General features: G+C 46.3%; 3 protein-coding genes across 5 annotated transcripts; 1 reads left to right on the top strand and 2 right to left on the bottom strand.

Moving 5' to 3' along the window:
* Positions 1–23175: 23175 nt before the first annotated feature.
* On the top strand, positions 23176–25854 carry LOC125511464 (post-GPI attachment to proteins factor 3-like). The gene is made up of 5 exons (XM_048676851.1): positions 23176–23561; positions 24348–24609; positions 24717–24916; positions 25000–25187; positions 25330–25854. The coding sequence occupies exons 1-5, from the start codon at positions 23452–23454 to the stop codon at positions 25614–25616; spliced, it is 1047 nt and encodes a 348-aa protein (XP_048532808.1). The 5' UTR covers positions 23176–23451; the 3' UTR covers positions 25617–25854.
* Positions 25855–26614: 760 nt separating this feature from the next.
* On the bottom strand, positions 26615–31853 carry LOC125511463 (cyclin-dependent kinase A-1). Its single transcript, XM_048676850.1, has 8 exons — positions 31516–31853; positions 31224–31408; positions 30750–30870; positions 27683–27856; positions 27339–27502; positions 27149–27236; positions 26980–27033; positions 26615–26901 (listed from the first exon to the last, which is right to left on the bottom strand). The coding sequence occupies exons 1-8, from the start codon at positions 31522–31524 to the stop codon at positions 26812–26814; spliced, it is 885 nt and encodes a 294-aa protein (XP_048532807.1). The 5' UTR covers positions 31525–31853; the 3' UTR covers positions 26615–26811.
* A 12705-nt stretch (positions 31854–44558) lies between these two features.
* Positions 44559–53185, bottom strand: LOC125511462 (eudesmanediol synthase-like). Of its 3 annotated transcripts, none has more exons than XM_048676847.1 (6): positions 52998–53185; positions 51846–52122; positions 50809–51160; positions 45678–45896; positions 45356–45491; positions 44559–45244 (listed from the first exon to the last, which is right to left on the bottom strand). In XM_048676847.1, the coding sequence occupies exons 1-6, from the start codon at positions 53115–53117 to the stop codon at positions 44699–44701; spliced, it is 1650 nt and encodes a 549-aa protein (XP_048532804.1). In that variant the 5' UTR covers positions 53118–53185; the 3' UTR covers positions 44559–44698. The 3 variants fall into 3 exon arrangements, with proteins under 3 accessions (XP_048532804.1, XP_048532805.1, XP_048532806.1); XM_048676848.1 differs by having other exon boundaries at positions 44559–45238; XM_048676849.1 differs by having other exon boundaries at positions 50809–51151.
* Positions 53186–72089: the final 18904 nt, after the last annotated feature.

The raw sequence follows: 72089 nt of genomic DNA, 5'->3' as shown, positions 1-72089 counted from the left end.
CCGTCGACCTCCTCCAGCCTCCACGGGCTACCGTCGATCTCCTCCAGCCTCCATGGGCTCCTGTTCATCCAGCCTCCACCGCGCGCTACTCCACCGGCTACTGTTCAACCACCCCTCCACGGGCACTCCTCCACCGTCTACTGTTCATCCAGCCCTCCACACCACGGGGTCCTGTTCAACCACCCCTGCACGGGCACCCCTCCACCCTCTACTGTTCATCCAGCCCTCCACCACACCACGGGGTCCTGTTCATCCAGAGGCAACGCCATCGCTCACTGTTCATCCAACCCCCCCCCCCCCCCCCCCCCCCCGCGCAACGCTCACTGTTCATCCCAGAGGCAGCACCGATCGGCTTCAGTTAGCAGCAGTAGCGAAGGAATCGGTCGATCGGGTTCAGTTAACAGCCATCGATCGATCGCTCGGGTTCAGTAACGCGTAGCCTGTAGTGCAATCGCTCGGGTTCAGTTAGAGCCCAACGCCTCGCACACACGCGCGTACGTGTATGAGAGAAACACGCATCGCTCGGCCCCCGACCTCCCACCGTAACCGGGAACTCCCCGAAATTTTCCTCCCCCTCGCTTCTACCACGGTTTTTTCCGTCATGGATGGCCCAAAGAATGTCATGCAGCTGCGTCTCCGGCCCGCCCAGGATGAAAAGCCCATTTTCTGTCATGATTTTTGTCATAGAAGTAGGAGCCCACCACATCTATGATGATACCGGGTTTTGTTACAATTATCGTCATAGAAGTGTCATATGTATGACCAAAAAAAAATTGTTCGGCCCAAAATGTCACGGATGTGTCTTTTTTTGTAGTGACAATATATGTTGTTGTTCTAAAGATAATCATGATATGCCCTCATGTCCTTATTTTATTTTATCGACACCTTTATCTCTAAACATGTGGACATATTTTTCGATATTGGCTTTCGCTTGAGGACAAGCGAGGTCTAAGCTTGGGGGAGTTGATACGTCCATTTTGCATCATGCTTTTATATTGATATTTATTGCATTATGGGATGTTATTACACATTATATCACAATACTTATGCCTATTCTCTCTTATTTTATAAGGTTTACATGAAGAGGGAGAATGTTGGCAGCTGGAATTCTGGACTGGAAAAGGAGCAAATAGTAGAGACCTATTCTGCACCACTCCAAAAGTCCTGAAACTTCACAGAGCATGTTTTTAGAATATATAAAAAATATTTGGCGAAGAAAGAACCAGAGGGGGCCACCAGCCAGCCACAAGGGTGGAGGGCGCGCCCCCCGACCTTGTGGGCCCCCTAGTAGGCCTCCGGTGCCCATCTTTGGCTATATGGTGTGTTTTGACCTGGTAAAAAACCAGAATGAAGTGCCGCCGTCTGAAGGCGGAACCTGGGCAGAACCAATCTAGGGCTCCGGCGGAGCTGTTCTGCCAGGGAAACATCCCTCCAGGAGGGGGAAATCAAAGCTATCGTCATCACCAATGATCCTCTCATCGATAGGGGGTCAATCTCCATCAACATCTTCACCAGCACCATCTCCTCGCAAACCCTAGTTCATCTCTTGTATTCGATCTTGGTCCCAAAACCTCAGATTGGTACCTGTGGGTTGCTAGTAGTGTTGATTACTCCTTGTAGTTGATTGTAACGCCCAAGATGTGGCTATATCTCCCACGTGCCGAGGCACGACTTAGAGGCATAACCGCATTTTGGTATTGTCGCAAGAAGGGTCATCTTCACACAATCCCATGTACAAGAACAAGGATAAAATAAATAGTTGGCTTACCATCGCCATGTCACACAATGATCAAAATAATTCATACATCATTCAGAGTACACACATAGTCCGACTATGGATGGATCCAGATAAAAGGAAGACAACCCCAAAAGCTAAATCTCGATCGTCCCAACTGGGCACAACTACTGATCATCCGGAAACGGAACATAGTAACGCCCAAGGTCTTCGTCGAACTCCCACTTGAGTTTGGTGGCATCACCTCCACTGGGATCATCGGCACCTGCAACTGTTTGGTAGCATCTGTGAGTCACGAGGACTTAGCAATCTAAAAACCCACGAGATCAAGACTATTTAAGCTTACGGCTAGGATGAGGTTATGAGGTGGAGCTGCAGCAAGTGCTAAGCAAATATGGTGGCTAACATACGAGTACAAGAGTAAGATGAGAAACTACGCAACGGTCGTAAACTATAAGTGATCAAGAAGTGATCATGAACTACTTACGATCAAACATAACCCCACCATGTTCTCTTCCCGAACCTCATCGAAAAGATACCATCACGGTTACACACGCGGTTGGTGTCTTTTAGTTAAGTCAAGTGTAAAGTTCTCTACAACCGAATAGTAACAAATTCCCATCTGCCACATAACCGCAGGCACGGCTCTCAAAAGTTTAAACCCTGAAGGGTTGTCCCAACTTAGCCCATGACAAGCTCACGATCCGCGGAGACAGTCCTCCATCGTGGGACCCTCCGATCAGACTCGGAATCCCAGTGCACAAGATATTTTGACAATGGTAAACTAGTCCAGTAAGACCTCCCGACATGCCAACACCCCGATAGGAGCCGCGCGTATCTCGTCTCAGGCCACGATCGGATTGGTTAAGTTTCCGGCTAGCACACTCGTTGGTGGCCCCGGCTACTGCCAGTTTGGACCAACACTCATGAGGAGCACTGGCCCGGGAGGTTGATTAAGTCCATGGGGTACGGAAAGTCCATATGCAAGTTTGAGGTTGTTATTAGGCAAATGGTAAAACCAAGGTTGGGCCTTGCTGGAGGAGTTTTATTCGAAGCGAACTATCAAGAGGGGCCCATAAACCCTCACCGTGTTAGGGACGCAAAAATCAAGGAACATAACACCGGTATGACGGAAACTAAGGCAGCAAGAGTGGAACAAAACACCGAGCAAAAAGGCCAAGCCTTCCACCCTTTTCCAAGTATATAGATGCATTAATTAAATAAGAGATATTGTGACATCCCAACATATCCATGTTCCAACATGGAACAACCTGCAAGGCACCTGCAACTAGCAACGCTATAAGAGGGGCTGAGCAAAAGCGGTAACATAGCCAAAGAACGGTTTGCTAGGAAGGTTGGTTAGAGGCTTGACATGGAAATATGGGAGGCATGATAAACAAGTGGTAGGTAGCGCGACATAGCGATAGAACGAACAACTAGCAAGCAAAGATAGAAGTGATGTCGAGGGTAATTATCATCTTGCCTGCAAAGTTCTCAGGGTTGATGAAAGCTTGCTCCTCGTAAACGTACTCAACAGGATCCTCATTCACGAACTTGTCTCCGGGCTCTACCCAAAGCAAGAACACAAGCAACGGAACAACAATCAATCACGGTGCAATGCACAAGCAACATGATGCAAGACATGGCATGGAATGCAAGGTAAGATGTGCAACACATATGGGTACTCCGGAAGGAAAAAAATGATTATAGCATCAACTTGGCAAACGAAGCATGCCACTGGAAAGATGAGGAGATTTCGGTCGAAATCGATATAAGGATCACCGGAAACGGATGCACGGTTTGCAAAAGACGAGCAAAACAAGAACGATGCAAAACTGCGCTCAACAGCAACATAGCACTTAAAATGCATCATGAGACTATGCTACATAACTCCAACATAGCAACAAAACACATGGCAGTGAAGTACAAGTGAAGCTCTACAACTCATGAACACTGAGCTCCTGCTAGAACTCACTAGAACAAGCCTAAATCAGCATGGCAAAAAAGCAAATGATAATCAGGTTAGAGATTTAGTGAAAATTCTAAACATGGCATAAACAGCATCAGGTAGCAATGTTTAGAGTTAGCAAACAACATGCTACAGAAACATATCATGGAAAACAAAAGCATGGGATGCTAGTACTAAAGGCAATGAATTAAACTCCCTTACTGAACTTGAGCCAAAGATGCACGGAAAAGATGGTAGCATCAATGCAAACATGGCAAGTGATAAGGACAGCTTTACATAGTAGAAAAACATAGCATGGCATAAATAGATTCATGATGGCAACTTTGCAAGCTCATGCCACTCACCACAAAGCATTTCATGGCATCACAAGGTAATCAACAGTAAGAAGACACATTTATAAAGCTGATCATGGAAAGAGAGAGTTCATAGGGTGCATGGATCACTAGCAAGACTCATGGCAAAAATGCACTTCATGATAACAATCTGCCAACAATTATATTTAACAAAAGTAGATCATGGTAATGAAAAGCTACACTACTCCATAATTACAACCAGAGGCATGAATGAATAGAGCATAACCATATCTTCAAAACGCTCTTACTGAACTTCATCAAAATATGCATGGATCTACTTGAGGCAACAAGACAACATAGCAACATAATGTAACAGGAAAAGACTTAGCAGAAATACTAAGTGTCTGAAATCAGCAACATCATGTGTCCTACTTTGCATGCTTGTGCTAGTCACCACAGAGCTCATAAAAATACAAGGCTTACACCACCTCCTAACACATGTAGACATGTTGCTCAAAAGATGCACACACAAAATGCCACAAAAATGACAAATCAACAAGTTATGATGAATTCTAGCAGACAACATCATATAACACTTTCGCAACAAAGATTAAGGCATCAATATGGACAGTGCCATGCATGAAAATGACACTAGCATGAAGAGAATCACGAGACGAACATTTCGATATATCATATGCGCTAATCGGAGCTATATGCATGGAGATATGACATGTCAAAGAGGGGCACATGAGATGAAAATTCCTGGGACCTAGAGATATTTTCACCTCGCGGAAAAGTCAACGGACGGAGGTTCGGGTCCGGGGCGGAGTGGATCGGGCGGGGCGAGGCAGATCTGGGCGGTGACCGGATCTCCGGCGAGGTGGGGCGGCGAGGTCACCGGAGAAGGGCGGATCCGACGCCGGGGCTCTCTCCTCCGGCCGAATCCGGCACGGGCGACATGAAGCGGCGAGGGGCGGCACGGGTAAGGTCGCCGGGCGGCGAGGCGGAGCACGGCGGCGGCAGCAGCGCTAGGCGGCGGAGCGCGCGGCGGCGGGCAAGGCGCGGGGACGCGGGACGCGCGGGCGGCGGCTCTGGCCGCACGGGTCCGCGACGGGCCTGGCGGGCGGTCGGTGGATCCACATGCCGCGTCCTGATTCGCGGAGGGGCGGCGACAGATGCGTCCGGCACCGAGCGGACGTGTCTGGCGCGCGGAGGAAGGTGGATCTAGGGTTTGGACCCGGATTTGGACGGGGGAAGGCATATATATAGGTAGGGGGGCTAGGGGAGTCCAAATGAGATGCGGTTTTTGCCCACACGATCGTGATCCAACAACGGATAGCATGGAGAAGGTTTATATGGGCTAGTGGGCTGTTGTGGAGGGGTGTTGGGCTGCAATGAGAGAGGGTTTTGCGGTTACCCGGTTAACCGTTGAGGCATCAAACGACCTCCAAATGGAACAAAATTTGACAGGCAGCCTACCAGTGATGTACCAAGGCCATGTTGGGGAACGTAGTAATTTCAAAAAAAATCCTACGCACACACAAGATCATGGTGATGCATAGCAACGAGAGGGGACAGTGTGATCTACGTACCCTTGTAGATCGACAATGGAAGCGTTTGGTTGATGTAGTCGTACGTCTCCACGGCCCGACCGATCAAGCACCGAAACTACGGCACCTCCGAGTTCTAGCACACGTTCAGCTCGATGACGATCCCCGGACTCCGATCCAGCAAAGTGTCGGGGAAGAATTCCGTCAGCACGACGGCGTGGTGACGATCTTGATGCACTACCGTCGCAGGGCTTCGCCTAAGCACCGCTACAATATTATCGAGGACTATGGTGGAAGGGGGCACCGCACACGGCTAAGAATATGATCACGTGGATCAACTTGTGTGTCAAGGGGTGCCCCCTGCCCCCGTATATAAAGGATCAAGGGGAGGAGGCCGGCCGGCCCTCTATGGCGCACCAAGGAGGAGTCCTCCTCCTAGTAGGAGACTCCTACTAGGAGGGGGAAAGAAGTGGGGAGGGAGAGGGAAAGGGGGGCGCGCCCCCCCTCTCCTAGTCCAATTCGGACCAGGGGGGGAGGAGGCGCACGGCCCACCTTTGGCTGCCCCTCTCTCTCTCCACTAAGGCCCATATGGCCCATTACTTCTCCCGAGGGGGTTCCGGTAACCCTCCGGCTCTCCGGTTTTCTCCGAAATCACCCGGAACACTTCCGGTGTCCGAATAAAGCCGTCCAATATATCAATCTTTATGTATCGGCCATTTCGAGACTCCTCGTCATGTCTGTGATCACATCCGGGACTCCGAACTAACTTCGGTACATCAAAACTCATAAACTCATAATATAACTGTCATTGAAACCTTAAGCGTGCGGACCCTACGGGTTCGAGAACAATGTAGACATGACCGAGACACGTCTCCGGTCAATAACCAATAGCGGAACCTGGATGCTCATATTTGCTCCTACATATTCTACGAAGATCTTTATTGGTCAGACCGCATAACAACATACGTTGTTCCCTTTGTCATCGGTATGTTACTTGCCCGAGATTCGATCGTCGGTATCTCAATACCTAGTTCAATCTCGTTACCGGCAAGTCTCTTTACTCGTTCTGTAATACATCATCTCGCAACTAACTCATTAGTTGCAATGCTTGCAAGGCTTATGTGATGTGCAATACCGAGAGGGCCCAGAGATACCTCTCCGACAATTGGAGTGACAAATCCTAATCTCGAAATACGCCAACCCAACATGTACCTTTGGAGACACCTGTAGAGCACCTTTATAATCACCCATTTACGTTGTGACGTTTGGTAGCACACAAAGTGTTCCTCCGGCAAACGGGAGTTGCATAATCTCATAGTCATAGGAACATGTATAAGTCATGAAGAAAGCAATAGCAACATACTAAACGATCGGGTGCTAAGCTAATGGAATGGGTCATGTCAATCAGATCATTCACCTAATGATGTGATCCCGTTAATCAAATAACAACTCCTTGTTCATGGTTAGGAAACATAACCATCTTTGATTAACGAGCTAGTCAAGTAGAGGCATACTAGTGACACTCTTTTTGTCTATGTATTCACACATGTATTATGTTTCCGGTTAATACAATTCTAGCATGAATAATAAACATTTATCATGATATAAGGAAATAAATAATAACTTTATTATTGCCTCTAGGGCATATTTCCTTCAGTCTCCCACTTGCACTAGAGTCAATAATCTAGATTACACAGTAATGATTCTAACACCCATGGAGCCTTGGTGCTGATCATGTTTTGCTCGTGGAAGAGGCTTAGTCAACGGGTCTGCAACATTCAGATCCGTATGTATCTTGCAAATCTCTATGTCTCCCACCTGGACTAGATCCCAGATGGAATTGAAGCGTCTCTTGATGTGCTTGGTTCTCTTGTGAAATCTGGATTCCTTTGCCAAGGCAATTGCACCAGTATTGTCATAAAAGATTTTCATTGGACCCGATGCACTAGGTATGACACCTAGATCGGATATGAACTCCTTCATCCAGACTCCTTCATTTGCTGCTTCCGAAGCAGCTATGTACTCCGCTTCACATGTAGATCCCGCTACAACGCTTTGTTTAGAACTGCACCAACTGACAGCTCCACCGTTTAATGTAAACACGTATCCGATTTGCGATTTAGAATCGTCCGGATCAGTGTCAAAGCTTGCATCAACGTAACCTTTTACGATGAGCTCTTTGTCACCTCCATATATGAGAAACATATCCTTAGTCCTTTTTAGGTATTTCAGGATGTTCTTGACCGCTGTCCAGTGATCCACTCCTGGATCACTTTGGTACCTCCCCGCTAGACTTATAGCAAGGCACACATCAGGTCTGGTACACAGCATTGCATACATGATAGAGCCTATGGCTGAAGCATAGGGAACATCTTTCATTTTCTCTTTATCTTCTGCAGTGGTCGGGCATTGAGTCTTGCTCAACTTCACACCTTGTAACACAGGCAAGAACCCTTTCTTTGCTTGATCCATTTTGAACTTCTTCAAAACTTTGTCAAGGTATGTGCTTTGTGAAAGTCCAATTAAGCGTCTTGATCTATCTCTATAGATCTTAATGCCTAATATGTAAGCAGCTTCACCGAGGTCTTTCATTGAAAAACTCTTATTCAAGTATCCCTTTATGCTATCCAGAAATTCTATATCATTTCCAATTAGTAATATGTCATCCACATATAATATCAGAAATGCTACAGAGCTCCCACTCACTTTCTTGTAAATACAGGCTTCTCCAAAAGTCTGTATAAAACCAAATGCTTTGATCACACTATCAAAGCATTTATTCCAACTCCGAGAGGCTTGCACCAGTCCATAAATGGATCGATGGAGCTTGCACACTTTGTTAGCTCCCTTTGGATCGACAAAACCTTCTGGTTGCATCATATACAACTCTTCTTCCAGAAATCCATTCAGGAATGCAGTTTTGACATCCATCTGCCAAATTTCATAATCATAAAATGCGGCAATTGCTAACATGATTCAGACAGACTTAAGCATCGCTATGGGTGAGAAGGTCTCATCGTAGTCAATTCCTTGAACTTGCCGGAAACCTTTTGCGACAAGTCGAGCTTTGTAGACAGTAATATTACCGTCAGCGTCAGTCTTCTTCTTGAAGATCCATTTATTCTCAATTGCTTGCAGATCATCGGGCAAGTCAACCAAAGTCCATACTTTGTTCTCATACATGGATCCCATCTCAGATTTCATGGCTTCAAGCCATTTTGCGGAATCTGGGCTCACCATCGCTTCTTCATAGTTCGTAGGTTCATCATGATCTAGTAGCATGACTTCCAGAACAGGATCTACATCATAGATCGCACCATATCTAGTAAAGTACGATTATGACGTTCGGACACACCATTGCGCTGTGGTGTTCCGGGTGGCGTGAGTTGCGAAACTATTCCGCATTGTTTCAAATGTACACCAAACTCGTAACTCAAATATTCTCCTCCACTATCAGATCGTAGAAACTTTATTTTCTTGTTACAATGATTTTCAACTTCACTCTGAAATTCTTTGAACTTTTCAAACGTTTCAGACTTATGTTTCATTAAGTAGATATACCCATATCTGCTTAAGTTATCTGTGAAGGTGAGAAAATAACGATATCCGCCACGAGCCTCAATATTCATCAGACCACATACATCTGTATGTATGATTTCCAACAAATCTGTTGCTCTCTCCATAGTACTGAAGAACGGTGTTTTAGTCATCTTGCCCATGAGGCACGGTTCGTAAGTACCAAGTGATTCATAATCAAGTGGTTCCAAAAGTCCATCAGTATGGAGTTCCTTCATGCGCTTTACACTCTTACTTATCTAAAGGACTACGATAGATCCCCTTTACATGTGGGTCATCAATGGACCAGAAGACACCCAATGGGTCGGAGAAGCACCTGGGGGTGCCCCAAGGGGGTCACAACCCACCAGGGCGCGCCTGGGCCCCCAGGCGCGCCCAGGTGGGTTGTTCCCACCTCGGTGGCCTCCTGCTGCGCCTCTTTGCTCTATTAAACCCTAGGGGAGTTAACAAAAATCAATTCCAGCCGCTACAAGTTCCAGAAACCACAGATCCAATCTAAACACCATCACGGAGGGGTTCATCATCCTCATTGGTGCCTCTCCCATGATGCGTGAGTAGTCTTTTGTAGACCTACGAGTCCGTAGTTAATTAGTAGCTAGATGGCTTCCTCTCTCTCTATCTCTCTCTCTCTCTCTCTCTCTCTCTTGATTCTCAATACAATGGTCTCTTGGAGATCTATTTGATGTAACTCTTTTTGCGGCATGTTTGTTGGGATCCGATGAACTTTGAGTTTATGATCAGATCTATGTTTTTATCCATGAAAGTTATTTGAGTCTTTTGATCTCTTATATGCATGATTACTTATAGCCTCATATCTCTTCTTCGAATCTTTGGTTTAGTTAGGCCAACTAGATCGATTTTTCTTACCATGAGAAGAGGTGCTTTGTGATGGGTTCGATCTTACGGTGCTTGATCCCAGTGACAGAAGGGGAACCGACACATATGTATCGTTGCTATTAAGGATAACAAGATGGGGTCTATTTCTACATAAATAGATCTTGTCTACATCATGGCATCGTTCTTATTGCATTACTTTGTTTCTCCATGAACTTAATACACTAGATGCATGCTAGATAGTGGTCGATGTGTGGAGTAACAGTAGTAGATGCAGGCAGGAGTCGGTCTACTAATCTTGGACGTGATGCCTATATAATGATCATTGCCTGGATATTGTCATGATTATTTGAAGTTCTATTAATTGCCCAACAGTAATTTGTTTACCCACCATTGCTATTTTTCTCGAGAGAAGCCACTGGTGATATCTACGGCCCCCGGGTCTCTTCTTTATTATATTTGCCTTCGCGATATATTTTTATTTGCTTTTTTCATATCTATTAATTGAAAAATACAAAAATACCTTGCTGCAATTTTTTTTTATTTATTTTATCTCGCATTCCCGCGAGATCTATTTATCCAATCTACAACAATTTTACCTATCTTTTTACCCGTGAGGGATTGACAACCCCTCTCTTTACGCCAGGTTGCAAGTATTTGCTCTTTGTGTGCAGGAGTTGTTTACGTGCTATTGCGTGGTTCTCCTACTGGTTCGATAACCTTGGTCTCATCACTGAGGGAAATACCTACCGTAGTTGTGTTGCATCACCCCTTCCTCTTTGGGGAAATACCGACGTAGTTCAAGCTGCATCAAAGAACTACTCCAAAAACATTTTGCCATGGGAGATGTTATACTCTTACAAACTTTCTTTGTCAATAAAAAGGTGCTCATGTTATATGTTAGTATACCCTGAACCACTGATTTCAGCAGCACTTCGCATCCTGCATAAGCGAGCAACTTTTTAGACCATCCTTGAATTTTACCTCTAACTCTCTCACCGATATGATCAAATGTTCCACTCGATCGTCACTCCCCCACCGCCATGGGAAGTCCGAGGTACCTTTCGGCGAATGCTTCGACATGAATGTCCAAACATTGTTTCAAGACAAATCTGACCGGCTGTGGTGTGTTGGTACTAAAATAAATAGCACTTTTGTCCTGATTTAGACATTGTCCACACACAATAGCATAAATATTCAGAATTGCATTAAGTCTAACAGCACTTTGCACTTTCGCACTGATGAAAATCAAGCTATCATCGGCGAACAAGAGATGACTGACCCAAGGCAATTTTTAGCTCACCCTAATCCCTCGGTCAACATATCCTCCTCCTCCATAGAATTTCCACAACGAGGAGAGTTCCTCTGCACAGATAAGAAACAAATATGGCGATACGGGGTCTCCTTGTCTGAAGCCTCTTGAAGGTGTAAAGAATGCCTGAATTTCCCCATTAACTCGTACTGAGAATCGAACCGATGTGACACATTTCATCACCAACCATACAAACTTGGGACTAAAGCCCAACTTATGCATGATTGCCTCCAAGTAGTGCCACTCAACTCTATCGTATGCTTTCATCATGTCCAACTTCACTGCACACGAATAATTTTCCCCCTTCTTCCTTCTTCGCATTGTGTGTACACTTTCATAAGCGACTAGCACATTATTCGTGATAAGTCGTCCAGGCACAAACACACTTTGTTCTTCACTGATAATTCCTTCCTTATGCTCTCTCATACGGTTTGTGATCACCTTGGCCGCAATCTTGTAAAGGACTGGGCATAGATCAATAGGACAGTACTGAAAAATGGATTGGGGGTGTCATACCTTCAGTATAAGTGTGATAGAAGTATCATTCAAACCTACTGGTAGCTCCCCGTCATTTAAGAAATCCAATGATACGTCTCCAACGTATCTATAATTTTTTATTGTTCCATGCTATTATATTATCCATATTGGATGTTTTATATGCTATTTTATATGATTTTTGGGACTAACCTATTAAGCTAGAGCCTAGTGCCAGTTTCTGCTTTTTCCTTGTTTTTGAGTTTTATAGAAAAGGAATACCAAACGGAGTCCAATTGACGTGCCAATTTTTGATGATTTTTTATGGACCAAAAGAAGCCCTCGAAGTAAAAGAGTTGGGCCAGAAGAGTCCCGAGCCATCCACGAGGGTGGAGGGCGCGCCCTGCCCCCCTGGGCTCGCCCCCCTATCTCGTGGATGACTCGGAGACCCCCCCTGACGTGAGACCGACGCCAAAAAATCCTATAAATATAGAAACCCCCGAAAAGAAACCTAGATTGGGAGTTCCGCCACTACAAGCCTCTATAGCCACCAAAAACCAATCGGGGCCCTGTTCCAGCACCCCGTCGGAGGGGGGATCCATCACCGGTGGCCATCTTCATCATCCCAGCGCTCTCCATGACGAGGAGGGAGTAGTTCACCCTCGTGGCTGAGGGTATGTACCAGTAGCTATGTGTTTGATCTCTCTCTCTCTCTCGTGTTCTTGATATGGCACGATCTTGATGTACCGCGAGCTTTGCTATTATAGTTGGATCTTATGATGTTTCTCCCCCTCTATCTCCTTGTGATGAATTGAGTTTTCCCTTTGAAGTTATCTTCTCGGATTGAGTATTTAAGGATTGGAGAACACTTGATGTATGTCTTGCATGTGCTTATCTATGGTGACAATGGGATATTCACGTGATCTACTTGATGTATGTTTTGGTGATCAACTTGCGGGTTCTGTGACCTTGTGAACTTATGCATAGGGGTTGGCACATGTTTTCGTCTTGACTCTCCGGTAGAAATTTTGGGGCACTCTTTGAAGTTCTTTGTGTTGGTTGAATAGATGAATCTGAGATTGGGTGATGCATGTCGTATAATCATACCCGTGGATACTTGAGGTCACATTGGAGTATCTAGGTGACATTAGGGTTTTGATTGATTTGTGTCTTAAGGTGTTATTTTACTACGAACTCTAGGGTTGTTTGTGACACTTATAGGAATAGCCCAATAGATTGATCGGAAAGAATAACTTTGAGGTGGTTTCGTGCCCTACAATAATCTCTTCGTTTGTTCTTCGCTATTAGTGACTTTGGAGTGACTCTTTGTTGCATGTTGAGGGATTGTTATATGATCTAATTATGTTATTATTGTTGAGAGAACTTGCACTAGTGAAAGTATGAACCCTAGGCCTTATTTCGGAGCATTGCAATACCGTTTTTGCTCACTTTTACCACTTGCTACCTTGCTGTTTTTTATAATTTCAGATTATTAAAACATATATCTACCATCCATATTGCACTTGTATCACCATCTCTTCGCCGAACTAGTGCACCTATACAATTTACCATTGTATTGGGTGTGTTGGGGACACAAGAGACTCTTTGTTATTTGGTTGCAGGGTTGTTTGAGAGAGACCATCTTCATCCTACGCCTCCCATGGATTGATAAACCTTAGGTCATCCACTTGAGGGAAATTTGCTACTGTCCTACAAACCTCTGCACTTGGAGGCCCAACAATGTCTACAAGAAGAAGGTTGTGTAGTAGACATCATCCAACATCGCTTATGTAATGTCATTTTGTAACAGGTTCCAGTTGCGTTGATAAAAACCTGGTGTGAATCCATCGACACTCAGAGCTCATACGATCCAGTTTCTTCTGTAGTTGTCTCACCCGACGCGTGAGACAACCAAATTCTCGAACACTCCATGGCTCCAAGGTGCGCTTAGTTGGGTCAGGGAGTGATTTTTGCTAGAACTACGTCGGTATTTCCCCAAAGAGGAAGGGATGATGCAGCACATCGATGGTAGGTATTTCCCTCAGTGATGAGACCAAGGTTATCGAACCAGTAGGAGAACCAAGCAACACTACGTAAACAACACCTGCACACAAATAACAAATACTCGCAACCCGACGTATTAAAGGGGTTGTCAATCCCTTTCGGGTAACGGCGCCAGAAATTGGCAAACGGACGTGAGAGAGTTGTAAATATTGATAGATCGAACGCCAAATAAAATAAAGTGCAGCAAATGTTTTGTAAAGAAGTGCACCAAATAAAGAGATTTGATGTCAGTTTGCTCTGTGAGTCGTGGTGAAATCTTGAAAGTAAAGAAGTGTTTTGGCAAGAAATTGTTAGAAAAGAATACAAGATTGAAAATGGTCTTCAGCAACGCTAGTTTGATCTACTAAAAATCAAGCAAATTTACAGAATCATGATAGTGAAGAATGGTAAGCATATTGATTTTTGGACATAAACATGGAGTGGTAATGGGCCATTGAAGGACCAATTTCCTGATCTCTTCAGGATATGTAATGAACAAACTAAAATTGTGAAACAAATGGCTGAGAGCAACTGGAACATTACCTTTAGAAGATGGTTAGACTCTAACTAGATGATCCAGTTGCATATATTGATAATTAATGGTGTAACCTGTTTGGCTGGCGCATAAGGAGGAAGATATACAAAGATGGATTTGGAATAGAAATGGTAAATTTATAGTTAAATCAATTTATAATCACTTGTTTGATGTGGGCCCTCGTAGATCATTTAAACATATGTGGAAAGAAAATTCTACTCTAAAAATCATGATTTGTCGCTAGTTACTTTGGCATAATGCAATTACCACAAAAGATAACATGCTAAAAAGAAAGTGGATGGATGACCTTTTGTGTCATTTTTCTCATGAGGTTGAGAATATTAATCACCTCTTCTTTAGATGCCCCGCAGTAAAGTATATGTGGAGTATTGTTTGTAAATACGTAGGAGCAATATGTTGCCCTGCATGTTTTACATAATATTTTTGGTGGATCCCCAACTTTATTCCACAAAGAAGGAACCTACATATTGTAGGAATTGTCGCGAAGTGCTGGGCTCTCTAAAAACTGCATAATCAAGCTTATTTGGAGGGAGGGGTACGACTGAATTTATCTGTTGTGCGTGCTAGTTTATGAGTTATTTGGGCAGGACTAAAAATGAAGGAGATCGTCTGGAGCTGGAGAGAGAAGTCGAAACTTTGCATAATGTGGCACCAGGAATTAATGCATGATGGAAGAGAGGTTGGATTGGGAGGAGACACACTCATGCTGGAAGCAACAACCTGCAGATGATGAGATGAAGCTAGAGAAGACAGTGGTGCTGAAGCAATGGAACAAGATAACAGAGCAACTTATGCTAATGTTGATGAATGTTGGAGCGATGGTGGAGATCCACTCGTGTGTAATATCTACTGCTAGGTTATTTGTATTTCCTCTGTGTTTTGCTGCTAACAATGCATGAAGCAAGAGGGGTGGTGTTATGTGTTGGGCACCTGGAACTTGCATTTTTAAGTTCTCGAACCTTTTTTAGTTTTTGATCTGCACTAGGATGTTGCTTCACTTCAGTTTCGTTCTGTTATATCCGATATTGGAACCCAATCCACTTCGGATCAAATGAAGAAAAAACGCATGTCATCAACATGCTCTGTCCATGTAAGGCCCACGAGTGTTGTCCAACCTATATATGTTCCATTTCTTCATCTCACCTTCTTGTGTCTCTTATTTGGTCACCTGCATATGTGATTACAGGGTGAGCATATGCAAAGCACAATTGTTTGTTGTGTGCAATGGGTGTTTTCTCACCCTTTCAAACATATGAACCGGTGAAGTAATCCTAGTGCAAACTGCAATAATATATGGATTGTACCGATGCAAAGCGCAACATTTGAAGAACTAGTGATCAGTCGGGTGGCTGGTAGAGGGGTTCTAACCCCATGGTGAATTGATCTATGCTCGCAAAATGATATGGAACCACATCTCTAGAAAAAACCTTTGGCCAGAGAATAAACATTGATCATCAAGAAGTACATGTGAATAATCCACATTGTGTTGTCGCAAAAAAAACAAAACAAAACAATGACCACATGTAACGTCCTTGCTTCCCTACATCATTTTTGGGCCTCTTGCATTTTTGGCCCAGTTGCTAGACTAAAATGCGGCTGACCATGTTCAACACCTCGTTTGGTAGCTCACATCACGTCGATGGTATTTCTTGTGTCTATTATTTGGTCACCTGCATATGTGATTACAGGGTGAGCGGATGGAAAACACAATTGTTTGTTGTGTGCAATGGGGTGTTTTCTCACCCTTTCAAACATAGTGATCTCACACCGCTATGCACCACACTAACAAGCACATTAGAGAATATTAACACCAACAGGCACACTATGAACACACAACACATCCTATATACATAAGAAGTTAATCCCCGCTATCATATTTATCTCAACATGCACACATGCCACCTCATCAAAGGCCCACCACTACATGTATGAGAAAAAATCCATTATCAGTTGATCGCATGCACTCCTTCCATCTCACCATACATGCCACATCATTAAAGATCCACTCAACATGCATGAAAAAAGATTTCCATTACATTATGCTACTTATATTCAAAATATTTTTTGACTACACAATAATCAAATAAAATATATAATATTTATTTTTAGCTTTAGTTCATACTCCCTCCATTCCAAAATAAGTGTCTTAACTTTGTACTAACGTTAGTACAAAGTTGTACTAAGGTCAAGACACTTATTTTGGGACGGAGAAACTATATTATTAATTCAATGATGGAAGCTTAATCAAATCACTGAAATATATTGCAAATAATTCCCGCAGCAACGCGCGAGGTATTCTCTAGTTAACACAAACATGCACATTATTAACACAACACATTAACATCTAACAATGCTAACATTAAGACGCTGGGCTTTTAAGACAGAAGGGGCATCTTGTTCACTTGCATAATAGCAGGTGATATTCCTATCAAAATATGGACAATTTGCAACACAATATAGTAGACTACTACTATAGTTTACAAGGCCCTTGATAGTTACAACCTAGCCATGACAGATGCAGTGGTAGCAGTTGGTGTTGGAGTTGTGAGCATCGAAGATCTTGACCTTGAAACACCATGGGTCGAGCTTGAAGACTACAACGTCGTTGACTTGCACCTTGTGATTCAGGTAGAACACATGCCAGTCCCGCCCCATCACCACCTCACTACCGAACTCCTTCACCTTCGTAAAGGTCTCACACCAGTTGCAGACGGCAACTGGCACAGACCGGGGAAAAGGCATGCGGATCCAGGTCTGCAGAGGCTTCGAAAAAGCTTGTGTGACAACAAGGAAGTATAGGTAATCTTATGCGATCTGCACGTAGAACCGGTGTGGCACCGTTTGTTAGAAATATACCCTATAGGTAATAATAAAGTATTACTTATTTCCACATTAGTAATTAATGTATATATTTCTATGTTATAATTGCAATGATTCTTGAATGAGAGATTCAGAGGAAAACTCAGTTGCATGTGTGAAACATAAACACCAAATATATCCCTAGTCTCGCCTCTTATACTAGCTCATATATTGCAGATGATCCTGTTTTCTTGATCATAGAAATTATTAAAGTACTGAGGATGGCAACAGTAATGAGAACACATTGTTGGTTGAACAATGGTGTTGGATACACCAAAATTTATGATATATTGCAAGATCATATCTTCACTTAGTTGTCAGTATAATCATATAGTAAGTTACTACCTCTGTCCTAGTTTATTAGCCCCCTTGTATTTTGGGCCATACTTTGACCTTTAATTTAACGACCAAAAATAAGTTATATACCACAAAAATACTATCATCGAAAACCTCTTTCGAATATGAATCCAACAATATAAGCTTTGTGGCATACAACTTTTTTTGGTAGTATTACAGTATCCATTATCGTCTAGCCAGACAAGCATGGTTGTGATCACGAGGATACCACAATAAGAAAACGAGAAAAGAGAGCAAAACTGCTAAAGAGGATAATTTGATATTATATACCTATAAGTCTTGCCCCGAGTTTTGTATCATATTGTGAAGTAAAGGGAACTGTGTGTGAAAAACAAAAGCTTCATTAGATAAAGACCATCGTCTATGTGTGGAAGTTAACATGGGTGTTTATATCCCACTGTTAATTATTGACCGAAAGATATTCCAGGTTATGTCTGCATATTACTGAAACTGCAGGGTCACACACTTAATGGCTAGTGATTTGTTAGAGAACCAGGTGGTCATAGGAGAATGAGAGAAGAACACCGAAACAACTCTGGATGGCCCTGGAAGTGTTCTAGATGCATTCGGGAGCGTCGCGTGGATGCCCGGAGTGTCTCAGAAGTACCCAGGAGCATCCCAAAATGTTTAGAAGGCACTAGAAGGTTTCAGACTATTCCAGACGGTGATAATGAGTTGTCCACTTGGCTGCCCAAGGGGCAGTGCCACATGGGCCCTGATGGGCCCCTATAGTGGGGTCAGGAAGGAGGAGTGGGTGTAAAGCCGGGAGGCAGAATCCTAGGAGGACTCCACCTCCTGGTGCGTCGGCCCCAACAGTGGCTCCCTCCCCAATTTGGTTGGCCCTCCCCGGCCTCCTATAAATAGTGGGGAGGGGCGCACCCCAAAGGATACAAGTCCCAAGGCAGTTGCTCCCCTCCCCCGCGCCACCTCCCCCTCTTGTATATTTGACCGGCACGCTGCTAGGCCGCTCCTCCCTCTAGTTCTCTCGGCGTTCTTTCTTTGTCCTGAACGATGAAGTGCTAGCGGATCACTTCTTCAGTGCGCGTGGATACCGCAGAGGAGATGTGTACTTTGACTCTCGACGAGTGGAAAATTCTCAAGGTTGCGAGGTATAAACCTAGTTGCAGGAATCGTTGAATCATCACCAACATCTTCTTCCTCTCTAATGCGTTCTTGTTGGTGAAATTGGATCTATCCATTATCTTCATAGTGATCATGGGCTTGATCGTATAGCGTAAAAAATATTGCATAGTACATTCCCCTACATCGGTTGATGGTGTCCCGACCGAGGGGTCTCTCAACACGTTGGTTCCCTACCTCATGGGTCGGGCTGAGGACCCCTAGGTCGGTTCCATCATGGGCCACATTTAGAGGCACCCCATGACGAATTATATGAAGACTCTGGAAGACATGGCATACAATCCGAAGATATCGGAGCCATGGAGGACTCTGCCTCCACCAACGTAGCCGAACAAGATCTGTAACCCTAGTACCCCTAGTATGTTGTATAAGCCGGGGGTCGGGCTCATCGATAGGACAACTTACAATCCCATGATATTCACATGTACTTTGTACACACCCCAACACAATATATACAAGCGGGGGTAGGATATTATCTCCACCATGAGAGCTCGAACCTGGGTAAAACCTTGCTCTTTGTTACCATCTAGCTCAATTGCCTAGCCAGGATACCCCACCAAGGGATCTACCAAGTTTAGCTCCGACAGTGGTGGCCCATGCAAGCCCCGCTAGGTGAACTCATGAGCTTGATGGGAGTCAAGGCTAGAATTTAGATCGGTGCCGGCGCGATCTAAATGTCGGGCCAGGTGTTCATCTTTGGCGGCGCTGACTCGACTAGTCACCTCGGCCAGGTCAAGACCTACACTCCAAGAAAATCACCAGGTTTGGCAACCTGGAGCACTCTGCGGACTCCGCGGAGAGCTAATCCTCCATGGTTTGGTGTCACACAAGGTCCAAGAGCAGCAGGACCCGGTTCTGTCAGACTCGATGTCAGGTCGGATCCAAGATCCACCGGAAGAAGTGGAACTTCTCAACCCATCTCATCATCGCCAATGCCGATGAAGCATCTCACCGGAAGAAGTCGGATTCTATTCTGATTATTTCGGTTGTTAATTTCCAAGGAACTGGAAATTTTGAAACCCGAATAAACCGAACCAAATTATGTATAACCGAATAAGTCGAGCACCCACCCCATAAGACCTTGTATAATGCAAGGTGTTTAAGAGGTGCTTGAAGAAATAAACCAAGCTTTTCTTAAGAACCGGTGCTTATTTATACAGGATAGACGCTTAATTAGGCGTCCCTCCTCTAGAAATAGACATTGGTGCTTCAGAAAAACCTGATTTATTTTTTAAGCACTTTTCTAAGGACATAGCATTGTACAAGGCCTAAGAGAATCTATAGTCGGACCTCTCAAACCCGCCTCATACGCTGGGGCGGGCCGCCAGATCACTGACTGGGCATGTTTTTTCGACCCAGACAAACACCTCAAACGGGCCTCAGACGCCCGAGCTGACCGGCACCCCCCATATCCAGCCCAAATATGGGGCAGATATGGGGGCGCCCGGGTACACCCGCCACGTCGGACCCGGCCCATGCTGGCCCATCCGACCCCACTTATATTCGTCCCCATCCTCTCGCCGGAGCAAACCCTAACCACTTCACTCCACTCGCTCCCCTCCCCTACGCCTCCCAAACTCGTCTCCGGCGTGGCGAGCAGCAAATCGGACTCCAACTAGTTCGGATCTGTCGACTAGGGTGTCATCCCATGTGGGTCGGAGGAGGCAATGGCAGTCTGCATTGCACTCCGCCGCTCCCCGGAGGACAGCACCCGACCGACGGACGGATCCGTCCGCCGCGACGCCATAGCGTCGGCTCACGGGGCGCTCGGTTCCTCTAGTGCTGGATCCTTGTGGTCCCGGCAGCCGAAACACCTCTCCTTCCTGATCACCGGTTGGGCAGAGTATGAGTCCCACCGAGAACGGGCGGCCCGCCGTGGGAAGGAGAGGATAAGTTCCAACGACACCCATATCGCAACGGAAATGGCGGCGGCCGCAGAGGAGGAAACCATTTGTGCGCGCATTGTGAAGAAATGTTAGCGGAGGAACACGCGTGCCCTCGCCCGAGAGCAGAATCGGGCGGTCTGTGTCATGGTCGGACTGCCACCGAAGGAGGAGAAGGAGGGCAACGATGGCGACGAGCAGATCCGGCTCGATCCGTACAGCGTCTTCGACCGGCACTTCCGCGAGAAGGACGACAAGGGCGGCTCTGGATGAACTCCACCATAGCCAAACATGCCAAATTTTGGTAGTCCGATGACATGTTTAGTGTACTGTGATGGAGTAGCCGGACGATGCATGTGCGTCGACGTAGTTGCATGATTTTGTATGGATTTGAGATATGGTAATTAAGGTGTCCGGATATGGATTACATTTTTAAGGAGTTCGGTCAATGCCCACAGAAGCGTCCGCGGGTGTTTGAGGGGTTAGATTTGCCTAAGTCTAGCTATAGATAGATGCTCTAAGAGCAACTTCAACAGGCCGACCCAAACGGGCGGCGGTGATTTCGTCCGCTTTTTGTCCGTTTGGGTCGGCCAGACGGGCACGGATGCCCGCTTCGGCATTTGGGTCGGCGCCTGCGCCCAACGCTGGCCGATACCCATTTTGACGGCGCCAAAAAAATGAACGCATGCATATTAAAAAAAGAGAAACAACATTAATTAAACATTAAAGCCGGCCACGAAGGTCGGCGAGAATCCACGCGTCCACACATTTGCATTTAAAAAAACAGCCTAAACTACGAGGCGGCGCGCTGCCCTAGGCGTCGTCGTCCTCGGGGTCCGTGAGGTCGATGAGCGTCGGCGCCGGCCCGGCCCAAGCGAACGTCGTGTTCCAGAGCGCCGCCATGTCGGGCTATGCCGGCGCAGGCAGTGCCGGGGCGGGGGGTGTGCGGCCGCCTGTGCAGCCGCGGCCTGGCGCGCCTCCTCCTAGGCCTCGCGCTGCTCCTCCTCGAGGTCGCGCTCGAGCATCTCCTTGTACTCGCCGCGACGGCGCTCCTCTGCCAGCCGGCGCTGGCGCCACATCTCGAGGTACGCCTGCTCCTGCACCGGCGTCGCCCCCAGCCAAACCGGTGACGCGGACACCCACTCGCGCACCACTCCATTCCAGGAGAAACGCGCGATGGGCTCGGGCTCGGGCTCCGGCTTGATGGGGGACGGCGGGGTCACCGGCAGCACCACGCTGTCGCCCGCCGCGGAGAGGGCAAGGGCCTGCGCCATTTGCCGCCTCGTAGCGGGCCTCCTCTTCCGCCTCCGCCGCCTTCGCTCTGCGCCGCTCGTCCTCCTAGCTCTCCCGGTAGACGGCCGCAAGGGTCGCCTGGTAGGCGTCCTCCGCCGCCTGGTCCTCCTCGCGGACGACGAGCAGCGTTGGCCTCCGGTCGACCTCGCGCACGCCCCGTCGCCTCGCCTCCTCGTGCTCGAAGGCGAACCACCTTGCCCAGTTGGGCGAGTGGGTTGCGTAGGCCTTGTCGAGGCGCTGCTCCGGCGTCAGCAGCGCCCGCCGGCGCCGCACCTCCTCTGCGTGAGCATGAGCCGTCCGCGGTGCCGCCGGCACTGGGATCCTATCTGGATCCAGATGCCAGTCGTGCGGCAGCGTCACGTCCGGATACGACAGAGGCTGGCGGTTCTGCCAGTGCCACTCCGCCTGGTGCACTGGCACGTTGACGCGCTGCCTCTGCCGGCGAGGCGCCGACGGAGGTGGGAGGAACTCGGAGGGGAAAGGGGTGGCGGGTGACTTGCCTTGGCCTTGCTGCCGCTGGCGCCGGAGAAGAGGCCCATCTCGCTGTGGTTGTGGTGGCTAGGGTTTGCCGGCGACGAGGGAGCAAAGGTGGGCAGATGTGGACGGCGAGTATGGATGAGGACGGCCCCGCTGCACGGTCGGCTTAAAAAAGGACAAGCGTCGTCGCTGACGCGTGGGCCCGTCGTCATAAATTAAGCTGACCGCGTGGGCAGCAGGTAGTTGGACGGCCGCCATGTGGGGACGCTGCGGACAGCGGGAAGGCGCCCGAAGCGTCCGTTCGGCGTCCGCGCCAACGCATTTGGGGCGCAAATTTGGACCGCAAATGCGTCGGCACGGACGACACGGACGTGATTTGGTTTTGGGTCGGCGCGTTGGGCCGCCACTTTTGTCCATGCCGACTTAAACGGAAGTCCGCGGACGAAATGGATCGGTCCTTTGAAGTTACTCCAAGGACGGAGGGAGGACCATGTGAAATACAGGGAGACGCAAGGCGTAGCGTGGGCGGGATCCCCTCGATCTGCGCTTGTCAGCTGGAGAGGAGTTTGTTTATGTTGCGCCACCTCCTCGCCGGTCTCGTGGGCGCCCCCGCCCCATCACCGCCAGCAGCCAAACCAAACCAAATCCTGACACACCAAGAAGGCTGGCGCACGGCGCACGCACGTCCGTCCATCCACAAAGCCAGCCAGCCAGCCAGCGGGCGGGCGGGGGAGAGCAAGGAAACTCAAGTAAATATCCCGAACAAAACCTGTTGCCATCCATCGGTGGTCCGGCCTGGCCTCCGTCTAATCGTCCTCCGTGTCGATTTGCTCCCCCCCCAACACACGCGGAACACAGAGAGACCACCCCTACCGCGCCTCTCCTCGCCAGTCAATCAACCATCCAGCCAGCCAGCCAGCCAGCCAACCAATCACCCCCATCTCCCCCTCCCCCCTCGGAACTCCGTCTCGCGTGGATTAATGGATCTCCGCCCCGCCCCGCTCTCCCTCTCCCTCTCCCTCTAGCTGCTGCCGCTGCTTGCTAGTCCTCCCCGCCCCGCCCCGCCCGATTCGGAGCCGCGCGGACGGAGAGGAGGGGGGATGGGGCTCCGCAGGAGAGGGCCGCCGCTGCTGATGCTTCTCGGCCTGGCGGCCACGGCCTTGGCCGCCTCCGCCTCCGCCTCCGAGGGCGACGCCGATCCGCTCTACAGGTGAGACTCCCTTCCTCCCCGAGATTCCGCCCTTGCCTGTTTACTCTCCTTGGCAGTTGGGGGCGGTTCCCGCTCCTTGAGTTGCGTGTGCCTTGGTCTTGCCCGTCTCTGATGCCGATTGCGTATCGTGGAACAGTCTCGCCGACTGTCAGAGCTGCGTGCTAATAGTACGCTACGCGGCTCTCGCCTTCTTGCTGCTGCTGCTGCTGCTGCTACCATCTTCTACCACATGCTGTTGATTGGTTGATTAACATTGATACTACCAGTACTAGTACTAGCACTACTGTGGTTTCTGGGGAACTGCAACTTCAACTAGTTTTGTAGTACTTCCCTAGAGCTGGGATGGTTGCCCGCACTGTGTGCTACTTCCCTCCGTCCGGTTGTGTTTGCCCAACAATATAGTAATTTCAGCGACATATGTTTGCTTACTGCTGCCCGTATCATCGACCTTGTCGGTTCAGTGCGTCCGTGTTATGGTTCGCGTGATCCGCAGCCGTGCCAGATCTCGTGTTAACATCACCAGCATTGGACCTGGAAATCTGTCTACCAACTCTCCATTGGATGCTTGAATTCAGATCTCGAATTCAGTCATATTCAGAATTTCGAATTCAGGAACATTAGCAACGACAAAGAAATACTACTCTGTACCGTCTTTTCATACCACTGCTGTATTTGGCTTTATGATGATGAAGATGCGCTGATTTCTTCATACAGTTTGAGACTTGGCCAGCAACCAACCAGCATCCTAGTAATTACTCATGTTTTCCTTGCGTTTTTTTTTACCAGAGCTTGCTTCGAAGAATGTCAAAGGACTGGCACCCTGAAAGAGGATTCTATCAAACACTGTGTTGTGCCGACCGATGACCAGCCCGCTGACAAGGCATGGTACGCGCACGAGCCATTGTACCTCCAGTGGAAGGAGTGGAACTGCAACAGCGAATGCCGATACCATTGTATGATGGAAAGAGAGCAGGAAAGGGAAGAGCTTGGGCTAGGGCCCGTCAAGTATCATGGCAAATGGCCTCTCAAACGTGCTTCTGTGTTTCAGGTACCTCTAGCTCCGTGTTAGTCTTTATGTCTTCATCAGTACCACAGTTAAAGCATTTTCTGTCTCATGTTCACTTACTTACATACTGGCTATTGTTTCATTTCTAGGAACCTCTTTCTGCAGCTCTATCTGCCCTGACTCTTCTCGTGCAGTTTAATGGATGGCTATCGTTTTTCCTCTTGCTTTCTTACAAGCTGCCTCTTAGGCCAGAAACTCATGCCACATACTACGAATACACCGGATTATGGCACATCAACGCGCTCTTGGCCATGAATTCGTGGTTCTGGTGTGCCATATATCACAGTTGGTACGTTCAGTCTAGCAGTCTACGTTTTCAGATGAGTTGTCTGTCGACAGTTAATTAATCCAGCTTGGCCATCTCTATTACAGTGATACTGCTTGGACAGAAAAGCTGTATTTGTCATCAGCTGCTGCTTTTTTTGGTTACTCCCTCATCTTGGCCATACTGCGAACTTCGAATCTGAGGGATGAAGCTTCAAGAGTGATGGTTGCAGCTCCAATTCTGGCTTTTGTGACAACCCACATTTTGTACCTCAACTTCTACGAACTCGACAAAGGTATTCCAAATTCATGATAACTTGTTTTGCTTCTGCACGATCATAGAGAAAACTATATGCAGTTAAATTCTGAGATTGGTACTTCCTGGTGGTAGTGCTGGAAATTAAAATGCTTGGCTGTCCTAACCTTCTAATTCTGCAGGCCTGAACATGAAGGTTTGCACTGTTATTAGCGTTGCTCAGCTCCTTCTATGGACAGTGTGGGCTGCTATCACAAGGCATCCTTCACGCCTGAAGGTCGCCTTTGTTGCCATCGGTGGTGTCCTCTCACTATACCTGGAAGCACATGATGTCCCTCCGCGATGGGGATATGTTGATGGACACGCAATCTGCCTCGCCATGGCTATCCCCCTGTCATACCTCTGGTGGAGCTTCGCCAAGGAAGACGCCGAGATGCGCACGGCGGCAATCATGAAGAAGAAACGATAACAGGCTTCGCCAGACCAAATACTTCCATCTTTGGTGGTGTGAAAACTTGTCTCCACTCATCCAATGTAAAGATGAGTTTTTCATTGTAAATTTAGGAGATCTCGTATGTGAATTACTGTTTTTTCCATGCTACTTTTTGCCTCAGCTCAGGAGGTTTACATGGTTTGAAACTTGTGATAGCCCTTTGTATTTCTCCCATTTACAAACCAATTGAGTGTGTCCATCTCTTTTAGCTGCACTGGAAGCAGTTCTGATCTCTATGGATTTGATACCGGAACATGATCTTATGCTTTTGTGTCTTTGATTGATTATAAGATGGTACCCCCTTCGTTCACTATTAATATGGACTGCATACAAGCACACTAAGGGCCTCTTTGATCCGTGGGATTCTCAAAAAAACACAGGAATAGTGTCATGTCCTCTTGTACCCTACGTGATTTGGGGTAATGTTTGATAACACAAGGAAAAAACAAAGGAATCCAACAAAGAGGTTTGAGTGGATTATTATTTTTCTCCAAAATGTAGTACAAATGAATCCTATGAAAAACTCCTAAGGATTTCAATCCTACGAATCAAACGACCATCGTAGGAAAAAAATCCTAAAGATCCAAATCTTCCAAAAAACCTATGAAATTTCTATATTTATTACATATGTGAGATGTACAAATCCACAGCGCTAAATTTTGTTTTGGTCCCCACATAGGCTTTTTCCTAGAACGGTCACATAAGGACTGGTTAGGCTTAGCACTGAACTACATACAATCAACCTAAATGTGTAGAGATAGCTAAAGACGCAGCCCGTTGTACTCCCTCCGTCCCAAAATCCTTGTCTTAGATTTGTCTAAATACGGATGTATCAAGTCACGTTGACAAGAATTTTGGAACGGAGGGGGGTATAACTCTAAATATGTTTAAGTGTTGAGTAAACAAGAAAACTAAAAGAGAGGAGCAAAATAATGGATGCCTCATTGAAAAACGAACACATGACAATATTTACGTTGAACAAAATAGAGACCAAGATGGTAATCTATTTAGTAGCAATCCTGAGTGCACCTCAAACACACCAGATCTGAAATATTCAGTTGACAGACAAAAATGCCGAAAAGGGGAAGGCAGAGCGTTCACAAAAGGAATGAAACGAGCAGCTCAGCTCAGCTCAGCTCATACATATGCCAGTCACTACCACATAGCCAGCTCACTGTACCATCTCCATGTCCTTGAAGTACTCATGCTCAAGAGCCTGCCTAGCCGTGATCCTCTTGTTTGGCTCGAACCGAAGCATTTTCTGCAAAGAAACAAGAGGATATAATACAGTTACATTACATGATGTCCACGGTCGTAGATGGGTGTCTTCTTGACTTACCGAGAGAAGGTCCAGGCCAACAGGTTCAAGATTGGGGACAACGGTTGCAAGGTCCTGGAGAGCATCAGTGAAGGTTCCAAAAGGAATGTCAATGACATGATATATATAGGCCACTATAAACGTGCTTGCCATGAACGTCTAATGAAAAGTTTAAGCGGTGGTCTCGCACCTCTGCCTGCCACCTGGGGAAGGCGGACTTGTAGTCAGGCAAGGAACTCACGCCTGGCCAAGTTTGTTCATTTGGAGTGCCGAGTACCCTTCATTGGATAACCAGAACGCAACACACAAATCAGATGAATAGGCAAGAAGTGCACTCAGAAGATGAGAAATTGAATAGGAGGGCGTGGCAAGATCCGAACCTGAATATCTTAAATAGCTCATCAATCTCAGAATCGCCAGGGAACAGTGGTTTCTGGTTCACCATTTCTGCAAAGATACAGCCCACTGACCACACGTCAACTGGTGTGGAATACTGCCTTGCTCCAAGAAGGATTTCAGGAGCTCTGTACCATAATGTTACTACCTGAAAAATACTTGGTCAGTTGATGTGGCATGAAATTGGATAGATAGAACAAGTATGAGCTTGTTTAGATGCAAAATCACATGTACACACTACGAGCAATATAGCATCAACAAATTTATGACAAAGATCGCCCAGGACAGTTTTCATGGCCCCATGTAAACAAGTAATGAAGAAAAGTACCTCATGAGTAAATGTACGGACAGGAATTCCAAATGCCCTTGCTAAACCAAAGTCTGCAAGCTTCAGTGCATTAGTACGCCGGTCTATCAATAAATTCTGAGGTTTCAAATCTCGATGAAGAACTCTATGAGAATGACAGTAAGCAACGCCGCGGAGTATCTGATAGAGATATGACTGGAGAAAGAAGAAAACAGTCACATACTCACATACCAAGATGCAACCAGAAGTTAATGCATTTTCTGAGTCAAACATGAATATGCTTGAATGAAGGTGCAAAAACAGCAAAACAGGATGTAGCGCTTGCACTCATTCTACATTTATTACTCTCTGTATAAGAGTATAAGTATCTCAATAAAGTGATGTTGCATGAACTTGATGTTTACCAACACAACTCGGTTGATCTAAAATGTGTTGCAACAATTCATATTGTAAGCAAACTCTTAACATTACCTGCAAAACTATATGCCAACGAACAGGTAATACTAATCAGAGAATAATATGTCAAGAAATGTGCTAACTACTTTGATCAAAGGACCACAGACCATGGCTGTCAGAAGTGTTTGTTGAAGGACACGGTGCCAGTTCTGTGTGCAGTAAGTTGTTACACAAAGACAGCAAGCATGACACAAATGGTGCCCACATGGAGATCATACAGTGCTGGGGTGATGGTGGTGGTGCCACACTGCCAATCATTTATAGCAACAAACTACCTACTGCTAAACAGTTAAGACATGTTTTATTTACAGCTTGCAGGAGTTACTGGAGTAAAGAGTGTTGCACAGTACATCTAGTTTGAGGAGATAGGCTCCGCTGGCCAGCTATCCTGTTTGGTACTAGAGCCCATGGCAGTCCTAGAAAGCAATACTGATTATCTGTTCCTACAGTGTATCCATGTTACCCAGAGCCATGTACTAACATTGTTGAAAGTTTGAGACAAGGTTAAAAAGAACTCCAACGTTCACTTTGAGATCTCAGAAATTCCCACATTAAGCAGATAAAATAGAGAAAGATTACAGCATTTATTTTGGTTGGCCCAGTTAATAACAGTGAAGATAATCCAATGAACATTGAAACGGTTACATTTGTAAAAGAAATACGACTACATTTCCAACAACAAACATTCCATTTGTAAAGCAAACACAGCTCTGTTTTCAAACTATTCATTTTAACATCTGTTGGGACAGGAATTAGCTAGCTCAAGAATAATAAAGTCGAATCTTACCACAACAATGTAGTTACAGTGTACTGTATCTCTAAATTAAACATACACATATGCCCAAACATCACAATGTGCATAAAACCTAAATACCAGTGACATTCAGTGCAATAAGTTCAACAATGAACTAATGTGCACGCAATACAGACAAGGGTACCTCTGAGTCAGACATGAATATGCTTGAATGGAGGCATAAAACCAGCAAAATAAGATGCAAGGCTTGAACTGGTGCTATATTTTGTTACTCTCTGTGTAACAGTGTAAGCCTCTTAATAAAGTAACATTACATGAACTTCATGTTTACCTATACAATTCGTTTGATCTAAAATGTATTGCAAGTTGCAACAATTCATATTGTAAGGAAACTCTAACATTACCTGCAATACTATGATGCCAAGAAACAGGTAATACTAATCAGAAAATAATATGTCAAGAAATGCACCAACTACTTTGACCCAAAGACCACAGGCCATGGCTGTAAGAAGTGTTAGTTGAAGGACATAGTGCCAGTTCTGTGTGCAGTAAATAGTTACATAAAGACAGCAAGCATGACAGAAATGGTGCCCACATGGAGATCATACAGTACTGGGTTGATGGTGGTGGTGCCACCCTGCCAATCATTTATAGCAACAAACCTACCGGTAGCAGTGAAGACATGTTTTATTTACAACTTACAGGAGTTACTGTAGAACAAAGAGTGTTATACAGTACATCTAATTTGAGGAGGAGATAGGCTCCATTAGCCAGCTATCATGTTCGGTACTAAAGCCCAAGGCAGTCCTAGAAAGCAATATGGATTATCTGCTCCTGTAGTGTATCCATGCTACCGGGAGTCGTGTACCAACACATATCGTGACAGGTTAAAAAGAACTCCAACCTTCGCTTTGAGATGTCAGAAATTCCAACATTAAGCAGATGAAATAGAGAAAGATTGCAACAATTTATTCTGGTGGGCCCAGTTTATAACGATGGTGATAACCTAATAAATATTGAAATGATTATATTTGGTGAAGAAATAGAATTACATTTCCAACAATAAACATTGCATCTGTAGAAATCAAATACTCCCTCCGTTCCGAAATATAAGTCTTTTTAGACATTACAAATGGACTACAACATACGGATGTATGTAGACATATTTTAGAGTGTAGGTTCACTCATTTTGCTCCGTATGTAGTCACCTATTGAAATCTCTAGAAAGACTTATATTTAGGAACGGAGGGAGTACAAGCCTGTTTTCCAACTATTGATTTTGAACATCTCTTGTGACAGGAATTCAGCTAGTTCAAGACTGATAAAAGTCTAATCTTACCATAACAATGTAGGTACACGGTACCTCTAAAGTAAACATGCATATATGTCCAAACATCACATGTGCAAACAATGAACTAGCACACACACAATACAGACAAGGGTACTCTTCCCCAACTGTGCATACTGGTTTACGCTATGTGTGGCCCAAGTGAACAGCAAAACGGGCACTGTCCTGCCATATAAAACAGAGTGACATAAGAAGACAGGTGATGCACCATATACGGAGGGCACAAGACGTAATGTGGGTTCTGTCTCTGTCTTGTCTTGAATAATTGCACAACAAAGGAGAGCTAACGATTCTTTTACACGAAACAAGAAGCCGCTGGACTAACACTGTGATCTATAACAAGTGTAAAACCAAGAGATGTCCCTTGGTTACATTACTTGTGCTGCTCCACACTCACATTATTCTATCACTCCCAGCACTACCGAGTTGTATGGCATGCATAATCATTGATCAATAACAAACGTACAAATATGTGTTCAAGCAAATAAATACGGAAAGCAACAGAAGCAAGTCGATGTGACATTGCTCACCTTGATCAAGGCGGGGCTCTTGGCAAACTCTGGACAGGAGTCCATGAACTTCTTCAGGTCCAGATCCAGGTACTCAAAGACGAGCCATATGCGCTTCTCGCTGTGGACAACATCGTGCAGCCTGCGGGCGAGGAATGCGCAGAGCTTCTCAGTATAGCAACAATGCAAACCATCTATACTAACACTCACCCTATAAATAGATGGATAAATAAATAGCAACATCACTGGCAGTACTAGCACGTTTCATAGGTTCTAAATCCGGCCTGTTCATTTACTGTTGCATAAAAGCGAAGGCCATCCATCTCCATCTCCATCTCGACTTAATGCCCACTTCAATCAATCAAAATCAATCAATCAAGCAGTTAATCCGAGCTAGTTGAGGCAAACCAATGCCCGATCCTAAATAAATAAATCCGGAGCAGGTAACTAACAAACGGGGGGACGGGGTGAGGAGGAGGAGGAGAGACGACGCACTTGACGATGTTGCCGTGCTGCATCTCCTTGAGGAGCGAGATCTCGCGGATGGCGGTGGAGGGGACGCCCTCGTCCTCCTGCTCCAGGCGGATCTTCTTGAGCGCGATGGTCTCGTTGGTGGCCCTGTCCCGGGCCTTGTACACCACCCCGTACGTGCCCTCCCCGATCTTCTCCACCTTCTCGTACTGCGCGCACAAACACACCACACGCGCGCGCTTTGAGAAGACAAGAACAAAAACAAGATCGGATCGGAGGACCGAAACCCTCGTACGCTCGCGCGGCGCCGGGTTACCTGCTCCATCGGGTCGGCGTCCAATGCTACGGCGGCGGCGGCGGCGCGGGCGGCGGAAATGGATGGATGGGTGAGAGGGGAAGAGGGGGAAGCCGGGGAGGGGGAGGGGAAGGGGATCACGGGGAGGAGGGGCGGGGGAGAGCGGCTGCGGCGGGCGAAGCTGCTGCTGCTGCTGCCGCCATTGGGGGGGTGGGGGGGAGGGGGAGAGGGGGTCGCGCCGTTGGGGGGTGGGCTGGTCCTCCTCGCTTCTATTTCTCGCTCGCTTTTATCTGCTGTGTTGACTGAAGCCTGAAGCTTTTTCTCCTTCAGTCCACCCCACACCCTCCCCTCCTCTTGGCTGGCTTTTTGGTGGCTTTTTTCTTATCAATCTTGGTGGGGTTTTTGTAAGGGTTTTATCTTTCTTCCCCTTCTTTTTGTTGGATTGGGATGGATCTAGTGAGCCTCCTCCTATTTTTTATTCGTTCAAGTTGAATAAGATTAGGAAAAATTGGCGGAATCTGAGCCCTGATGTCGTTGTTTATCGTGTACTCTCGAAAAAAATGTTGTTGTTTATCGTCTCTTGGACCCTCTCTTGTGCTACCATCTGCATTGTTAAGTACGACATGTCACGTCTTCTAGCTTGCATTATCATGGCGTGTTGAACTTGTGCTCGGCTCGAACAACAAGTAGGCATTATAATTTGATTGGACTGTGTGGTTTTCGTGGGTCTAGCGGCGCTGTTTAGTGCATTATTATGTTCTATTGTTTTATTGCTTGTTGGGACCTCTTTTGGGTTATTATTTGGATTGTCAAGATGTCTACTGGATGGTACTAGTAATGCATGTTACCTGTTCTTGCATTCATCAATGGTGTATTGAATTTGTGCCCGGCTCGACTGTTACACTCCCGGTAAGTGTTATAACTTGACTGGGCCACACAATTTTAGTTGGTCTAGCGGTTCCCGAAGCCTGGTAATCATTGGAGATGCCTCACGTGGAATTCGTCTTCTTTCTACAAATCTCTCCCGTTTCTTCATCTATTGCAAGGTGCCTCCTTCGTTCTCGCTGTAAAATATCTATTATATGAATGACGAAAACTACAGTTTGGATAACAACGACAAATAAAGTAACTCAATTACACTACTGAAAGGAAACAAAAAGTCTGGCATCGACAATGCCATTGTTTTTTCCAGGAGCAGGTCAAGTTTGCTGCCATTACTTGTGAAAAAAGGGAAACGTTTGTGTATAGTATACATGCCTGCAAAGCCATGGTCACCAATATGTTTAAGATGCTAGCAAATCACAATGCATTTTTGCAAAGTTTATCCAGGCCAAAACAATTTCAGCAAACTGTCTAAACACAAGCATGCATTTACCTCGGTTCGTAAATAGACAATCTTATAGGAAGTGTGTGCTTAGACTATCTATTTTTCTAACTTCCACTGTTTTTTTTGGCAAGGTGTAAACATTAATCATCAGAATTGTCGTGGAAAATATATGGATAATAAATACTATTAATTTTGTCAGAATATTCCAATAGATATTACTCCCTCTGTTCCTAAATATTTGTCTTTCTAGACATTTCAAACGGACTACCACATACAGATGCACGTAGACATATTTTAGAGTGTAGATTCACTCATTTTGCTCCGTATGTAGTCACTTGTTAAAATATCTAGAAAGACAAATATTTAATAACGGAGAGAGTAGTGATCAGGGAAGCATAGTATACATTAGAGATTGCGTTAACGTATAGGATGCCATCCATCTACATACAGGGAAGATTTGATGTATTTTGTTTGGTTAATTAATAAATTATTGCTACAAAATACGTTTTGACTCTGGGAGTATATGCTCCTGGATGAACAGTAAATTCAAATAAATAGTAAATAAAATTTTAAAATTTTGTTTTTTGTGGATTTTCATGTTAGTCTAACAAGCGTGCCTGTCATTTTCATGCGGAAGGAGACAGCAGTGCTTTTGTCAGTGAAAATAAAATAAAATTAAGTGTAACATTTAGAGGTAACATTTAGTGTCGATTTTTTTGACATGTCAAAATGCTTAATCTTTTTAAAACAATTTGCAGGTAGCAATTGAGTGTGACAATAAACACACCTGTCTTTTTTCAAATTTTTGGCATTTGCAAAAATATGTTTTGGCGGATAGGAGCATATGCTCCCAAGAGCATAATTAGATTTTTGTTAAAAAGAAGACCGTACAATAGATCGCATGAAAACAAATTAGGTAGGTTTCACCATCGTCAATAGTTTCTTTTTTTATTTTGAAAAAGTTGAAAATCGATGTGAAATCAAATTCAGTTCTTTTAGCCTTATAAACCAAATTCAGTTGACAAGTACGTCCAAGGCCAGGCAACAAAGTGGCTTGCGTAAGCTAAAGAAAAGTGGCATGTGTTCGGCGAGGACTTGACTTGCATGTACACAAACCGTCTTTGTTAACCGATCACTACTGTAGTTCCATCAAGCAGGCAGAGTACTCGCAGTAACGAACTAACGTGTGGGATTGTAAATGCGAGAAGAGAGCACGTCCTTCCCACGGGTACGTCCGTGCATGTAGCAACTCGTTTGATTTTGTTCTTCGGTCAATGATTTTTTTTTTCTAAACACAGTACAAACACAAGTGTTCATATACACGCGCATACACTCATCCTTATGAACGCAAACATACATAATTTACCCCTATCAATCTAAGGAGTCCGTTTGCCGATGCTCTAACGCCAAAAGAGGGCACATCCTTCTTAAGGATATGCCCGTGCGTATGCGGCTTGCACATGTAGCAACTCCTTGATTATTTTTATAAAAGAAAAACATGACTGTAAAGGCATCTCCAACCGTAAAATTTTTCTCTTGCATTTGTCCGTGAATAGAGAGGATCAGTTCATGAACACGGATGCGGGAGACCGCCATCCAACGTTACCCGCATACATTTCAAATACCTTTTTAACAAACCAGGTGAAATTCATGCAAACACAGCAGATTTCATACAAACCAGACGAAATTCATTACATTTTGGACACATGTTAACTAAAATAGCTAAAACTATATGTAGATCTGGCCGTGCGGAGCTCCACTCCCACGACACGGTTACACTACACTAGTCTATGGTCGGCCACCGTGGATCGCATTGTCTTCCCCATGTCCGGCAGTCCGCTTTGCTGGATTACCATGAACCCCGGAGATATATTCTTCCCTCATATCTTCCCTATGTACGGATGCGTTGCTCATCGGAGTGGCAAATGGGGTGCTTCAGCCGAAGAGAATTGGGGGCTCCGCATCCATGAAGCCCAGACAGGGGACGACGATGATCTGCGCTGAACCAGGCAAGACACCAGTTGTGTACGCCAGCGTCGCCTCGACGGTAGCCTCCATGGGACCCAAACGCCGGAGGCCTCCTGTATTCTACTTCTCCCGATGATGGCGGCGGACACGGACGTGCTGGACACCGCGCCGCCGACATCTGCCGGCACATCGACGATGGATGGCGCGAGCAGTAGCGACATAGGAGGAGCAGTGCGGCACGACGTTGTCCACGGAGGCACGATGCATGTGCCACTGTGATCCACCGCGTGTCGGCATGGAGCAACACGCCACTCCTCGACGAGCTGGCTTGGAGCGGCGAGTTGCTGAACAACGCGTCGGCTTAGAGCTTCCGCCTTCGCGAGCTAGCCTGCAACCACTAGGACCGTCGACGAAGGCGGGGCAGGGAGTTGCTTGGCTCATATCCGGCGGGCTTGATTGGCCACCCAACCAACTTGTATGCCGGAGAACTCGGCTTCCTGCTCGATGGATGCCATGGAGCTTTATGGAGAAAATGATGTGCAAGTAGGAGATGGGAGCAGATTATGGTGCGATTTTTGTCCGGTGTCTGGCATCGTTTAAATAGCGGGAGGGGGGTGTGGAGGCCGGAGCCAACATGTGTTGTGTTTAATGACAGGCGGCTCGCGAATGGACGTGTGGCCGGAGTAGATTTTTTGGCACACGCGCGAATTTTAATGAAGGAAGGCGGCCAGTCTCCAACCGTTTGAATGCGTCGAGGAGGCGTGTTTAGCCGGGCGAGCAGCAAGCAACAATCTTTTCGGTTGGTTCGCCGCTACAATGCCGGCAATGAGAGGTCGTGTCCGCCTGCGTTGCCCTGCCGTCCGATCAAATCACGAGCATCAATGCAGGCCGCTGCATGCTCTGGGTCGGTGCGGTCAGAAAGCAAACATGGTAGCAGTCCGGACTAAGGATGGCAATGGGTAGGGGTATGGGGCGGGTAGAGCAATACCATACACATACCCGTGTAGTCAATGGGTACAAAATTCTACCCATACCCGTACCCATGGGTATAAAAGTTTACCTATACCCATACCCGATGGTACCCATACCCATTGGATACCCACCGGGTAGATCGAACTGTGGACAAATTATTGAAAATTTTACATTCATCTATAACACATTTGACAAAAAAAACATTAATCTCAACTCAATAACTGATAGATGAATACATGAGGATTATCTTAATTCAAATTAAAAATTGATGACAACTTTAACAAGATTCACAAGCTCATGACACAACTTTAACATAGATACACTTGTGAATCATGGGTAAGTTTCACATATTAGTATAAACGGATAGGGTATGAGTATATCAATGAATAAAAGGCCATCTCCGTGCATTTCCCATGACTTAATGGGTAGGATATGGGTACTATCTGTGGGTATAAAATGGTACACATACCCTGTCCATGCGGGTACGGTATCCGCGGGTATCCGTACCCATGAGTAAAATTTCCATCCTTAGTCCGGACGTCCGTAAAACCCGACGTTTGTCTTCGGTTTATAGTAAAAAACATGTTTTACACTGTCCTGTGGATCGATAAAGACCTGTGTTGAATGGCACAACCCGCCCGGACAGCACGGCTGGGATGCAGCGTCCACGGGCGGCTTGAGAGTCGCCGCAGGAGATGCCCTAGTGTGTTCGCACAGACGCTGACAGCACGCATGTACGCGTTGCGCCGGGAAAACGGGACGATGCACATGCTCGGAATGCATGTCTCGCGAGGCAGGCACGACACCATCACCACGCCACATCTATCCGCATGGCCGTGCGTGCGTGTGTGCGAGCTTTAGTTTAGGGTCGCGTGGACGCATGCGTACAAAGACGTCTGGTCAGGCAAAAGGAAAAAGGGCCGGAGCACCGCGCGCGCGCACCGAGGACGGAGCGCGGCACGGCAGTGCGCGCTTGCGCTTGGATCTCCACGCCCCTCGGACCAGGGAGCGGGCGCTCGCTATCCGCTTGGAAAACAGCGTCGCGCGCTGTCGACGTGTCGAGTGGGGCGGCCGGTTTCCTCGTGCGCCGCGGCGCGCCGGCACGGAGCAAGGAGACAGCGGCCGGCCGGCGGGGTGGTGGCACGGCGAGATCGGCAGCGGCAGTCGGCACCGCGACGCTGCGTGAAAAGAGGAGCTCACTCGACTGGGAGTGGGACTGCATGCATGCATGGCGCATGTGACGCCCATCAGAGGGAGCGATCATCGGCGCCTCTCGCGCCCAGCAGGGCAGGGCAGGGCAGTGCAGTGCAGCACGCAGCGGCAGGCGGGCGGCGTAAAGGTGGCTGGCCCCGGCCCCGCCAAGTAAACAGCACGAGCACGAGGCGCCACAGCGGAAAGCCTCTCCTCTGCTCGTCCTCGGCCTTGCTTCGGCCAATTGGCCCTGGCCCCCGGCCCCCGAGAGCGCGGCACCACCCGTCTACCCCGTCGTGTCTTGTCGTGTCGAGCGCCCAGGTCAATGCAGGTCAAGGATGCTGCTTCGGTTCCTCCCGCACTCAGTGGAGTAGTTGCTCCCCATTAGGCTGGTCACAATGGGCAAGAACATAAACTAGTAACTTACATACTTCCTTAGACTATATTACTATCTCCATAGTGGGTAGGAACATCTATATAGTGTCATGCAACGATATATTTATTAGGTTATAGACTCATTGTTTCTTGGAATGTGTGATGTTCCGGTAACTTAGCTAGTTACCACAAGCACCTCTCTCTTCATTAAATATGTGCCACATAAGCAAAGTTGTATTGAAGTGTGTGATGTTACTCTTAAATTCCTTCCCATTGTGACCAGCCTTAGAGCATATACAGCGTGTGTGATGTTACTCCTAAATTCCTCCCCATTGTGACCAGCCTTAGAGCATATACAGCCGGACTTACAAATCCGACCCTCAAACATCCACGGACGCGTTCAATAACCGATCATATCTTAAATAATGCATTCATATCTGAATACCTCAAAAAATAAAAGCCCAAATCCTTATTACATGCAACACAACGATTTTTAAGCGGAGCTTGTCCGGCTTTGCCGTGTCCATGTCCGACGGCCGCTGCGCCCCACATAGCGTTGGTCCGGTTGCTGGCAAGGTAGAGTAGGACATGGAACACAAGATGGCTCACGAGACTCAAGGCGCTGCCGTCTTCCATGCCTTACTCTTCCTCACCGGAGCCCGGAACCCGAATGGTGCCGGTGGACGTCAGATAGATGATGGATCTGTCCTAGGACGAGCCGGCAACGTCCACTACGATGCGATTGCGGCACCTGAACTGCTGCACCATACGTGGTGCTGAAGAATGCAACTCCCCCTCGCCGACGTCCCCCGCCGCGAGGGCTGCCGCCGTCTCCCGTGTCCTCTGCCTCGCACGGCGGGCACGCCATGCCAAGTTCTCGTTGGACGAGGCCATGGTGCGTCGATGCTCGACGCGCCAACAGAGGGGTTGCGCGTCCGCCACCGCGTTCGGACGCCCGACGGACTGCACCACCTCCAGCGAGGCAGCGATGGCACACCTAGCGCCGGATCCATGCGACATTTGGGTGGACGCAATGGATTCCCGATGGAAGGAGTCCGAGCGCTGCTGGGCACGGGCCTCCTCCTGGGAGCGGCAGAGCACAAGACGGACGACCATCTCCTTCTCGGGGCTACGTGGATGAGCTCGGGGTTGATAGAACTCGAGGTGAAGGACTCGGTTTCGCTGTCCGCCATACCGGAGATGACCGAAAATCGTCGGAGGTGAGTTTGGGTGGCGGAGGGAGTGGAGGGGACTGGAGCGTGAAGTGGTTAGGGTTTGGTCCGACGAGCGGATGAGGCCGAATATATGTGAGGTCGGATGGGCCAGCGTGGGCTGAGTACGACGTGGCGGACACGCTTGGGTGCACCATATACGTCTTATATTTGGGCCGGATATGAGAAGGCCGGTCAGCCCAAACATTTGAGATGCGTTTAAGATGTTCGTCTGGGTTGAAATTTCATGACCGGCTAGTGACTGTACGACCCGCGCAGACGTTTGAAGCGGGTTCGGGGCGCCCGGTTGTAGATGCTCTTGCTGTGCCGAGCCAAGGCAAGCCGCGGGTGCTGTCGGCAGTAGGACCCCATCGTCATGTAGGGTGGTGCCACCGCGCATTGCCGTTGATGTGTGTGTCCTCCCCGAGACGGCAAGGCCGGGATGGCGTGATACATACAGGGAGACTAGTATAGGATCAACTCTTTAGACGAGATCGTAGGGTTAACCTAAATTTTTCATATTTAGACAATCTAAAAAAATTCTGAAAATAATTTATAGCATACCTGCAGGTTATGTCTACAACTCCAAAAAAACAGCTCAAAACTCAATCTACAATTAGAGATTTGAAAAGACAAATTTGAATATGAATAGTGTCAGCTTTAGGTGAATAGTTTTGACACTATTTACATCTGATTTTGTCTTTTTTGTTCCTCTAAGTGTAGTTCAAATTAGGAGTTGAAACTTTATAAGCTTGTACATCAAAGATGGATGCGTGTCTCCAATTTTTTTCATAATTTTTGAACATGTTTTGTGTCGTTAAAAAGATTGATCACATTGATCTCATCTAAAAGCAGATCCTATACAAGTCTTCCCCGTGATACCTATACCTTGCTTAATCCACATTGTCCACACGTATGCACGCACGCTAGCTACATGATCATTGAGGATTCCAGCTATAAAAAACTCCCGAAGTGTTTAGATCATGGGCAAATAGAGGCCATGGTATTGCAACATGACGACGTGCCAGAGATTACTTGTATTCTTTTAGCTGAAATGACTATTTTTTTGATAATTACTCTCTTCCTTTATTCCATCAAAATGATTGTATCACTTACAAGGAAGGAGATCAGCTCATCTGGTGACGAATTCATCCAGACAATAGGCGTAGAGTACTTAGCTAATTTAGTTAGCTGAAATGACTTTGTATTTTAAGAAAGTACTTACCACCACTGCTAGTAGCTCGCTGAAATGGATGTTTACGAGAAACGATGTCGGCTTGGGCTTTTTCTTTTTTCTTTTGACAGACGATGTCGGCTTGGTGGTACAAATGGGCCTTGCCGGTGTACTGGACCTGACAGTTCTAAGAATTCTGGTGGAAGCCCATATACCACTTGAGGCATCTCGTTCTCCATACAATTGACCAATTATGCTTTCTCATTCTTTTGACCAATTATGCTAAAAAATCAAGAATTGATCAACGAAATATGGTTTTCATTGAATGCAATTTTTTATCTTATCAAGCTAACCACTTGGTAACAAAATATGGTTTTGTTTGCTTGGGTTGCAAGTTCCACACATGCGGCTGAACGTCTCTAGTTTTTTTTAAACACAGTACACACGCAAGCGTTTAAATATATGCACATACACCCATCTTTTTGAACGCACACATGCACACCCTACCCCTATGAGCATCTTCGAGAGACTGACCAGACGTATCACCTTGAGATTTTACAAAGTCACCGTAGGCGCTTCCTAGTCGACGGGAACGTCTCCTCCCACTGAACGAGCATCGCCGAAAATCCTGAAATAAATTCAGAATAAATGCAAGCATCAGGACTTGAAACCTGGTGGGTTGGGGATACCATTGTCCACCTAAATATCCAACCACTGATTGGTTCGCACTGAACGTCTCCAGCTGGAAGGATTGGTTGTAGCTGCTAAGTGCATGGAAGGATTAAAAAAGGTTTCTACCTGGAAGCGAATAAACCGAGCTCGAGCTCATATGAGCTCGGTGAACCGTAAAATCCGGGAAAAACATGAAAATAAATTCAAAAAATTCTGATTTTTTTGTGCCACCATTTGACAAATGTTTTACATGCTTGCAAAATTTGATCACAAAATAACATTCTTGGAAGTCGTGAAAAAAAGCAAAATCGATGCTTCAAAAAAGTTACTTTTGGAGTGCTGATTTTTTTTTTTTTTTGCAACGACTTGCACGAATGTCAATTTATGTTGAAACTTTGTAAGCATTGAAAACATTTGTCAAATGTTGTCACAAAAAAATTTAGAATTTTTTATTCTTTGATTTTTTTTTCCGGATTTTACTGTTCACTCGAGCTCATACGAGCTCGAGTTTAGAAAGACACTTTCGGTTCTACCCTCCCTATTAGTGTTTGTACTTTGGTGGTGGCTTACCATCGGCATTAACCACCGATCTCAATGAGTCGATCCCTGATCTTATCAGGATGCAGACAACGTGGTCGAGTTGTCCACTAGGTGATAGGAGGAAGCAATAACCTAGACGATGGTGAAAGGGGGACCCTCGGTGATAGGGGAGTTCTTTGATGGAGGGATTAATGAGATGCTGGAACACCTCAATCTCAAGGAAGATGAGCTCGATGATGTCTTTGTCAGCGAGGCCGAGGCAAAGGAATTTGAGGAACATGCTCAGTGGCTAGCTATAGGGAAGTCGAATATAGACATGCTCGTCGGCTCGAGTTCAATGTTTGAATTCCTTAAAATTACATGGGACCATACTTAGCTACCGAAGTTTTAGAACATATAGGAGAAATTGTCCATCTTTTAGATGCAGTGTTTGAGGGACTGGAAGAAGCTGGTGCATCAAGGGCCATGGATTTTCAGAGAGATGCTCTTGCTAATTGAGGACCACAATGGTTGTTTAGAGGTGATGGACCTTAATCGCCTACAACTATACAAAATATTAAAGTTGCATCGTCGGGGGGGGGGGGGAGGTCATTGACCAACTTGCTCACCGTATTGGCCGGTTTTGGGGGGTGTACATGAGTCCTTCTATGTTACATGAGCTGAACTATGTGTGTGTACTCATTGCGAAAGCTGTATCCAAATTTGTACCACTAAATGTGGTAGGAGAAGGACACCGGTGGATGCAATTAAAGTACGAGAACATTTCGTTCTTATGTAATGTTTATGGTGTCACGAGATACAACCATGAAGAATGCGGATATGAGGTATGGGAGGCGAAGAACATGCAACTTGGAAGGTGAATGATAACACGGATGAGGGCTATACCATACACGTCCCCGTCCAATGGGAACTCGTGCTCTAACGAGGTAGGTTACAAAGTAGAAGTGGCGGTCTTGGATTGAAAATGGCAATATAAGGTCTTCACGAGAGGCATCGATGTGCTCACAGGAGGAGGAAGAGAATGACACCGCTACCGGCCCAGTGAAGAAAGGGGATGGAGTTACTGACAAGGCCTAGGAGAAGGGAGATGCACTGAGGAAGAAGCTTGACTAGTTGATGTACCCAGTACGATGGGAGAACAAAATGAGGGAGGTTTAGATGGTGTTGGGGGCCCTCTTCTCACGACCTTCCCCCACTGTTATATATTTGGCCATGGGAGATGAAGAAGCAATGGCGATCTGTATCACCAAAAAACTAGGAAACTTGGTATTCGCTGGAACCAATGAATACCATGTGCTAGAAGTGTCGTGGGCTAGGGCGACCTCGCGACAGTTCATGAGCCATACAATATTTGCTCAGGAACGTGCGTCGACGATCTTATGCATGGAGAAAACACAAGTAGCCTAGAATCACATGGAGGGCTCAGCAGGTACTCTGCAGTATGATTGTGCATATGGAGAGGGCAGCAATGACATAATGGTGGGCTTTGTGTTTACTAGTAGAGACCACTAGTTTTAGAGTTGATGAATTGTTCCAAATATCACATCGATATGGTTGTGAAGGAATGTGGTAAGGAACAATAAGAGAGAAAAATGAGTAATTGTACTTTTGCCACTAAGGATAAATGATTGCATACTGCCCAAGAAGAAGTTATGTTGTCAACATTATGCCATCTTTCCCAAATCAATACTCTGTTTTATTACTTAATACTTGGATGATCCATGGGCATCACGATCAACAATATGTCATCTTTCCCAAGGCAATATTCTATTTTATTACTTAATACTTGGATGATCCAGAGGTATCACGATCAAAGAGTGCAAAGCTAATGAGGTTGAAACCCTCATTGACTTTTTGGGGAGACAAGTGAAGTTTTATTTGTATTACAAAGCTGAGGATTGGTGTGGGAATCAGTTCCAGGAATTGATATCTTAGTTTTTCACCGAGGGAAAACTTGGTGCTACCGACAAACCCTTCTACTTGGGGGCAAAATATTTTTTGGCAAGATAAACTACATGGAGCAATAAATACTTCCTAGCACCACATCGACTGGATTTGGTAACCTAGATGTCTAGGGTAGAAGGAGCGTTACATTAAGATCCAACCCACATCAACAGAATCAGTAGATCCAATCCACCGACCAGAGGAGAGCAAGGAATCCGATATGTAGAGACCTCTCGGGTGTGGTGTCCTCCGAGAAAGGAAGCACTATTACGGATGATGTCCAACAAAACCTCTCATCGCACATGGTTGGTTCAAAAGCATTTGTGAAATAAGTGTCACACGCGTAGGCCAATCTGCACATGTTTGCAAAGTGATGGGACCTAGCATGATTGATGTGGCTCGTGATACACGACCGGCTAGGAACACCCATGTGTGATGTGAGGTGTCACATTGTCGACACGTATTATATATTGAGTGCTACTTTGTGAAGTTTGACTCACCGCACATGGTGAGTGTTCAACGAGCGTGTGCAATGCTCCTGGGTTTCTATAAACATATTCACCCTATAGTAACCCTAAGCCTTGTCAAGAAGATAATTCGAGGAAGTCAGGGTGTCCTCGATGGTCCCATTCTAGCTTCGGGTACAAAGGGCATGTAGGTGGGTCCCTGTGGTACCCATGTGTCCATGCCACTCGCACTAGGGCCAGGTCGTGCCCCCTATACATGATGATTGGGAAATTCATCCTCAAAATTTGATGCAAAATGCATGTATTAACTATCCTCACTTCCATGACGATCTCTTGTGATTTAGAAGATAAGGACTAGCATAGATAAGCATGCATGACAATGAGGAGTCAAAAAATGGACGTGCACAAAAACTTGATCGATATTGGTGGTTCCGTAGGTATCGAAGCTTGAGTGTGAAATGTGCATGACACCTACATTACTATTTAGGAGGCATTCGATCCAAATAAACTACTCACATCACAGTGCCCCCACTCCCTGAATGATTGTTAAGGCGATTAGGCATCCCTAGATGAAAGAGTGGTCTTACATGATTGGTCCTTGTGTGTTACCACCTCCCACCTATCCTACACAATTGGTCAAGGTTGTCATTGTGAATTTATAGTCAAGGTGCACGGGGTCTTACCATCTACCCGTTAGTATTGTACATATTCATAGAGAATTCAATCTCAACGGGTCCATGTCGAAGACAATGGGGCAGTCATTACACCATCCGTGCAGGTTGCTACTCTAGTTAAGCACTTATCCGACAAATGAATTTCGCCACCTTATGACAATTAACGTCACTGCAGCTGTTTTTCAGGCTTCCATGCAAAGCTTATCACACTTCTCCTTCCGACCTTCCAGCACTGAGCATGTATCAAACTCTATACATCGTTTTACACTTAGAGTCTATGTTTTTATTTGCATTCCAAAATTCATGGGGTTTGTATTGGTGCTTCCTACTAATAGATCACATATATGCCTTTTATTTAAACCTGATATTGTTTTAGAGTTCCCAACTGTTTGAGCCATTCAATTTTTAGTTGAGAAGTTCGAGAGAGTGAATATACATGCAATTGAAACTTGTACAAAACTCTCAGGCCTTCTGCATGGATTTAAGGCTCGTTAAAAAAGAAAATGTGTATTTGTACTTTAAACATGACGTCATAAGTTCAGCTCGGTTTCATGTTTCAAGAAAAGGTAGACACAAAGATTATAAATTTATTAGATTACACAAAAGTGGAAATGTTGCCCAGCATACAAACTAGCCGAAGTTAAGCAAATAACAACATGAACAATCCATCAAACTTAATGAGTGATAATTTAAACGACATATATGGGCTTGAGAAAGAGCGCGGCGATGAGACCCTTGAGGTCACCACCAAATGTGTAGCCGTCCCTGCCACCAAGGTATATAACCTCCAACGTCCTTGTCAGGTTCACCACCAATTGTGCCGCCAACAACAGTGTGGGTTCTATCTCCATACATGCTCGGTTGATCATCCTCCACGCATCTTCGGCCAACGCCGAGATTGCCACGATAGCCTCCTGCCCCCCTACGAGGTTCTCCTTCATGTAGCACTCCACAGAGCTAGCCACATCCTTCTTGGTCTTTCCCAACTTGTAAGAAGCGATGTCGTTGAGAAAGTGAGCGATCACTCCGCTTGCGCAGACAATGTCTGGGACATCGGCTGCCCAGTCAAATGCCTCATTGGTTGCTGTGTTGTCCACACCCATGAGTAGCACAAGGGCCAATGTGGGGAAGCCTGACGACATACGTGAAACCTCTAGGTGCTCCTTGAAGCTCGGGGCATACTTTTCGTTGGACCATTTGGCCTCACAGAGGTAATATTCAGACGATGACTGAAACTACATCCACACAGAGAAACGTGAGATACTGAGATGTAGCATGATGAGTATAGCTTGAATAGCGCAACTGTTAAACTCAGTGCAATTTATTTTCTTTTCACAAGCTCTTACCGCTGTCTTTGCGTAAGATACACGGTATTTCTCATGTGGTCCCAACGTATCCTCAAACTCTTTGAAGTTAGCCAACAATCTGATGTAAAACATATGCAGGTATTTAGGTAGAATAGACACCGCTCTTCGGTCCCATCTGCAATAAATTAGGAATTAGGAGTCTAGGAGAGTGCTATGAGCTCAAATCTTGATCAATCCAGCTGGATAGTTTTACAAGATTGATGGTTTAAATTTCCGTTATAATTAAACTTAGCCATGTTAAGCTTTAGTTCAGCGATTGGCCTATGTAAGCACTATTATTTTGCATAAAATCCCATCTCACCTTTGTATAGCTTCATTGAGTTTATAGCAATCCTCCAGGGTCGCGTGGACATCATAGGTGTCATCCATCAGGGATAGCAGACCGAACGTCTTTGCAAACATCAGTCGTGCGCGAGAGTACTCCTCCTCATGGAACATGCTACATGTCCAGAAATAGTTCTCCACTAGACGATCCCGGGCATAGCTTAGCTTCACATTGTCATAAAGATCTCTCCACCACCTGCAGATTGCATCCATTTTAACCCAAATATCAAGTAAGATCTTGGTGCATACTGTTATAATTACTTTATGTTCCCTATTAGCTTGTTCTAATTTCAAGTCCGTGTACTCCTTTGAGCTGCATTATGTTAGCTGGCATCCGCAACATTGTCTTTTACCTCACGCCATAAATTTTCGTGTCGTACGACTTTGTTTGCTTTCCATTTATGGAATTTATAATATAAAACCGAGCGCTCTTTGCACCTTCATTCTAAAAGAATATTGGTAGAAGTTAATAGGGAATAATTGCATCATTCAGTGCAGTAGTTGTGCCGTACTCCTATTCCTATATCAAGGGAGAGGAAGAGGGAGGTGCAAGGGCCAGTGGTGGTGCCGCCATTCGTGGTGCAGATGATGCTATGTCATGATCCACTAGGTGTGGCCATTGCTAGAGAGGAATCCATGAAAGACCGGAGGGACATGGGGAATAGTGGAAATGAAGGAAATAAATGAGATGATGTTATGCTGTCAGTTGGATCTCACTTGCCGACATATGGAAAGTTTTTTTTGAGCTAAAATAAAACTGCAGCTTAGTTTGTCAGTAGGAACTAAAGATAGGATATGTCTACGTCTTAGTAGATTGAGATTCTTTTTATGTCTAAGTTGTTAGCGAACGTATGTGTCATGTAATTTGCTAGTCCTAGTCTTCAGGCTAGTGGGTGAGTTAGTTGGCTGAGTCGGCATGTATATAACTGTGTAACCCCATATTGTGAATACAGTGAGTTGCACGACCCATCTCTCTCTCCCGATCGCTCTGGCTCGAACATGGTATCAGTTTAACTAAGATCCTACTCTTCCGCTGCCCTCTCTCCCCACCTCGCCGCCATGACCTCCTCCTCCTCGGTCTCCTCTTCCGGCGAGTCCTCCGCCGATGAGTAGTTCGACCTCCCCGTGGCCACCCAAACCCTTCCCACCATTCAGATCCAAAGCCCGCGGATTCGTTATCACGTCTTGCTCACCTTGGACTATGAGAAGGAGAACTATGGCCTCTGGCGCCGCCAGTTTCTCGCCGCCCTCGCCAAGTTCGGCCTCACCGACCACGTCGACGGCTCGCCGGCTCACGCCACCTCTGATTGGGTCCTCAACGACTTCGTCGTCCTGTCGTGGTACAATGCCACGGTCACCCCTCGACCTTGGAGATCGTCGAGGATCGTAAGGACACGACGTACACCCTCTGGCGCTCCCTCCGTTCTCTCTTCCGCAGCAACCGCGATGCCCGGATCACCTACCTCCTCGACGAGTCCCACAGCTTCATCCAAGGCGACCTCACCATCGTCGACTACACCTCTCGGCTGAAACAGATGGCTGGCACTCTGCGTGATCTCGGCCATCGCATCAAGGATCGCGAACTGGTTCACAACGTCCTGCGTTGCCTCGATGAGCGCCTCCAACACGCTGTGCCGCACATGACCCGTGGTCGCCGGCCCTCCCTCGTCAAGCTCCTCTCCTTCCTGCAGCTGGAGGAACAACATCTCAGCCGGCTGGCGCGCAACGCCACCTGCACGGTCCTCATCGCGCCGGCCAATGCCTACTACGCCGCTCGGCCGCAGCCCCCTGCGCCCGCGCCGGCCCTCTTCAACACCGGCGCTCCCACGGCCCTTCTCGGCCCCACCCAGCATGGCGCAGGCGGCTCCTCCGGTAACCGCGGCGGCCGACAGAAGAAGTGCAAGCAGAATCCCTCGGTCGGGCCTGGTGGCTCCTCCTCCGGCAGGGCTCTCCCTGGCGGCTCCTCCTTCAGTGGCGGGATCTCTGGTGGCTACGTTCCTGCCCAGCGCTCCCCCACCACCGTCGCCGACACCTTCCAAGGCATCCTCGGTGCACGCCCGCCCGCTCCTTCTACACCCCAGGCGTACCAGGACACGACCGTGGCCTCGCCGTCGTCGCACTGGGATCAGGCGGCGCTGATTGCCGCCCTCAATCAGATGGTGCTGCATCCACCCTCTGCCCCGATGGTGAATGGGTCCTCGACAGCGGCTCTTCTTCCCACATGAGCTCCGGTTCTGGTATTCCTTTCTCCCTTCCCACATCCTCTTCTCCCTCCTCCATCGTCGTTGGTGATTGGTCTCTGCTGCCAATCACCGGCGTCGGTTCCACCTCCTTCCCCACTCCCTCCCGCCCTCTCTCCCTCTTAGAAATTCTCATATCTCCCTCTCTTATCAAAAATCTCGTTTCCGTACGTGCTTTCACTCGTGATAATTTAGTCTCGATTGAATTTGACCCCTATGGTTTCTCTATCAAGGATCTCGCAACCAAGACGGTGCTTCTCCGATGTGACTCCATCGGCGATCTGTAGACCTTCGCTCCGTCCCATCACTGCCTCACCGCCACCGCCGATCTCTGGCACCAGCACCTTGGCCACCCCGGTGCTGCCGTCCTCGCCAAGGCCTCCACATATTTCGATTTCAGCTTTAATAAGAGCTTGTCGACCCATTGCGATGCATGTCATCTCGGCAAGCACACTAGGCTCCCCTTTAGTTCTTGTACTTCTCATACTACTTTTCCATTCGAACTTTGTCATTGTGATCTATGGACAAGTCCAATATTAAGTGTGTCTGGTCTCCAATACTACTTGGTCATTCTTGATGATTTCACACATTTTGTATGGACCTTTCCTATACGTCGCAAATCCGAAGTGCATGGCCTATTAGTTCAATTTTTTGCCTATGTCCACACAAAATTCTCTCGTCCCATTCTCGCTCTTCAAACCGACAACGGCAAAGAATTTGACAACCTCGCAAATCGTTCTCTTCTCGCAACTTGCGGCACTCTCTTTCGCCTCACCTGCACGTATATGTCCCAACAGAATGGCAAGGCCGAACGCATTATTCGTACTCTCAACAACGGTGTTCGTACCCTTCTAATTCACGCTTCCATGCCTCCCCGTTGGTGGGCTAAAGCTCTAGCCACGTCCACTTATCTCCTCAACCGGCGTCCTTACGAACCTCAACTTCTGACCACCCCCTACGAGCTTCTTTTTGGGCATGCACCCGACTTTCTTCACTTCCGTGTATTCGGATGTCTTTGCTATCCCAACCTCTTAGCCACCACCCCAACAAGCTCTCCACACGTTCGGTTTCTTGTGTCTTTCTAGGCTACCCCGACGATAGGAAAGGATATCGTTGTTACGATCCCTTATCCCGGTGCATTATCTTTTCCAGGCACATAACTTTCGTGGAAACTGTTTTCCCCTTCAAATCGCTACCTACTCCTCCTCAAACTGCGCCCTTATCCGCTCCTGATCCACCTCCCGCGATTCATGTCGATCCTGCATGGCCTACATGGCTGCTGCCCTCGCCCTCCCCTCCTGGATCGCCAACTGGCTCCCCCAAGCCCACCAACGCACCAAACCCTCCCACGTCTCCACAGCCCGCCAGCCATTCGCCTCATGGGCCGCCTACCCCACCTTCCGGCCCAACCACCTCTCCCGACCCCCCTCGCCTCATCCTTCTCCCTCGTCGCCTCCTGTTCGTGCGCCACATCCGATGATGGCGCGCGCACAGCACGGGATCTTCCAGCCTAACCCTCGCTACACAAATTTGCACGCCTCTACCATACCCCCCCTTCCCTCATCCGTCCGTATTGCCCTTTGCGACCCAAACTGGCGCGCTGCCATGCAGTCTGAATTCGATGCTCTCATGGCGAACTCCACCTGGACACTTGTTCCTCGCCCACCTCACACTAATGTGGTTACTGGAAAGTGGGTTTTCAGGCACAAAACCAACACCGACGGCTCCCTCGAGCGGTATAAAGCCCGCTTGGTTGTCCGGGGTTTCGCTCAACTGCCCGGCATCGACTTTGGCGAGACATTTTCACCGGTGGTCAAGCCGGCTACAATTTGGACGGTGCTCACCCTCGCGTGGTCTTGCGGCTAGCCGGTGCATCAGCTTGACGTAAAGAATGCCTTCCTTCACGGCGTCCTTGACGAGCAAGTCTATTGCTATCAGCCCGCCGGATTTGTCGACACCACTCGGCTGAATCACGTCCGCCGTCTCTCCGAGTCCTTGTACGGCCTCAAGTAGGCCCCACGGGCTTGGTTTCAGCGGTTCGCCACCTTCGCCGCCAACATTGGGTTCGTCGCGTCGCGGTCCGATGCCTCGCTGTTCATCCTACGGCGGGGTGATGACACCGCGTACCTTCTACTATACGTTGATGACATCGTCATCACGACTTCCTCGACTGCCCTTCTTCGCACACTCGTCGATCAGGTACAGCACGAGTTCGCGATGACGGACATGGGTGCTCTCCACTACTTCCTCGGCATCCGGGTTCAGCGTACATCGCGTGGGTTCTTCCTCGACTAGGCCCAGTACGCCGAGGACCTTCTTCATCGCGCCGGCATGTCTACCTGCCACCCCGCGGCCACGTCGGTCAACACCTCGCCCAAGGTTGCCGCCGATGCCGGTCGGCCCGTCGCCGATCCCTCCAACTATTGCAGTCTCGCCGGCGGCCTGCAATATCTCACCATGACGCGTGCAGACCTGGCATATGCTGTCCAACAGGCGTGTCTTCACATGCATGATCCTCGGGACAGTCACCTCACACTCGTCAAGCGTATCTTGCGGTACATTCGTGGCACAACCGCCCATGGACTCCTGCTGCCAGTCTCCTCGTCGACAGAGATAGTTGCCTACTCCGACGCGGATTGGGCGGGTTGTCCTGACACTCGCCGCTCAACCTCCGGATACTGTGTTTACCTTGGCGCCACCCTCGTCAGCTGGTCTAGAAAAGTTCATCTAGAAAAGTGAAATTTGAATTTAAGTTGGACTTTTCAGAAGGCTTTGATATAAGAAAATATTAAACAATTTGCAATTAGCAAAACCGTTATTAGAGGTAATAAAACAACATTACATAGAAAGGGGAAAACATCAACTTACAAAGATAGATCCCTAAGCTCCTTGAGGTGAAGGGACCTGACCAATTCAAAGTCAAGCCGGGAGAGCTCCAAGAGCGGGCCATTGTTAGACTCGTCCTGCTCATACTCCTTTATATAATGCATTGTTTCCAACCGCCTGACGGTCCGTGGGAGAGGAATGTCGAGGGCACATGAGACTTGTTCTGCCATTGGTGGCCTAAGCTTGTTTCTCATTGCCTCGAGGTGGTACCTCGAAAAGACGATTGCGTCACTTAGTGCATCCTCACTAGGTGTTGCCAGGTGCGCTGCATTGTAAAGGCTCAGAAGGCTCACTGGGTCACTGCATAGGCTTGTGCTGAAATTTCCTGTCTCATCTTTGAACTTGTCAAATATGTTTGCATGCAGTCATGTAAGTTTGATCATATCAGTTCAGTTTCTAGGTGCGTGTTCTCACATTTGCTACTCACTCTGGTTGGGTTTGTAAGTCGGGCATGGTATTTTAGGTTTTCAATTCACCTAGGGAACCATGTGTTGGATGCCACAAAAAATATAACTTGAGATTCATCGTCGAACGAAATTTCTAAACATAAGTTATATGGCATAATTACACATGTTTTGTTAGTTAAATTCTAGACCTAACATGCCCTAGTTATAAACCCACCCCGAGGTATATACATGCATCATGATGTGTGCCCCTTTACGATGTTAGCAAAACAGTTAATGTATTGGTTGATTCATGGTATGTTTTGTCGAGTATACTAGCAATATTTTGATTAATTTAATCCATGAATAAATCATGAACATGGCAACATGTTTTTCAGATCAAAGAGCATAACGAATATCAATCCTAAACAAACATGATAGAATAGGATAGGTTGAAGGTTTTGGGTTGATCTGAACAAAAAAAGAGCAATTGCTAGATCCACGAATTTTTGTCCGAAGTCCCAACATAAATTTAGATTGACTTTGAGATCACTGAACTTTTCTACAGTGGCCGGTGTACCGATTCAAAGACAACTCAATATACATCATTGGTTTGTTTTAAGGAAATATACATACCAGCAGATACCCAGAGCCCATGCTGCCTAAGTAGGCGAAACCGAAGAGCGGCGATGTGGAGGTCGTCAGAGCTAGCTGGAAACTCCGGCTCCTCGTTTAGCACGTGCCTTAGTGCCGTGCCAATCTCCCCACGGAAGTGGTTGCCGATGCCAAGCCGCTCGAGCATTTCCACGAGTGTCACAACATCAGCCACACTCCTGTTCTTGTTGTCCTCTAACAGGGCGCGCACTTGGACCTTGAGTTGTTCCACCCTCTCTTGCATCGTCATCTCCGAGCTCTATACATCACACACGTAAAATTCAACATTATAACCTTTCTCGTACAAAACCGACATCTTGTTTTTTTTTTGACCTTTTACGGTGCATCAAAATAATATGAGCCGTCCATTTTCAGTCAGTTAATGGACTAGATCCACCAATACTATCAAAGCAATTCAGTAGTATATTTTGTTCAGGGGGTAAAATTGGAAGACTTAGAAAATAAATACCCAAATTCTACATCCATTGAGGAATCCGTGTGTTTTCTTGTCCTGCTTGGACCGGTCCGGCCGAATACTTTCCGGCCGACATTCAATGCAACAGAGACAATTGTACACAGCGATGGATCCTTGCCGGCTGGTATTTTTGGCCGAGGAAATCACCATGTACAATAGATTGATTGATCATTTGGGGATACATGCATTAGTGATTCCGGCGATCAAGCCGGCGGCGGTGGCCTCATAGGAAGCTGCAGCGACGACGCCGCGATTGATCAGGACGTCGTACCGCCGGTTCTGTGGCCTGCTGGTAGATTTGATGCCAGGTCGGGGGCTTGGAGCTCCCACTTGAAGGGCACTCAGGCAGTCAGGCTAGCTCTGATCGATATTGGGCATGCGCTGTTGATCATGGGCAATGGCAACGACGAGGCCTCACGAGGATCGTCACCGCGAGGGATTTGACAAATTAGGAAATGAAAATAATGACAAAACTACCCCGCTAATCAACGGCCGAGATGATTCAATACTACTCGCTTTCAGAGGTAGTATGATGCACCGTAAAAAAATCTCTTGATCCGGGGGAAAACCGACATCTTGTTGGTCAAACTTAAATCCCAAAACGCGTGTGCGCCTATTCACTGGAACAGAAAGAGTATGTAAAAGTGTATGCGACTGACCTGCGAGAGGGGAGGGTTGTAGGTGACGAAAAAGTCACCCCACACGCAGGGTTGGAAGGCGCCCATCTCCAGCTTATGAGGACCAGCAGCGGCAGCAGTGGCAGGCTTGCTAGCAGCCATGTGTAATATGAGTATAAGCTTATACTTGCACAGTTGCACTGGTTGCAGAGCTTGTACTTCTCTATTAGTGTGTGTATATCTTGTGCATGGCATGGTCTTGCTAGCGGTCTCTATTTATAGAGCGAGGGAGCGAGCTAATCGAGTGCGCCAACAGGTTCAACACTGCCGCAGCCTCGCAAATGAAACAAGGCAACGTTCTACACTGTCGGGAGGGGGCGCAATTATTGGATTCTCATTCATGTGTCAGTTATTGCATTGTACTACGCGTTACAACGACATCATATGGCAAGAGATCAGGGTGACAGGGACGACAATACAACCTCAAGGTCCAAGTGCGCGCCGTGTTACTTGATTAATTTTACGTAAGAGATCAGGGTGACAGGGACGACAGAGTAAGTTTGAAGCAGGAGGAGAGAAACAACCTTACCGCCAATGGATGTACGCTACGTAAGCACGCGTATTTTCCAAGCTAAAAATGGTCGAGCCGGACTCGAGGCACGCGGAACACGATGCGTGTGGTGTCCCTATCTGGCAAATCGCTCTCCCAGCTTCGCTGACCCACAAACTACTGCTACCGTGCTACGTACGTCCATGAATGGTTTCTAGTTTGGCAACTCTCTGGTTTGATGGGTCAATCATTAGTTCCTGATTCATGAGCATTTTTACGGTACCCTCTACTGCTATAGAGGGGGGAGAGCAGTATACAATCATCCCGCCGTTGATTTCGTGAGGGTAATCTAATCATATTTTTCTTTTTTCCATTGTAACGTCAGCCCAGCAGCAATCGGTCGCTCTGTTCGTTCAATTACCCGAGCTGTAGTTGCACTCGCCGTCGTGTCTCTATATCCCGGCGCACTCCTGCCACCACCCTCCGCCGGTGCACTTGACCTCGACTGCCGGGCGCTCGTCCACTTCGCCGTCCTTGTTCCTCCAGCTGTGCCTCGCATGGCCCTCTCACGCACGATCCACGTCCGTCAGTATAGGCCGCATCCCACCAAAAACTAGAGTGCAGATCGTAAACTTTCACAACTTCTATGTCTTTGGTAATTGGTACCATGGTGGTTCATCACTTAACTCTTGGTCAGTGGAGACGTCTGGTTGATCTATAGAGTCCCTCCATTGGTAGCTTCTGAAATAGGCACTACATCTTGTCATCGTCGGATCAGCGAGAGAGAGAGAGAGAGGAACGAGCAAGGAAGGAAGACGAACACGAGAGAGACGAGTAGATTTTGATGCTGCTGTAACTGCGCAGCGTTTTCCGGTTTTTCTCTTTTCTTTTATCTGAATACAAAACGAGCTGACTTTCTCTCCCAGTCTGACCGCTATGATCCGCACAATGCGCGAGGTCCCGCAATTGTGTTCACAGCCAAGGCCCATGACCAGGAGAGAGTTCAGGTAACAGAAAAGGAGATCGCCTGCTAACAGCGTCTCCACGATGGAAACGAATTATATGAGACCAGGTCTCACGGACTAGCATGTCAGACCCATCCTGATGGATGACACGTGTTATTTACAATCACAAAGCATCTATCCCATCCCCCACTTGAAATCAGGGGGAGAAGAGATTAGATGCTTTATGATTTGTGATGCCACGTCTCATCCATCAGGGTGGGTCTCACCTGCTAACCCGTGAGACCTGGTCTCATATAATTTCCCCCCTCCACGATCTACGTGATCGTCATGCATGCATGGGTCACATCCGACCCTGCTGCACATTATTTTAAACGAAAAACAAAACAAAGCAAAGCAGCCTAGCCTATCTGGTGTGAGCTTAACTGAGCTAACACATCTAATTTCCCTGGTAGCCGGCGGCTGCCAAAGAAGGGGAGCTCGTCGGGATCGGACAACTGTGTATACTGTCAAGCGGCCGGTACACGATCATGTGATGAAGAATAGATGTAGCGGTGGCCGCCACAAGAGGAAGGGGATGACTTTGCTTTATCTGTAAAACAGGGCGAAAGTCTGTTTTAAGAGAAAGGGGAGGACCGGAGGAGGCCTCGTCGAGGAAGACTTTGTTGGAGCGCGTGACGCCACGAGCTTTGCTGGCGCCTAGCGGCGTAACAACGTTGATCTACGAGCACGAGACTTGAGGCATGAGCAGTGAAAAAAAATAGTGCACTATGCAATGTATCACTAAATACATCGATATACAGTGTCTAGCTAATAACATGTTATAGCATGATATAGCACGCTAATAACATATTTAAAGGGCCACATTATTTTTTTCATTGGGCATGAGTACGTCTGTTATATACAGCTGATTTGATTCTGATCACAGTATCTTTGGAACATGTATTTGCCCGTGTGTAGTGTCTAGTAATGCTTCTAGTGTGTGTGGGTGCGTGCATTATTTGATTCTTTACTTGTGAACGCCACAGCGGATCTGATTCTGACCACAATCTATCTGGAATAGTAGTTTGCCGATGTGTAGTGTCTAGTGCTGCTTCTGCTGTGTGTGGGCGCGCGCGCGCGTGTAGAGCTAACCGTTCTTAAGGATTTTCAGCACGTCTGGTATCAAGTAGGGCATGCCGACAGACCGTGAAGGAGGCAGTGGACAGGCTGATGAATCAAGTTTTGCTACTTCAGAGGTCAGCTTCTGGCTTCTGCTCAACACACGGTGTCGGCGATGGATCGTCTACTGATGTGAAAATAGTTCAAGAGCGGCGTGCCGTCGAAAGAGGAAAGAATAACACAAGTTCGGTGTGTTTTTCGTGTTTAGTGCGTCTAACTTCCTTCGCGTTTTTTGCGGGGTAACTTCCTTCGTTTTCGTGAATGAATGTTTTCTTTTTTAGGGCATTCTAACTGATCCTCTAAAAGTTAGTGGAGTATCCGACGAAGTAAAGTTAGTGGAGTAATTTTTTTACTTCACTAATGGTGGCCACACCTAGCCGATCCCCTATAGTTTGTGGAGTAAAAATAAAATTTTGTAGATTTTGTGTCCTAGCTGTACAAACTTCAAACATTGCACAATGGATATTTTAAAAACATTCAAATTAAAACATGCATAGCATAACCACCATAACATAAAGTTTCGTCATCGCACTTTTTAAATTAAAACATGCGAAGTTCATCCAAAAAACATCACTTCAAACACAACGTTTGATCCAAAATCACCACGAACATAGCATGTATATGTTGTGAAACGAGTCAACCAATGGCATGCACCACCACCCCCTCGGCCACCACCACTCAAAACGATGTCGTCGGCAAAGAAATCAACTGCACCATCCTCTCGGCCACCATCACCATCGCCATCCTCTCGGCCACCACCATCAACACCACCTCCTTGGCCACCACCAACATTCCGAAGAGAGGCTTCCAAAATCTCTCCCCGAGTGAGCTCCCAATACTTTCTTGCAGTTTTATCCATTGTGTTTGGATTCATGAACATGGAAGCGTGTTCTTCGGCCTTCTTGGCATCACGAATCCTCTCCTTCTCAAGTGTAAGCCTACGCTCCTCCGCCTTTAACTTTCTCTCTTCGGCCGCCGACTTGGCCTTCCATTTCTCATCGTCGAATGCCTTGAGCTAATCCCACCTCGCCATCTTCTCTTCTTTGTGCTCGGTCGCCAACATCTTCTTAGTCTCGATCGTTGCCACAAGTTCTTCTTTGTAGTGCCACCGAATGCATTTATCTTCTTTCTTTCTTTTGCAATCTTATTTCCTTCCGGTCTATTGTTGGCATCTTCATCAATCTCATCGTCCACCTCAACGGAAATGCTCAACCTTGATCTCTTTGGAGTGGTCTACACGATTCTTTGGATCCACTTCTCATTTTTACATAGCTGTTTGTAGCAATGATGCAACGTGAAAGGCTTGTGGCCGAACTTGGTGTTTCTATGCTTGAATAGTTCTTGGATGTAGGGGGCATACTCCGCCACTTGCACACCGCTCGGTGGTGCATGATTCACTTGGTTGATGTAACCGGACCATCGGTTGCATTGGTCATGAATGGTGCTCCAACGATGCCCAAGAGAACCATGAGTATGGCTTGATCGCACATCCACGGAGTTGTTATAGTGGTCGGTAATTCTCTCCCAAAACATGGTCTTGGTTTGATCCGTTCCGATCATTGCATCCATGGAGATCACACACCAAGCATCGCAAAGAGCAATATCCTCCTTTTGGTTGTAGTTTTGGGTGCGGCACCTTGGCACCTTCGTGCTTTCTTTGGCCACCTCCACAACCTTCTCTTCCCCGGTCACCACCTCTTCAGCCTCCTCCTCTTCCCCGATCACTTCTTGCTCCATGTCTTGGGTGGCCTCCGAATGATCCCAAAACGAGTCATAGTGGAGCTCATCAAGTCCAACAACAGCCAAGGACTCCAAGGAGGTGAGGAATTCAGCCATGTTCATCTCCGCACTACAATAAACAAAGCAAACACTACCAACAATCACTACCGGCTACAAACAATCACTATCGGATACCTACAACACGCGAGGTTTTTGTTTTTACCTTGTAGGCATTTCACCGAGCACTTGGCGGCCGCGATGCTTGTTGTCGGCTACGGCTGCCGCCCGAGCCGGAGCAGTGGCCGTAGGGGGCGCCAGAGTAGCTGCACGAGGCGCCACTTTGGCCTTCTTCATCTTCTTCGCGACCGCCTCAGCGAGCATCCCTGCCTCCACCATTGGCTTTCGAGCTCGTTTGGCTCCGAAGGGTGCGGCGGGAGGGCAATGGGCCGTTGCTAGAGAGGCGGTGGCCTCCCTTGGAGGAGCTTTGACGCGGTGGGTTTTTTCATCCCCAAAATCTTCTTCGGCACGGGTGGCGGCGCATGGATAATTTCCGACAACGATGGACGGCGGGGGTGAGGGAAGGGCCCAAGCTATCCATTCCGGCCGGCTGGATGGTCATCGGTGGCGATGGCAGGGTGCAGCGGCTTTGGCGGCAGGAGACAAGGAGGCGCGGTGTGGGAGAAAGAGAGAGGCGCTAGTTTTACTCGGCCACCATGGGAGTAAGCAAAAATAAGGAGATTTGGGGGGATATTGGGAGTTGAAGTAAAAAATTTACTCAACTAAACCGGATAGAGGATCGGCTAGATGCGTCGTAAGGGAGTATTATCGAATTTTTACTTCCTTATGGTCTTTTAGGGGATCGGTTAGAAATGCCCTCAGTATTGCAGGAGGTCTAAACAAAAATTTAGTCTTTTTTCTTTTGTAAAGAGGGGACATCCCTTGGCCTCTGCATCGAGTGATGCATACAACCTTTAATTTTCTTTTCTAGTAATTCGATGAGTTCACCCCAAGTCATCATTCTAAAAGATTTGGACCTGAACAATTCTACATCTCAATCTAATGGTTTATATCAGCCGCAAAAATAAATAAATAATCTAATGGTTCATATGTACACAAGTCCGGGAGTCCTCACCAAGACATAGTTTTCACGTGTTGATCTCTCGCCACCCACCACTACTCTTGCAAATTACAGGTGACACGTACCAAAATGTAAAATCTCTATTAGTTACTCGAAGCATTGCTGACCGCTTCAACTGCCCTAAGGGACTTTCCTAGGAATCCCTATTATGTCATCTTCAACGGTAACCCGTAATTTTTTTTCCGCGTCTGTCCGCGGACAGGTGATTAATTCACGGATACGAATGTGGGAGGCTATTATCCAAAGCTGCTCGCATACATTTCAAACACTTTGTCAGTAAATTGAACAAAATTCGTACAAACAAGACAGGTTTCATACAAACCAGACGACATTCATGCAAACACAGCGGAATTTTGTTAGATTTCGAACATTTAGAAAAAAAAATCCGTTCCGACCCGACCCTAAATCTATCCTACGACGGCGTCCGACATCCAACCCCTTGTCGTCCTTCATCCTCGTCTCCATGACCACCAACAATAAGACCGATGAACTGAAGCTGATGCGGTCTCCGGCGAGGAAGAGTAGATCACGGGAGACGGATCGGCCCACATGGGACACAAGGCCCTGCCGCCTCCCGTGCTCTAATCATCCTCGGAGGAGTCTGCGCCTTGTCCGTCAACGGTGGACGTGAGGTGCACGATGAAAATGGTGGCGCCCACGTTGTCCCCTTCCCACCAGGCCGCCGGATGGTTCGTCGCCGGCGCGTAGGAGGCGCATCTGGCGTTGTTCTCCTTCGCAATCGCCTGGACTAGTGCCTCCGTGGCGGCCGCTTCCTGGCAAGTGGCAGCTTGAGTGCGGACGACATCGTAAATGGCACGCTACTCTGCGGCGAAGTTGGGGTTCGCCGCGGCCATGGCCGCCACGGCCTCCTCGCTCGCGCGCTCGTTGTAGATCCGGCACTACTGCAGGAATGCCTAGTAGCGGCGGGTGAGAAAAGTCTAGCAGTGGCGGGCAAGGCTCTCAAGGCTGCCCGCCACTGACCTCCTGCTACTACTAGAACACCATCAGTGGCGGGCGTCCGCCCGCCACTATTAGGCCATGAGAAGTGGTGGGCTCTACGTCATGCCCGCCACAGGAATTTCACACTGTTGTGGCGGTCCTTTTCTGCCGCTCGCCATTGCTATTGTTGCATGTCGACATGATTGAATTACAACATATTGCACCTGGATCAGATCATAAATTCTGGTTTGAACCTTGATCCACATACAGGCACCACATTACAATGATTTGAACCTTGATCCACATATTGCATTTGGTACATAAATTCTGGTTTGAACCTTGATCCACATACATGCACCACATTACAATGATTTCAGGTTAATGGAAAGTAGTAGTTATAGAATATAACAAGTGCATTACAATAATTAATAAGCATACATATGTCGCACTCATCACATAATTAATGGTTTGACGAGTTTTTTTTGAGTGAAATGAGTGTTGGCAGATGTTCAACACCCAGACCGTTAGTAAAAGCCGCACATACTACATGAATTAGTACTTGACAGAACAAACGGGGACCAACGGGCCACTTGCTCTAAAATTAGAGATTTGGCCTCTCGAAGAGCCCATTGCACAACCTCATCGGACGTGGGTATAGTGGTTGGACTCATACCTGGCCAGATCCTCAGCCTCTCATCTAGGGCCGCCTCCGCAAGGATGCACACTGCGAGGTCAGTGAACCGCCTCTCTACAATCTTCTCAATCGCCGTGAAAGAACAATGGGCCATTGGAACACTTTTGACCCAAGCTAACATCGCCTCCTTGAGGCGCTCTGCCCGATACTTTTCCCGTGTCCCTAGATAGTGCTTCTCCATGTCCACCGCAAATACCCCCTCCACAAATCTTCTGGCGCTCCCATCTGTTATTTTTAATAGACAATAACATTCAAAATATATACATATAGAAAAGATCACAAGGTTAATATATAAAAATATGACACTTATACATATAAAGTAGAGATCACAAGGTAACAATCATTGTGTCATGATATAGTTTAATGATTTTCACGGGTTACTAGACTAGAAAGGATCATGTATATCGCCATGTTGATGTTTCATTCTCATGTCTCGTTCTTCTTGACTCTCTGCCCCGAAGTAGAACATCCCCTCATCCCTCACTACATGGCGATTGATGATATTTGTGAGCACTCTCTAAAGGCGCTCGTGCTCTGTCCAAAAGTGAGCTAGCTTAACTTCCTTCTCATTCTCTTCAGACCATTTCTGCAACATTGAATCACTTCTTAATAGTGGTCCTGCGCGCACATAGTCATCCATTAAGACCATGGCATAGTAGCCAGACATGTGCATGATTTCCCCTTTCAATTGTTGCCGGCAACAAAAGCAAGTGTTAAATTTGTACTGCGAATGCGACATGTTCTTACGGTCGGAGTTATGACACATAAGAAGATCAGCATTGAGAACTTTCTTCAGATCAGTCCACGGCTTCTTAGGGTCTCTCCTGGAATCAAAGAAATAAGTTCGTCCATCCCGGGGCATCAGTGGATGACGATCCAGTGTTCATTGCTGCGCAAAACAATTGAACAACGCAACATTAATTAGATTGACATCAAAGTACCCATGTGTATTGTGCAAGCAAAAAGAAATGAACTTACGCTTCGAAGTAAGGCATGATAAAGTTGTGCTTGGTCCGAGGACTACAAAGAATGGTCTTGTGGAGGTAATCTGTCATAAGACATACGTTGGCCTTTATCAGAATCTACATTGGCCCGATGCATGAGATACGGATCAAGGAAGCCAACTTCCTCATTCTGGAGTAATGGGTTTGTAGCATGCCAGAGCGACCAAAGACTCATCAAAGACGGCTTGATTACGTCCACATAGAAAATATTGTCGGTGACCACGCTCTCAAATCCAAGATATATTTTATCAGCAGGGTACTTGTCGACAAATCCAAGGCCCTCTATAACATTGGCGGTGTAATACATCTCACCCTTTCCTGACCTAGCTATTACGTCTTTGTGTAGAAGCTAAATTTCAACGCTTAGTGCACTCAACTTGTGTTGTGGCTATTGGGGAACGTAGCATGCAATTTAATTTTTTCCTAAGATCACACAAGATCTATCTAGGAGATGCATAGCAACGAGAGGGTCAAAGTGTGTCCACGTACCCTCGTTGACCGAAAGCGGAAGCGTCAGTTTAACACGCTTGATGTAGTCAAACATCTTCTCGATTCAACCAATCAAGTACCGAACGTACGACACCTCCGAGTTCTGCACACGTCCAGCTCGATCACGCCCCTCGAACTCTTGATCTAGCAAAAGTGTCGAGGGAGAGTTTCATCAGCACGACGGCGTGGTGATGGTGATGGTGAAGTGATCCACGCAGGGCTTCGCCTAAGCACTACGGCAATATAACTGGAGGAGTAAACAGTGGAGGGGGCACCGCACACGGCTAAGAACAATTGATGTGTCTTAGAGGTGCCCCCGCCCTTGTATATAAATGAGGGAGAGGGAAGGAGGCCGACCTAGGGGCGCGCCAAGTGTGGGGAGTCCCACTTGGACTCCTAGTCCAATTCGCCCCCCCTTTCCTTTACCGGAAGGGGAAAGGGGGAAGGAGAGGGAGAAGGAGAAGGAAAGGGGGGCCGTGCCCCCTCCCCTAGTCCAATTCGGACTCCTCCCTTGGGGGCGCACCACCCTTGTGGGCTAGCTTGCCTCCCTCCTATGGCCCATGTGGCCCATATCTTCCCCCGGGGGGTTCCGGTAACCCCCGGTACTTCGATACGTACCCGATACATTCCGAAACACTTCCAGTGTCCGAATACTACCGTCCAATATATCAATCTTTACCTCTCGAACATTTCGAGACTCCTCGTCATGTCTGCGATCTCATCTGGGACTCCAAACAATCTTCGGTCACCAAATCACATAACTCATATAATACAAAATTGTCATCGAACGTTAAGCGTGCGGACCCTACGGGTTCGAGAACTATGTAGACATGACCGATACACTTCTCCGGTCAATGACTAACAACGGAACCTGGATGCTCATATTGGTTCCCACCTATTCTACGAAGATCTTTATCGGTTGTACCGTAATGACAACATACATTATTCCCTTTGTCATCAGTATGTTAGTTTCCCGAGATTTGATCGTCGGTATCTTCATACCTAGTTCAATCTAGTTACCGACAAGTCTCTTTACTCGTTCCGTCATACATCATACCATAACTAACTCATTAGTCACATTTCGTGCAAGGCTTATTATGATGTGTATTACCGAGAGGGCCCAGAGATACCTCTCCGATACTCGGAGTGACAAATCCTAATCTTGATCTATGCCAACCCAACAAACACCTTCGGAGATACGTGTAGAGCATCTTTATAATCGCCCAGTTATGTTGTGATGTTTGATAGCACACAAGGTATTCCTCTGGTACCCGAGAGTTACATAATCTCATAGTCGAAGGAATATGTATTGGACATGAAGAAAGCAATAGCAATAAAACTGAACGATCAATATGCTAAGCTAACGGATGGGTCTTGTCCATCACATCATTCTCCTAATGATGTGATCCCATTCATCAAATGACAACACATGTCTATGGTTAGGAAACTTAACCATCTTTGATTAATGAGCTAGTCTAGTAGAGGCTTACTAGGGACACGGTGTTTTGTCTATGTATCCACACATGTATCAAGTTTCCGGTTAATACAATTCTAGCATGAATAATAAACATTTATCATGATATAAGGAAATATAAAATAACAACTTTATTATTGCCTCTAGGGCATATTTCCTTCAGTCTTGCACTTGCACTAGAGTCAATAATCTAGTTCACATCGCCATGTGATTTAACACCAATAGTTCACATCTTTATGTGATTTAACACCCATAGTTCACATCGCCATGTGACCAACACCCAAAGGGTTTACTAGAGTCCATAATCTAGTTCACATCGCTATGTGATTAACACCCAAAGAGCACTAAGGTGTGATCATGGTTTTCTAGTGAGAGAAGTTTAGTCAACGGGTCTGCCACATTCAAATCCGTATGTATTTTGCAAATTTCTATGTCTACAATGCTCTGCATGGAGCTACTCTAGCTAATTGCTCCCACTTTCAATATGTATCCAGATTGAGACTCAGAGTCATCCGGATCGGTGTAAAAGCTTGCATCGACGTAACTCTTTACGACGAACTCTTTATCACCTCCATAACCAAGAAATATTTCCTTAGTCCTCTTAGGTAACTAAGGATAACTTTGACCGCTGTCCAGTGATATACTCCTGGATCACTATCGTACCCCCTTGCCAAAATCATGGCAAGGTACACAATAGGTCTGGTACACAACATAACATATTCTATAGAACCTATGGCTGAGGCATAGGGAATGACTTTCATTCTCTTTCTATCTTCTGTTGTGGTCGGGTTTTGAGTCTTACTCAACTTCATACCTTACAAATTAGGCAAGAACTCCTTCCTTGACTGATCCATTTTGAACTCCTTCAAAATATTATCAAGGTATGTACTCATTGAAAGTCTTATCAAGCGTCTTGATCTATCTCCATAGATCTTGATGCCCAATATGTAAGCAACTTCACCGAGGTCTTTCTTTGGAAATCTACTTTCAAGCACTCCTTTATGCTTTCTAGAAAATTCTACATCATTTCCGATCAGCAATATGTCATTCACATATACTTATCAGAAAGGATGTAGTGCTCCCACTCACTTTATCGTAAATACAGGCTTCACCGCAAGTCTGTATAAAACTATATGCTTTGATCAACTCATCAAAGAGTATATTCCAACTCCGAGATGCTTGCACCAGTCCATAGATGGATCGCTGGAGCTTGCACATTTTGTTAGCACCTTTAGGATTGACAAAACCTTCTCGTTGCATCATATACAACTCTTCTTTAATAAATCCATTAAGGAATGTAGTTTTGACATCCATTTGCCAGATTTCATAAAATGTGGCAATTACTAACATGATTTGGACAGACTTTAAGAATCGATACGAGTGAGAAAATCTCATCGTAGTCAACACCTTGAACTTGTCAAAAACCTTTTTCGACAAGTCGAGCTTTGTAGATAGTAACACTACTATCAGCGTCCGTCTTCCTCTTGAAGATCCATTTATTCTCAATGGCTTGCCGATCATCGGGCAAGTCCACCAAATTCCACACTTTGTCCTTATATATGGATCCTATCTCAGATTTCATGGCCTCAAGCCATTTATCAAAATCTGGGCTCATCATTGCTTCCTCATAGTTCATAGGTTCGTCATGTTCTAGTAACATGACTTCCAGGACAGGATTACCGTACCACTCTGGTGTGGAACGTGCTCTGGTTGACCTACGAGGTTTGGTAGCAAATTGATCTAAAGTTTCATGATCATTATCATTAGCTTCCTCTCTAGTTGGTGTAGGCATCACGGTAACAGTTTTCTGTGATGAGCTACTTTCCAATTTGAGACAAGGTACAATTACCTCATCAAGTTCTACTTTCCTCCCACTCACTTCTTTCGAGAGAAGCTCCTTCTCTAGAAAGGATCCATACTTAGCAACAAAGATATTGTCTTCGGATCTGTGATAGAAGGTGTACCCAACAGTTTCTTTTGGGTATCCTATGAAGACGCACTTCTCCGATTTGGGTTCGAGCTTATCAGGCTGAAGCTTTTTCACTAAGCATCGCAACCCCAAACTTTAAGAAACGACAGCTTAGGTTTCTTGCCGAACCATAATTCATACTGTGTCGTCTCAACGGATTTAGTTGGTGCCCTATTTGACGTGAATGCAGCTGTATCTAATGCATAACCCAAAAACAATAGTAGTAAATCGGTAAGAGACATCATGGATCGCACCATATCTAATAAAGTACGGTTACGACATTCGGACACACCATTATGCTGTGGTGTTCCAGGTGGCGTGAGTTGTGAAACTATTCCACATTGTTTTAAATGAAGGCCAAACACGTAACTTAAATATTTTCCTCCGCGATCAGATCGTAAAAACTTTATTTTCTTGTTACGATGATTCGCCCCTTCACTCTGAAATTCTTTGAACTTTTCAAATGTTTCAGACTTGTGTTTCATTAAGTCGATATACCCATATCTGCTCAAATCATCTATGAAGGTTAGAAAATAACGATACCTGCCGCGAGCCTCAACACTCATCGGACCGCATACATTGGTATGTGTTATTTCCAATAAGTCAGTGGCTCGCTCCATTGTTCCGGAGAACGGAGTTTTAGTCATCTTGCCCATGAGGCATGGTTGGCAAGCATCAAATGATTCATAATCAAATGATTCGAAAAGTCCATCCACATGGAGTTTCTTCATGCGCTTTACACCAACATGACCTAAGCGGCAGTGCCACAAATAAGTTGCACTATCATGATCAACTTTGCATCTTTGGCATCAATATTATGAATATGTGTATCACTGCGATCGAGATTCTGTAAACCATTTACATTGGATGTAAGACCATATAAGGTTTTATTCATGTAAATAGAACAACAATTATTATCTGACTTAAATGAATAACCGTATCGCAATAAACATGATCCAATCATATTCATGCTCAACGCAAACACCAAATAACATTTATTTAGGTCCAATACTAATACCGAAGGTAGAGGGAGTATGCGATGGTGATCTTATCAACCATGGAATCACTTCCAACACACATCATCACCTCGCCCTCAACTAGTCTCTGTTCATTTTGTAACTCCTGTTTCGAGTTACTAATCTTAGCAACTGAAGCGGTATCAAATACCCAGGGGCTACTATGAACACTAGTAAAGTACACATCAATAACATGTATATCATATATACCTTTGTTCACTTTGCCATCCTTCTTATCCACCAAGTATTCGGGACAGTTCCGCTTCCAGTGATCATTTCCTTTGCAGTAGAAGCACTCAGTTTCAGGCTTGGGTCTAGCTTTGGGCTTCTTCATGGGAGCGGCAACTTTCTTGCCATTCTTCTTGAAGTTCCCTTTCTTTCCCTTTCCCTTTTACTTGAAACTAGTGGTCTTGTCAACCATCAACACTTGATGCTCTTTCTTGATTTCTACCTTCACCGATTTTAGCATCGCGAAGAGCTCGGGAATCGTTTTCTTCATCCCTTGCATATTATAGTTTATCACAAAGTTCTAGTAGCTTGGTGATAGTGACTAGAGAACTCTGTCAATCACTATCTTATCTGGAAGATTAACTCCCACTTGATTCAAGTGATTGTAGTACCCAGATATTCTAAGCACATGCTCAGTAGCTGAGCTATTCTCCTCCATCTTGTAGGCAAATTATTTGTCAAAAGTCGCATACCTCTCGACACGACACTACTAGGGAAAAGCTTATATACAGATGCTTACTAGTAGCGCGGGTTTATACCCCTCGCTACTGCTACTTACTAGTAGCGTGGGTTTTTACCCCTCGCTACTACTAAGTTGATAGTAGTAGCGCGGATTTTAAACCCCCATTACTACTAAGCGGTCTCTACTGTGCCCCCCGGGACATGCCATAGTAGTAGCGAGGCTTATAAACCCACACTACTACTAAGTTGATAGTAGTAGTGCGGGTTTTTACCCCTCGCTACTACTAAGCGGTCTCTACCGTGCCCCCGGAACATGCCATAGTAGTAGCGAGGGGTAAAAACCCGCGCTACTACTAAGTACTGGATTTTTTAACAGCCCTGAAATCACCATCTCCTCGTCCAAATCACTCCTCTCCCCCATCCATCTCATCCTCCTCCTCTCTCTCTCTCTCTCTCAATAGGCTCTCCCATGGCGCTACTGCCCATGCGCATCTCCTCCTCCATGGCGCCCAACGAGGTCGTCGCCTCACGCTGCTAGCATCCAGGAGCTCGCCGATCTTCCCCCTCGCCTCCCGCCACCACACTGGAGCACCTCACCACCAACGACTAGCCCCAGTGCTCCCTCCATCTCCTTCCTCTCTCCCTTCTTTCTCTTTTTCCCTCTGCCCTCTGGTTTAACTTACCCTCCCATGTCCTTGTCCATGCATGTCATCGCCATGGACGACCAGGAGCTCGTTGCCTTGGCTGCGAAGAGGAGCCCCACGCCGCCACCTTGCTTAGCCATGGATCCGGGCCCTCTGCAGCAGCTGGCGTTGGATCTTGTCTGCCTCTGCCCTTCCGCAGCTCCGGCAACCCTAGCATCGCTGGATCGAAGCATTGCTTCCATTGACAGCACACACACATGATCGAGCATTTTTTTGTTTTTGAAATTAATAATAGTAGCGCGGGTAGCACCCACGCTACTACTAACATACGTAGTATTAGCGTGGGCGCACCCTCGCTACTACTACAAGCCGTAGTAGTAGGGCGGGTGCCCGCGCTACTACTAGCTATTTAACACGTGCTACTACTAGGCTTTTCCCTAGTAGTGCGGGCATGAGTCTGAAATACCAATTTCAGCTCTTGGAACATCTCATATGCTCCATGGCGTTCAAAACCCTTTTGAAGTCCCGGTTCTAAGCCATAAAGCATGGTGCACTAAACAATCAAGTAGTCATCATACCGAGCTTGTCAAACGTTCATAACATCTGCATTTGCTCCTCCAATAGGTCTGTCACCTAGCGGTGCATCAAGGACATAATTCTTCTGTGCACCAATGAGGATAATCCTCAGATCACGGACCCAGTCCGCATCATTGCTACTATCATCTTTCAACTTATTTTTCTCTAGGAACATATCAAAAATAAATGGGGAACTACATCGCGAGCTATTGATCTACAACATAATTTGCAAATACTATCAGGACTAAGTTTATGATAAATTAAGTTCAATTAATCATATTACTTAAGAACTCCCACTTATATAGACATCCCTCGAGTCATCTAAATGATCACATGATCCATATCAACTAAACCATGTCCGATCATCACGTGAGATGGAGTAGTCTTCAATGGTGAACATCTCTATGTTGATCATATCTACTATATGATTCATGTTCGACCTTTCGGTCTCCAGTGTTCCGAGGCCATGTCTATACATGCTAGGCTCGTCAAGTTTAACCCGAGTATTCCGCATGTGCAAAACTGTCTTGCACCCATTGTATGTGAATGCAGATCCTATCACACCCGATCATCATGTGGTGTCTCAGCACGAAGAACTTTCGCAACGGTGCATACTCTGGGAGAACACTTATACCTTGAAATTTAGTTAAGGGATCATCTTATAATGCTACCGCTGTACTAAGCAAATAAGATGCATAAAAGATAAACATCACATGCAATCAAAATATGTGACATGATATGGCCGTCAACATCTTGTGCCTTTGATCTCCATCTCTAAAGCACCGTCATGATCTCCATCGTCACCGGCTTGACAACTTGATCTCCATCATAGCGTCGTTGTCGTCTCGCCAACTATAGCTTCTACAACTATCGCGAACGCATAGTGATAAAGTAAAGCAATTACATGGCGATTGCATTTCATACAATAAAGCGACAACTATAAGGCTCCTACCAGTTGCCGATAACTTCTACAAAACATGATCATCTCATACAACAACGTATATCACATCATGTCTTGACCATACCACATCACAACATGCCCTACAAAAACAAGTTAGACGTCCTCTACTTTGTTGTTGTAAGTTTTACATGGATGCTACGGGCTTCTAGTAAGAACTATTCTTACCTATGCATCAAAAGCACAATGGTGATTTATCAAGTTTGTTGTTTTAACCTTCAACAAGGACCGGCCGCAGTAAAATTAGATTAAACTAAAGTTGGAGAAACAGACACCCGCCAGCCACCTTTATGCAAAACTAGTTGCATGTCTGTTAGTGGAAACGGTCTCATGAACATGGTCATGTAAGGCTGGTCCAGGCCGCTTCATCCAACAATATCGCTGAATCAAAATAAGACATTGGTGGTAAGCAGTATGGCGATCACCGCCCACAACTCTTTGTGTTCTACTCATGCATATCATGTACGCATAGACCTGGCTCTGATACCACTGTTGGGGAACGTAGCATGATATTTCAAAAAATTTCCTACGATCACGCAAGATCTATCTAGGAGATGCATAGCAACGAGAGGGGGAGAGTGTGTCCACGTACGGAGTAGACCTAAAGCGGAAGCGTTAGGTTAACACGGTTGATGTAGTCGAACGTCTTGTTGATACGTCTCCAACATATCTATATTTTTGATTGCTCCATGCTATTATATTATCTATTTTGGATGTTAATGGGCTTTATTTTACACTTCTATATCATTTTTGGGACTAACCTACTAACCGGAGGCCCAGCCCAAATTGCTGTTTTTTTTGCCTATTTTAGGGTTTCGAAGAAAAGGAATATCAAACGGAGTCCAAACAGAATGAAACCTTCGGGAACGTGATTTTCTCAACAAACGTGATCCAGGAGACTTGGAGTGGCCGTCAAGAAACAAGGGAGGAAGGCATGAGGCAGGGGGGCGCGCCTACCACCCTAGGCGGGCCCTCCACCCTCGTGGGCCCTCCGTTGCTCCACCGACGTTCTTCTTCCTCCTATATATATCCACGTACCCCCAAACATCCAGGAGTACCACGAAAACCTAATTCCACCGCCGCAACCATCTGTTCTCGAGAGATCCCATCTCGGGGCCTTTTCCGGAGCTCCGCCGGAGGGGCATTGATCACGGAGGGCCTCTACATCAACTCCATGGCCTCTCCGGTGGTGTGTGAGTAGTTTAATTCAGACCTATGGGTCCATAGTTATTAGCTAGATGGCTTCTTCTCTCTCTTTGGATCTACAAAGTTCTCCTCGATTTTCTTGGAGATCTATTCGATGCAATCTTCTTTTGCGGTGTGTTTTTCAAGACCCGATGAATTGTGGGTTTATGATCCAGATTATCTATGAACAATATTTGATTCTCCTCTGAATTCTTTTATGTATGATTGGTTTATCTTTGCAAGTCTCTTTGAATTATCAGTTTGGTTTGGCCTACTAGATTGATCTTTCTTGCAATGGGAGAAGTGCTTAGCTTTGGGTTCAATCTTGCGGTGTTCGATCCCAGTGACAGAAAGGGAACTGATACGTATTGTATTGTTGCCATCAAGGATAAAAAGATGGGGTTTATATCATATTGCATGAGTTTATCCCTCTACATCATGTCATCTTCCTTAAAGCATTACTCTGTTCTCTTGAACTTAATACTCTAGATGCATGCTGGATAGCGGTCGATGTGTGGAGTAATAGTAATAGATGCAGAATCGTTTCGGTCTACTTGTCTCGGACGTGATGCCTATATACATGATCATACCTAGATATTCTCATAACTATGCTCAATTCTATCAATTGCTCGACAGTAATTCGTTTACCCACCGTAATACTTATGCTCTTGAGAGAAGCCACTAGTGAAACCTATGGCCCCCGGGTCTATCTTCCATCATATTAATCTTCAAATACTTAGTTATTTCCTTTGCCGTTTATTTTACTTTGCATCTTTATTTCTCTTTATCATAAAAATACCAAAAATATTATCTTATCATATCTATCAGATCTCACTCTCGTAAGTGACTGAGAAGGGCTTGATAACCCCTTTATCGCGTTGGTTGCGAGGTTCTTATTTTTTTGTGTAGGTGCCTGGGACTTGTGCGTGATCTCCTACTGGATTGATACCTTGGTTCTCAAAAACCGAGGGAAATACTTACACTGCTTTACTGCATCACCCTTTTCTCTTCAAGGGAAAACCAACGCAGTGCTCAAGAGGGAGATTCGCGCCAAGTCAAGTCAAGATTTGACTCCCACAACGAGTCATTTCTGGCGCCATTACCAAGTCAAAATATACCAAGTACCCATCACAAACTCTTATCCCTCGCATTACATTATTTGCCATTTGCCTCTCGTTTTCCTCTCCCCCACTTCACCCTTGCCGTTTTATTCGCCCTCTTTTCCTCTCTCCCTCTCTTTCCGTTCCCCTTCTCCTTCCCTATTCGCCTCTTTTCTGTTTGCTTCATCGTTATGGCTAGTCCTTTATCTACTCCTTTGTATCCTGAGAATGAAGTTCTTAATTTTAAACAAAGGGAGGGAGAAAATCTAAAAGATGATTGGTACAGAATTTGCAATGCTCAAAATAAATCTACTAGGAAGCAATCTACTTCCGTTCTTCTTCGCAATTTTTATGTAGGCATCACTCCTTGGAATAGATATATTCTTGATACCATTACCGAAGGAAATTGCTTGGGTAGCCATACTTTTGATTCTTATAATGCTATGATAGATTTGTTTGGCCCACCACCTCTTTTGGTTAATGGAACTATGTTAACTTTGGAACATGTGATGCAAAGGCTTGAAATTATTGAGAATAAAGTTGCCACTGTAGAGTTAATTGAGAATTTGGATAAAAAGATCCACAAGCAAATTACCCAATATGGATCTAAAGTGGGAGTTACTTTGAATTTTTTTAAGGAAAAAGAACCCATAGTTAAAGAAAGAATAGATCAAGATTCTACTAGAATCGATAAACTTGAGGGAATTATCACCAACTTGGGATCCGCTTTTTCTTCCGTTAGAAATACTCCAAATCCTCCTACTAAAATTGCCAAGCTTTTTTATGTTCCTAAGAATAAGGGTGAATCCTCTAGTAAGTAAACTGCGGATTTAAAATCAATAAGTGTTCACCCTAATCTTTTTGCT

This window comes from Triticum urartu, chromosome 5, assembly GCF_003073215.2.
Source record: "Triticum urartu cultivar G1812 chromosome 5, Tu2.1, whole genome shotgun sequence".
Taxonomy (NCBI): Eukaryota; Viridiplantae; Streptophyta; class Magnoliopsida; order Poales; family Poaceae; genus Triticum; species Triticum urartu.
This window is presented reverse-complemented; position numbering and strand designations above follow the sequence as displayed.

Coding starts and splice junctions, on each gene's coding strand:
- LOC125511464 (XM_048676851.1), top strand. CDS start 23,452: ATGGGGCTCCGCAGGAGAGGGCCGCCGCTGCTGATGCTTCTCGGCCTG. Junction 23,562..24,347: donor GACGCCGATCCGCTCTACAG/GTGAGACTCCCT, acceptor TTTTTTTACCAG/AGCTTGCTTCGAAGAATGTC. Junction 25,188..25,329: donor CTTCTACGAACTCGACAAAG/GTATTCCAAATT, acceptor CTAATTCTGCAG/GCCTGAACATGAAGGTTTGC.
- LOC125511463 (XM_048676850.1), bottom strand. Junction 27,503..27,682: donor TCCGTACATTTACTCATGAG/GTACTTTTCTTC, acceptor AGTATTTTTCAG/GTAGTAACATTATGGTACAG. Junction 26,902..26,979: donor TTGGCCTGGACCTTCTCTCG/GTAAGTCAAGAA, acceptor GTTTCTTTGCAG/AAAATGCTTCGGTTCGAGCC.
- LOC125511462 (XM_048676847.1), bottom strand. CDS start 53,117: ATGGCTGCTAGCAAGCCTGCCACTGCTGCCGCTGCTGGTCCTCATAAG. Junction 51,161..51,845: donor TGGGCTCTGGGTATCTGCTG/GTATGTATATTT, acceptor ACAAGTTCAAAG/ATGAGACAGGAAATTTCAGC. Junction 45,492..45,677: donor CTCAATGAAGCTATACAAAG/GTGAGATGGGAT, acceptor AATTTATTGCAG/ATGGGACCGAAGAGCGGTGT.